General features: G+C 36.5%; 1 protein-coding gene across 3 annotated transcripts; it reads left to right on the top strand.

Annotated features, from left to right (window-relative positions):
• The first annotated feature begins 24393 nt into the window (after nucleotides 1-24393).
• Eda2r (ectodysplasin A2 receptor) lies at nucleotides 24394-59947 on the top strand. 3 transcript variants are annotated; one of them, XM_034486335.2, is made up of 8 exons: nucleotides 24394-24525; nucleotides 30227-30323; nucleotides 39420-39518; nucleotides 51218-51396; nucleotides 51916-52001; nucleotides 53525-53689; nucleotides 56670-57073; nucleotides 58479-59947. In XM_034486335.2, exons 3-7 carry the CDS (start codon nucleotides 39432-39434, stop codon nucleotides 57050-57052), a joined length of 900 nt encoding a protein of 299 aa, XP_034342226.1. In that variant the 5' UTR covers nucleotides 24394-24525; nucleotides 30227-30323; nucleotides 39420-39431; the 3' UTR covers nucleotides 57053-57073; nucleotides 58479-59947. The 3 variants fall into 3 exon arrangements, with proteins under 3 accessions (XP_034342226.1, XP_034342228.1, XP_076774304.1); XM_034486337.2 differs by having other exon boundaries at nucleotides 56676-57073; nucleotides 58479-58614; XM_076918189.1 differs by having other exon boundaries at nucleotides 24421-24516; nucleotides 58479-58614.
• Nucleotides 59948-72089: the final 12142 nt, after the last annotated feature.

Genomic DNA, 72089 nt, shown 5'->3' with positions numbered 1-72089 from the left:
AATGTAACTCATACCTAAAAGACACCTAAAATGCACATGAATTTTGATAAAAATTAAGTCATTAAGCTGAGAACAAAGAAGGCTTGGAGGTTGAAAATGTTTTACACTGCCAGAGGGAAGTGAGAGACTCACAAGCCAGAGAGGAGAGTGGGGAGTGTGTGCCTGGTGTGTGTGTACCCTGCTGCTGGCTTACTACTTTGTTTTCCCTACCTTCACTAGGTCTAGCTCCCTGCTTCCACTTTGCAACAAACTTACAGGTCCATCAACTGGGATTTTCTCTGGTTTGAGACTGTGCAGGCATTGTGCATGCTGTCACAATTGCCGTGGATTCATATGTGTATCAGTTCTGCTATACATGAAAGACACTGCTTTCGTGGAGGCACCTGGTACCTCTGGCTCCCCTACCTACAAAGTCTTCAATTGCCAACATAACATAACTAGCAAAATATACTGGTGTAAAAGTAGCACTAACCAAGCAACTTTTTTTGTTTCTTACATTTGAGGCCCACTTCATGAGAAGTAATCCACATAGACCTTGCTAATGTGGCTGAGAACATGAGAGTAGTAGAGCAGTGGGTTTAGAGAGAAAACTACTAATATTACTCTCTTAAAGAAATATACCAGGCCCATGATTTGAATGAGGGTTTTTCTTTACTCTTCTTTTTTACATTCATTTTAAATCCCATTTTTTAATAGCTGGTCTGAGTTCTTTGGCAAATGGAGTTCAATTCAGAAAGTCGATTTCTACACTCATATCATATAGAATATTGTGAAAGTTTTTGTCTAGTAGTTTTAGTGTTTCATGTTTAGGTCTTTGGTCTATTTGGAGTTAGTTTTTGTATAAGGTAATATATATGAATATAATATCATTCTTCTGCTTGTGGATATCAGTCTTCACAGAGTTAGTGATGCCGAACTAAAGCAGCAGTATATCTAATCACATTCTAAATATTTGTCCTAATGCACAAAGATAAGTGTAGTCCTTAATCCTCATCGAGGAAACTTGTTTTTTCAATAGACAGAGACCATTATATTTTGAATAGTATTCCATAGTGTATATGTATGAGATTTTCACTATCATTCATTAGTTAAAAAGACATTTAGGTTGTTTCTATTTCTTAGCTATTTTGATTAGAAAAGCAATGATTACAGCTGAACAAGTATCTGTAGAATAAGATGTCCAGTCCTTTGGACATCCCCCAAGTAGTGTTATATATCAATCAAAATGCAGTGCTGTGAAGCCCATTCCCAGAGTATATGTTCACAAAACTCAACATCCTTCTCTGCAGATTCCTACTCAACTGTGTTTGTGGCTACTCTAGTCTCAATAACTAAGAGATGGAAACAACCTAAATGTCATTTAGTGGATAAATAGATAATGAAAATATGGCACATATGTACAGTGAGGTATTATGTAGCTTTAAATAAAAATGGATAGAACTAGAAAATATATTGAGTGAGATACCTCAAGCCTAGAAAGAAAAATGTTGTGTGTACTCCTTCATTTGTGCCTCCTATGTATAAACCTTCAGATGTGAATATATAAACTGGAAAACTGCAGAAATGAGTGAATAGAAAACAAAGCCTAGTGCTGTGCTCTAGAGATGGAAATGTCACTATCAAGGAAATATGGTTGAAATGGAAAATGGGAGAGAGGCTTTAATTGAAGAGGTTTGAGAAATGAAAATACAGAAGGAAAGAATGAAAGCTGGATAAGTAACATCAAGGATTATTGAAAGACAGGAAATCAATCAACTTACTTTGCATATACTTATGTATATATATGTATATATATATATATATATTCTATCAAATTATATATATATGTATATATATATACATATATATTCTATCAAATTAGTTTATCTCACTCCATGTGATGTTTTCTCCAAGGGCCATAGATTATCTAACAAATCCTAGTACCAGGCAGGAGAAACTTGCTTTCAAGGTGTTATATCTGTGAGTACAGGATATTCATAAATCAGTATAAGCTATGGCCATTGCCCTTGGTTACCTCCTAAAAGTTGGATGTAGAGTCCTATTGTTGAAGGCATCATGCATATTGGACAGAAGACTTTGAGGATTTGATGTGGCTCAGACCAAAAAGCTTTCTCCATGAAGACTAGCTTTCACAGTATCAAAAATTCCTATGCAATTTGCCAAGAGAGGAAAAGTAATCAATATTCCTACCCAGATGTGGTGCCTATGAATCACAGCAATAACCAGAACTACATATCCTTATTGGAACAATAGTGGAACAATAATTGAGAGAGTGGACTTGCATCTTAGCAGCAACCCTAGTTTTCTAATTGGGCAATAGGCCTACACAACAGAAGAGAAGTTATGTCTGGTAATGTAAACCTAGCCAACTACACATGGCTAGTGAGGTCATGGATCCTAGAGAAGAATAAATTACTACTTTCCTAAAGCAGTATAGTTTCTAATTTCTTCCTACCCTTATAACCATAAGTAAGTCTGTATCTCTCACTTCTCATCCAAAAGCCCCTTTTTTGCAGATGTTAGATACAATGCCAGACCTAGATAAAACACAAAACAACTGATCATGCTGTGTCCAGCCTCAATTGATACATGTACAATGCAACCCTTACTACACCTATGCCTCAAGGAAATTTGCAGAAGAGAGAGTGAACAGACTGTCAGAACCAGAAGACCAGAAAGTTGGACATGAGATTGTGTCATCTAGATATCACTGAAAATTCTCAACAGTATGGCTGCCTAAAGAAAAAATGAATAAACAAGTTTGAATACCAGTTGGCATGCCATGTGGATACAGGAAATCTCACATGGTCCCAGGAAATTAATGACTGCTGGGAGAAGAATTAATATTCTCCAGGTATCAGGCCCCTAATTGCTCACTAGATACCAAGTGACCAGCCCTAAATATATATACATACAAGAAGCACATTATATACTGAGCAGATTTTATTTATGTACTTATTTGTATATATGTGAGTGTGTGAGCCTGCCTGTGAGTCTCTCTCTCTCTCTCTCTCTCTCTCTCTCTCTCTCTCTCTCTCTCTCTCTCTGTGTGTGTGTGTGTGTGTGTGTGTGTGTGTGTGTGTGTCAGAGAGAGAAAGAGAGAGAGGGAGAGAGAGAGAATGGATTATTAAAGAAAAAGAGAGATGTGCTTGAGAGGGAATGGGTTGGGGAACACAGGAGGAGTGGTAGAAAAACAGGGAGACATATTATACTATTTTAATTAAAAATAAAGTTTTAAAAAGAAAGCCCATTTCATGATAAGCATCGAATAAAACAGTTAATATTACTTTGTATTTTGTCTTGCATATACTAGGTACTTGAATATTGCAGAATATTTTACGTCTGCTCTCAGTACCCCCATAAGACCAGCCAACACTTTAGTATTCATATTTGGTATATAGTAAAAGCGGGACACAGATAAAGTAGTGATGTCTTCAACTAAATGTAATGGAAGATTTCAACCTTTTCTTTTATGACTGGTTTACACCTTATGTTTATCAGTTTTCTTCATATCTGTGACCCAGAGTGAGGTGCGATAGAGCATGGTAGAGACAATAAAATAGAAAAAAACATTGAGAAGCATTCAGAATTGCCCTTACAGTTTTAATTTTTTATTGTGGACCACCTAGTTCATTGCTGCTATGCTACAAAGGAGGCACAACAGGGAAAAGTCTAAAAACAGGATAAAAATCAGTTAGGAGAGATGACATAAAAACAGACCATGCCTCGCTCTCCTTATCAGCCATCAAGCCAGAGAGTGCTGAAAGAGATGAATCAATTTCCTGAGGAGGAAAGGGGAGCTTTTGCACAATTATTAAGAACATCTGGAAAAAGTCTTTCTGATTGGCCAGCATAGGTTCTTAGGGTAAATTTTAGAGTTCAGTGTTTTGTAGCTAATTTCTGGTTGTCACAGTGAACTAAACATAACAATAACTACTCTTTCCTTGCTCAGATCACTCATCATGATTCTAGCTCCAGGAAAAAACGACATCACACATTAGTCTTATTATATTTCTTTTCACTTTTTCCTTGTTTGGTTTTTTTTTTTTAAGATTCTATATTAATTACTTTCTCTCCCTGCTTCCACTCAAGTCATCTGACAGAACAAAGAAAACAGCCTCACCATTTCTTTCTGGATTATGTCTCTTCTTAACTCTCCACCCAACACTCTTCACCCCAACACATAACACACACACACACACATATATACATAGAAACACAGAGTCCAAGTGCTTTCTTTCTAGATAGGATGAATTGAAATACTCATACTTTCACTAGAGGTATGGTCTATAAATATTGTGATCTTTATAGTTGCTTAAAAATAAAAGATAAATATCAGGAAGCAGCACTATCTACCACGTGCCATTAATTGTACATTTTAAAATACCACTTCGTGTCACAAACCTTGCCTCAAGGATTATATTAATCTTCATTTTACAAATCAGCCAACTGAGGCTTGGAAATGGCAAGGGACATAAACTAGAAATCAGTGCCAAATATATCTGGCTCCAAAGCCACATGCTTTATGCATTGTATCTTCTCATTGTGAAAGAAACAAAATGCCATCAGGACAGGATGAATGCTAAACCAATTTAATGTCTTATTTAATTCTCACAACATATGTCCCCATTAGTTGTTAACTCCATTCTTTAGATGAAATAAACAATGCTCATTTCCCGGTGTATAAACTAAATTTGTAGCGATGAATTAACAAGGAATTAAGGCACTATTATATAAAACGTCTAGCACCACATTTTGCACTAAACGAATCAGAACTGCTTTATTAGTTCCCCTCCTCCTCTGAGGTGAATGAATTTAGCTATGAGTTTGAACATTCTCAGAGTGGATTTAACTGACTCTGAACATGCTTAGTATCATGCTCAGTTTCCAAATGACCCAGGCCTAGATCCTTATTTAGAAAACTATATTCAGATGAATTGTGTCCATCTTGAGGCATGTATTCCTGTGGCTCATAAGCTAAAAATGGTTTAAAGCTATTTAATAGGCTGTAAGAAAAAAAAAAGAAGAGCATAAAGAAGTAAAAATGACAGTATGTGGCCCACAGGCCTAAAATGCTTCCTGATTCTCTAAAACTGTTTGCCAAATTCTGCACTAGTTCCCCTAGCATAGTGTTAAAATTACATGTAGTAATTAGGCTGTGATAGTTATTTCCTTTCAGCCTTAATTTTTTTTTTATTTCTCTTTCTCTACTGTTAGGTTCTCTTCAAACTGGATGAACACATAATCCAAGTCTGGCTAAACATTATATGACTTTTTTTTCTGACAACGGTGATTGGACAACCTCAGATGAAGCCAATTTGAGTCTTTCTCTGATATATGTAAATTCTAACAGGGATACTTACTACTTTTCATCAATGTCACTATGCCAAGGTTCATGAGAGGTGTATTTACTGTGATGTGGAAAAATATTGCCTGAAATAAGAAGGCATAGGAGATATTTGAATTCAGATGTTAAGATAAGAGATAAAACAAAAACACAGTCAAGGCATCTTATAGTATCCTTGTTCTGATATTGAAGCATCTTACTTCAAATTAATGACTCAACTTAAAACTTCTTACAAGGATATCTCAGTACTGTCTTCATAAAGCAAAAGCCACTTAGCATTTTTTTTTGATTTTATGACACAAAATTAACAACAACAAAATTCTTTTCCAATAGGTAAAACAGGATAAAATCCTGCTCTAACAGGATAAAAATTTGTTCTAATAAGCATCATACCACTTCCTAACTGCATGAATTTAGAAATTGACAGTACGCCATCAATACCTTTTTTAACATCTTAAAATTAGGATAGTAATAACTATATAATGAAGTTTTCTGAAAAACAATTAGGTAAGCTAAATGTATAAAAGAGTCAAAATAAAGGCAGCAGTACATGCTCACAAATATATGAGTTCTTTTCTCTAATGGCAAGGTCTAACTGATCAGCTGATTTCCAGACAAGGAAAATGTCCATGACTCATAGCTGCCCAGCTGTTTCTTGGTGACTCTTTACTGTAATAAACCTGTCAGATTCCTAGTCTATAAATCAAATCGTGAACTCGGCAGCTAGTATGACAGGTGTAGTTTAGTAGCGGAGGCTGAAGAAATCACTGAAACTTATGATACATCTTGAGTCAAGACAATTTCCTCTTGCCACACGTTATCTAACTTCATATATTGTGTATTTTGTAGCCCTCTAGATTTTCCAGCCATTAAAATAAATTTATCCATTTTAAACCAGGTCACATAATCATGAGCAAAATGTGTTCTGGTTTCCCTGAGGTGGACAATAAAGCAAGAATTAGCACACACTTTTACTAAAAAATAGTTTTATTATTATTTTTAACATTGTGAAGCTTTTGTATTAAGTATTTTATTTATTTACATTTCAAATGCTGTCCCATTTCCTTGTCACCCCTCCGCTAGCCCCGCACCCTATACCCTCCCCAACCCACTTACTCACTCCTACCTCACCACTCTAGCATCCCCCTTCTTTGGGGCATCACAGGACCAAATGAATCCCCTCCCACTGAAGCCAGACAAGGCAGTCCTCTGCTACATGTGTAGAGGTGTCCATGGACTAGTCCATTCATGCTCTTTGGTTGATGGTTTAGTCCCTGGGAGCTCTGGAGGATCTGGTTGGTTGATATTGTTGTTCTTCCTATGGGGTTGCAATCCCCTTGAGCTCCTTCAATCCTTTCCCTAACTCTTCCATAGGGATCCCTGGGCTCAGTCCAATGGTTGGCTATAAGTATCTGCATCTGTCTTAGTCAGGTGCTGGTAAGTGTCTCAGAGGAGAGTCCTGCCAGCCTACTGTCTGCAAGCTGGTACAACCACTCTGAAAATCTGGTGATTCCTCAGAAAATTAGAGATAGTTCTACCTGAATACCAGCTATACCATTCTTGGGTATATACCCCACCCCCTAAAAAAATGCTTCACCATGCCACAAGGACGCATGATCTGCTATGTTTATAGCAGCTTTACTCATAATAGCCAGAAACCTCAAATAACCCAGATGTTCCCTCAACTGAAGAATGGATACAGAAAATGTTGTACAGTGACACAATGGAACAGTACTTAGCTATTTAAAATGAGAACATCACAAATTTTTCAGGCAAATGGATGGAACCAGAAAATATCATCCAGAGTGAGGCAATCCCACCAGCAATAGAAGAGTGTTCCTCTTTCTCCACTTTCTAGCCAGCATCTGCTGTTTTCTGAGTTTTTGATCTTAGCCATTCTGATTTGTGTGAGGTGGAATATCAGGTACATTTTGATTTGCATTTCCCTGATGGCTAAGGATGTTGAACATCTCTTTAGGTGCTTCTCAACCATTCAAGATTCCTCAGTTGAGAAATCTCTGTTTAGCTATGTAGCTCATTTTTTAGTTCTTTGTATATATTAAATATTAGCCCTCTATTGGATGTAGGGTTAGTGAAGACCTTTTCCCAATCTGTAAGTTGCCATTCTGTCCTATTGACAGTTCTTTGCCTTACCAACCTCTTTAGTTTTATGAGTTTTTATTTGTCAATTGCCAATCTTAGAACCTGAGCAATTGATGTTCTGTTCAGGGAATTTTTCCCTGTATCAACATGTTCGAGGCTATTTCTCACTTTGCCTTTTATTAGATTTAGTGTATCTGGTTTTATGTGGAGGTCCTTGATCTACTTGGACTTGAGCTTTTTACCTGGAGATAAATATGGATAAATTTGCATTTTTCTATATGCAGACTGTCAATTAGACCATCACCATTTGTTTAAAATGATTTTTTTCATGTATGGTTTTTAGCTTCTTTGTCAAAGAAGTCAAGATATCACTATTTGCTGATGATATGATAGTATCCATAAGTGACCCCCAAAATTCTACCAGAGAACTCCTACAGCTGATAAACAATTTCAGCAAAGTGACTGGATATAAAATTAACTCAAACAAATCAGTACCCTTCTTTTATACAAAGGATAAATAGAATGAGAACGAAATTAGGGAAATAGCACCCTTCACAATACTAACGAATAATATAAAATATCTTGGTGTAACTCTAACCAAGCAAGTGAAAGATCTGTATGACAAGAACTTCAAGTCTCTTAAGAAAGGAATTAAAGAAGACCTCAGAAGATGGAAAGTTCTCCCATGCTCATGAATTAGCAGGATTAACATAGTGAAAATGGCCATCTTACCAAAAGCAATATACAGATTAAATGCAATTCCTATCAAAATACCAACTCAATTCTTCACAGAGACAGAAAGAACAATTCTCAACTTCATGTGGAATAACAAAACCTCCAGGATATCAAAAACAATTCTCAACAATAAAACAGCTTCTGGGGGAATCACCATCCCTGACCTCAAGCTGTATTACAGACCAATATTGATTAAAAAAAAAATTGCATGGTATTAGTGCATAGGCAGACAGATCGATCAATAGAGTAGAATTGTAGACCCAGAAAAACTCACACACCTATGGACACTTGATCTTTAGCATATTTTATTATTTTTAAGAGACAGATTCACAGCACAGTACACATATACACATATACACAACACACATATACATACAGAGGTCGTTTCCTTAATTTGAAAAGAAAAATATTTACAAAGTAAGAAGTAAACTTTAGATTTAATACTTGGACTAAAATAGGTGATAAACATTAGAAAAAACAAAGCCTTCCAAATATACACACCAGAAAGGGCCTTTTGTTGCAATACAGCATCACTGGATCATCTTCGTGATTAAAATGGAGCCTTGTCTGAGAGCAGCAAATGCTGGCAAGCTGCTTTAGGGTACATAACTAGAAGTGGCAGCTTAATTCGGAAGAAGAGGATCTAGATCTTCTTCAGAAAGAAATAACTGGCAGGGAAGCCCCAGATTACTCATGAATATGCCCCTTAAACTCAAACAGTAGAGTATCTAGTCTCCATTATCCTGAGAAAGGCAGACAGTAATGTGGAAGACAACAAATAGGAACAAGCAGGGTTTTGTCCTTATTGGTCGGTTCTTTCCTTCTCCTAAGACGAAAGTACTTCGGTCATAAAAAATGGAGTGGAAACAAATATCTTTGTAACTTTATACTTTCAAAAACACAAACATGCATATGTGCATACCAAATCTAAGTTCCAGAATGGAATGCTGAAAGGAATGTTCTACCCAATGTTTACAATTCTGGCTCTTAAAGCTACAAACCTGGACTATGAGACAAATAGTAACTTTTGAAACTGACTTGAGATTAAGATTGTAGAATGGGTCAACTTTTAATAAATAGCTGTGCAATCTGATAAAAATGTTTGAAAGAATCCATTACTCAGCAAAAATAGAAATTTAACCAAACACACAAAGCTATCGATGGAATTTAAAAAAGAAAGTCTTTCATACTTGGTTACAGTGTTTTACAAATCAGTTGCATATGAATCATAATATGTCCAGTTTCTCCAAATTTTCCAAATCATGTCTATCTTACTTAGCTCATTATAAATTAAAACTTTCTTAGGGAAGAAAAAGTCTTGCCAGATCTCCCAACTCTTTATCCACAGTGTCATAACCACACTGACTTTTCTTTAACTTACCTGAACTGTTCCCATGCTTGTGAATTTCTTTGATTTATCTATAGCTTTCTTTCCTAGATTTCATAGAATTACTTCTTAGAGTGAGTGTGGCCTTGTTGGAGGAAGTGTATCACTAGGGTTGGGGCGGGGTAGACTTGGGGTTTCTAATGCTCAAAACAGACCCAGTGTAACCTTCTTTCTGCTGCCTGCTGATCCTGATATAGAACTCTCAGCTACCTCTCTAGCACCATGATTGCCTGCAAGCCACCATCTTTCCTGCTGTGGTGATAATGTACTAAACTTCTCAATATAACTAGGCCATAAATAAATATTTTCTTTTATAACAGTTGCCTTGGTCATGACAATGCTTCACAGCACCAGAATATTGACTAAAACAATTTGGAGCATATCCTTTTATTTGAAATGACCTTTTCAAGACACGGGGTGTCATCTATTATAAGCACAGTATTTGCCTATAGGAATCATTTGGAGAATTTAAGGAAACTGGATAAGTTCATCATTATAAACAAAACAAAGATATGCATTTCCCCCTGTCCATATATTCATCAAATTATCTTCATATTTGTTCATCAATTTTCCTTCAGTAATAGCTTAGTGCTGTGAGAATAAGTACCTTGGATTTTCCTTTTAATGCATTGACATATATTCATTGTTTAAGATGACTAGTTTCATAACTTATCTATATGTAACCCTCCACCCTCTCATCTTCTTCCCTTTCTCTATCACACTCTCATTCTCTACTTAAATATTTTCTCAACCTCCCTCTCCTCCCTCTCTCTCTTCCTCTCCCTTCCCTCTCTCTCCTTTTCACACACACACACACACACACACACACACACACACACACACACTGTAACTGCCACTCTAAAAGCAAAAATTTGTAAACTTTAGAACTATGCACATTTTTTCAAGTTATGCAAAGTTGTAGGATACAAGAGATACAGCAGTGTATCTGGCTCCACATACATTTCAAAAGATGCTCATGAGAGTTATTGGGATGAGAGAGGGAGAGAGAGAGAGAGAGAGAGAGAGAGAGAGAGAGAGAGAGAGAGAGACCCTCACAGTGCAATCCTTTTATTATTTTAAAAAGCAGAATATTCTAAGACTTTCAAACAATAGCATGAAATGCTATTTTTAGAAAGCTTCAGGAAAAATAGTTCAACAAGTGTGATCTGCAATATGTGGTGCTCTTAGAAATGTAAGGGCTGCTTCCAGGAGTCTTGAGGGTCCAATCTATACTAGAAGGCAGAAAGCACAAAGATTATTCTCATTTCTCTAGATTTATGTTTTCTATTATAATTTGCACTTCTTTGGGAATTTTTTATTTTTTATATTTTATATTTTATTTTTATTTCTATTTTTATCACTCTGGGAATAGAAATATCTATCCTGTTTGGGAATAGAAATATCTCTTTGATATTACATGCTCATAAGTGTAGAGAAATTTTCTTCTAGAAAACCCATGCCCAGGTCTCATTCATATTTTGTTTACAGGAAATTCTGGATTTTAGATTTATATTTGGTGCTGGAAGAAATAATGCAATGAAAAAAATGAATTTCATATGTGAGAATATGAATTTTGGGAAATCAGAGTGATATGCTATGGTTGTAAAATGTCTATATATATATATATATATATATATATATATATATATATATATATATATATATATAATGAAGCTATGCGACTTGGGATACTCCTCCAAGAGCAATAGACTAAGAAAATTGTGGCAGCTGGCATGAGAAACCTCTATTTAAATTGTTGATCAGGGGAGTCTAAAAGACCCCTAAGACAGTGTAGGCTATGGCTGCTGTCTCTGACTCCCAGACGCCCTCTTGCTAAAGGCACCATGCAACTGGGATACAGAATTCAAAGGAATAAAGATAGATCCTAACCGACTTCTCCTCCATGAGGACCAATGTTCATAGTACCCAAAGGTGCTATTCAAACTTCTAATCGAGGAAATAATCAATAATCCTTCTCAGCTCTGATGCCTATGAACCATCACAATGATTTGCATGATAAAATATCCCTAAAGGTGCAATATTGCATGGTGAAAACCAACAGCTGGTTAATTGGACTTAAGTCCTGTTCATCAGGAGGGTAATCATATCTGGTACTTGTTGGCATATTTTATTGGCTTAAACCTCTACATCTCTTCCAACCCTTATTCTACCTTAATCCCTTTCAACTTTACAATGCTAGGCAAGAGGGAAAGAAGGTTAGAGGGCAAGGGGGACATACACCTCTTCAGACTACTTCCTGCTGTTTACGGACATTGTGTTCCTTGGGGCAAGTCCAATCTTCATAGTCAGAATATCCAGCAATGAAGCAATAGCAAACACAGTAGCAGGAACCAGCAGGGGGAGCAGCAGTCACCACAGGCCCTCTAGGGCCTCTTCCATATTAATACCTTCTCCAGAGTCCCCCAAAAAATGACTCCCCTGCTAGGGTACAAGGCAAATTATGATCACCTGCTGTGAAGCAGCCTTTTATTCCATACCTGGTATTAAAAAGACATATTCATATAATATAACTGAGGGTTTTTTCATTTTGATTTTTATTTTTCGAGACAGGTTTTCTCTGTGTAGCCCTAGCTGTCCTGGAACTCACTCTGTAGACCAGGCTGGCCTCGAACTCAGAAATCCGCCTGCCTCTGCCTCCCAAGTGCTGGGATTAAAGGCGGGCGCCACCACCACCCGGCTTATAACTGAGTTTTTTAAGAAGCCAAAATCCTCATTGCACATACTGTTAACCTAGTAAAATATATGTGGTTAATAAGGTTATTGATTTTAGAGGAGAATGAACTTCCCTGGTTTTGTTGGCTTCTTGCTGGCCAGTTCAGGCAAGAGGAGAGAGGTCCTGGTCCAGCCGGGTCTCTCGTGGGCTGAGTGGGATGGTGAGTGTCGGTGGCCCATGAACAACCACACAGAGACAGGAGTCTTGTCAGAGGAGAAACTCAACTTTAATGTATCAGCCTCTCACTTATATAAACTCAGATTGTAGGGAGGAGGAGTTTTGGTGGAGTGAGATGATATAGGAGGTGAGGAAAGGTGATGGAGAGTATGGGGTGACTGCCAGGGCCAATGGCAAATATCCACATTAGCAACACGGGGGCAGAGGCAGGGCCAAACAGGTCTTGCTGAGTTACCCTGGTATGGAAGTGATAGAGATAAGTCTCAAACAGAGATAAGTCTCAAACTCAAGCCAGACTTAGACTCTCCCACAAGGCCACAGAAACTTGAGCCAGGCTTGGGTTTGACCACAAGGCCCAAACCAGGGCCGAAATGGGGCTCAACATGGTATGGTTTCTAACTACTTTCTCCTTTTTTGTTTTTTTTTTTTTTTTTTTTCAAGACAGGGTTTCTCTGTGTAGCGCTGGCTGTCCTGGAACTCACTCTGTAGACCAGGCTAGCCTCGAACTCAGAAATCTGCCTGCCTCTGCCTCCCAAGTGCTGGGATTAAAGGCGTGCGCCACCACCGCCTGGCTTCTAACTACTTTCTAAATATTTTTCTTATACCATTGATGAGTGTAACTCTCATCCCTCATCACAAAGCTTCTTTATAGAGCTGATAAAAAGAAGTACAGAAAGCCATAACTCCTCAGGGAACATTGCAGAAGAGGGGATAGAAATACTGTAATAACCAGACCGGGAAGTCTGATGTAAGATAATGCGTTATAATATGACAAGGAAGCTGCACCCATGAAACCTAAACTGTAAGGCCACCCAAGTAAGACTCAAACACTGAAAATACAAGTTAGCATAAAAGGTAGATGGAAAAAAATTTCATAGGGCCCCATCCCTAGATGAAGAGCTACAGTCAATTAAAGACTACTGAGAGGAGAATTTGTCTTTCCCAGAGATAAACCCCTAAGTGGTTTTCTAATACCAAGTAGTTAGGCATATATATATATATATATATATATATATATATATATATGTGTGTGTGTGTGTGTGTGTGTGTGTGTGTGTGTGTGTGTGTATACATATATATATACACGTATATATACATATACACACACATCATATATATATATGATGAATATGTGGTACATATGTGTATACCTACCACACTACTATACAGAAAAGGTTATGAAAATTTCAAGTCAATCCATGTCAGAAAGGCAAATGATGAATGAATGTTGTGTCTCATATTTGCATCCTATCATCGAATCATTTGTTTTGTATGTTTAACCTGTCATATATGAAGAAGCCAGAATACTAGAAACAAATCTTTGAGGAATGGATGCTATAAAGAAAGTGAGATAGAAAAAAGAAAGGTAAGGTGAAAGTAGAGAAGGGGCTTACTGAGGACAGAAAGGTTTAAGCATGGAGAGGGTAGAAAATGGGAAATGAGAACCAAGACTTAACAGAAACTATTAAAAAGCTGGGTTGAAACCTATGAACTCCCAACTCAGGGGAAACAGTTAAATTAGATGAAATAGTGGAACACAGATGAGATGAAATAAGAGAGGAAATACTCAGGGTTCAAAGTTTAAATGAGTATTGGAGAAGTGTAGAGCAGAAAGGTAATAGGCAGATTAGCAAAAGCTCATAGTACATGAAGGTGTCTTAAGTAAATCCATAAGTTTGTAAGATAATTAAACACACATACAATATATATTACTGGTTTGAATTATAAACTCCCCAATATTTTCATATAGTTGAATACTTGTTTTCTACTTGGAAGTGCAAGATCCTTAGGTGTTGGTGTTGGAGGATGTCTATCACTTGGGGCAGGGTTTGAGGATTTAAAAGCCACTCCAAGTTAGCTTTCTCTGTGCCTCCTGGTTGTTTATTTCCAACATTTTGACCAGTTATAATTCTCCACAGTAACCATTGCCCACTATATAAATGAGGATTATAAGACTGAAACCGACAGAAGCAATAACACATGGACATGAATACAAACATTAAGAAAGCAATTTCACAAGTACATCATATGCATCAACCAAACAATAATAGACATTTCCCCAGTAAGGCCTATAAGTGCTCCAGCTAAAGTATATTCTTACTGTGACTTAAAATATTAGACATAGGTCCCCTCATGCAGGGGTCAATTGCAAATTCTGGTGCACATTTCACACTTCTTCTTCCATATTAAGGGTATCCTTTTCCACAGCATATTGACTGGAATTGGGGGAGGTGTAATGTGAATAATGTAAATTTTTCTTTTCTACTATTTCTAATGAGTCTTATTTTTTGTCATGTACCATAACCCCTCACAGGAACTCCTTATTTTTCCTGAAGGTATTTTTATATATGGATAGTTCATCAAAATGAGGTTTCTACAAGGGGACAAGAACTAGAAAGTCCTATTCCACTATGTTGCTGATAGTTTATATATTCTTTTCAATTTAAAAATATTTATTTAAAATATTTTAATATTTATAAGTATTATATGATATAATAATAAATATCATAAATAATTGTATTTATTAATATTTCCTTTAAAATATTTATTTTCATTTTCTGTTTATGTGTGAGTACCTGCATGATATATATTCCTTGCCTCTTCCATCACATGAAAAAACAAGACAGAAATAAAAGAAGTGGACATGGACCAAATAGTGAACCAGCTGATATATTAATCTTGTCCTCCAAGTACATGTATCATGTCCATGCATAGCACTATAGGAGGCCAGAAGAGAACATGTGCGACTCTAGAACTAAAGGAACATGTGGTTGTGAGCTGCCTGATGTATGTGCTGGGAAATAAATCAGGGTCTTCTGCAAGATCTGCAAGATATAGTTACTGTGCCATCTGTCCTATCCATTATTGTTTTTATTTTTAAAAATGAACTAATCTTTGAAGTGCTGTAAAAGACTGTATTTATTTTCATTGTTGGCATTGTAATAAAACATTCTTAACAAAAGCAACATATAGGAAAAGCAGTTATTTGGTTTAGAGGTCCAGCAGGTTAGCATTCATAATGATGGGAAAACCTAGTGTCAAAAGCAGGAAGCTGAGATGTCATATCTCACACAAAAGCAGACAGCTAAGGAGAATTTGGATGAGGCTATGAAGCCTGAAAGCTCTCCCTGAAGGATTTACTTCCTCCACCAAGAAGGGTTCATAATGTTCCCAAGCAGCAACACCAACCGTGAACCAAGTATTCAAATATATTAGCCTATGAGGGACATTAAAAAAAAAAAACTACAGCAAAGGGTTAGTGCCTAGAACTGGTGCATGTATGTGTGTGTGTGTGTGTGTGTGTGTGTGTGTGTATACACACATATATATAGTCTCATGAATAGCAATTTGGCCCTTTGTAATTAGTAAATTAGCATAATTATATCAACTTTCTGATCATATGAAAGCTGAATGACAGAGAAGTTATACTTGCCTCCAAGTTACTTTAAAGTAAAACTATTAATAAGCATATATGCAGCATGTATGCTTCTGTGCTTGGACCTTTTAGTGTAGTATGTAGAACAAACATGGGTTTGGCTACTTGCCTGAGTCAAAATTGTATTATTTCAGTCAGTGTTTGAGTAATGAAAAACCAAATAAAACCAGGAAGTATTGGCAAGGAAGTAGATTAACAAGTGAACTTTTCACTGAGCATGTGGAGAGCATGGTTGGTAGACTATGAGGAACTTGGCAGTTAGGATGTCCACACAAGATTTACCATTTGGATATACTTTGTTTATTCACACCAACATTCTTTACAATACCATGCCATAATATAGGCTATCTTATTCTTGTGCAAACAAACATCTCACTATGCAGGGAACAGTTGGTCTGGCAGAAAGCTGCTGCAGGGTTCCATTGAGGAATCCTCTCCTGTTAGAATGTTTCTTGCAGGTCTGGCCAAATTTGCTGTGAAGCCCTTCACCTATGGCAGACCCAGAAGATGGCATTGATGGAGGTCATTAAAAGACCTTGAGAGTTTAGATCTGTGCTAGCACTGATACATGGGCAAGTGTGAACACAGCTACAGTGCCTGAAACTCAACAGTCACCAAAGCGAGAGCTGCATAAAGGCTATTCTCAAAGTCTTCCTATGGATGGGTATCAATACAGAGTCTTGAGATGCTATCTCAGGTCAGTGTGATATTAAATTGCCTCCAAATGTCCAGATCTCTGTAGTATTCAAATGGTGTTAGTTTTATGCTATGGGGTTATTACACTTCAGTGCTGGTTCATTAGTATATCAATGTTACCTCAAGGTTGGTTTATTAACATATGAAAGGCTGTTTTGGGCTTGGTTTATATGGGGCTTCTTTGAGGTTGGTTCTTTTCTTGTAAGCACTACATTATTTCAAGTCACATAACATAGTTTTGAGTTACATGAATTATTTCATTGTTTTCCTAATAGTGGGTTAGAAAATTATTTGGGTAGGGTATGCTTTGATGTCCTCTGGGTGTGAAGACAAAATCACTTAGCCTGAGTAGGATATAAACAACATGTTTCTCATAGTTCTATAGGCTTGGAAGATAAGATGAAGATATCAGGTGATTCACTATTTGGTTCATGTCCACTTGCTATTGCTATCTTCTTGTTTTTTCACATGATGAAAGGGCAAGGAATATATATCATCTATATGATTTTTCATAAGAATACTAATTCTTTTCATAAAGTCTCTGACCTTTCTAAAAGATTACCTATAAATACTCTACTATTAGAATTTAAGTTTTAACATATGAGTTTTAGGGGAGATATAAACATTTAGACCATAGCAAAGAGAAAATGGTTAGTAACTATACTCACTATTATCACCATAATGTAGTGGTGATAGTTTCAATTACTGAATTCCTGTGCTTAGAACTCAAATAAGGAGTCTATAAATGTTCCTCTTTAGTCTTCTTAAAATTCCTTGTTGGGTTCCCTTTTTAATGAACAGGGCCCTTGAAGTTCAAAAGGTTTAAATGGATGTTTCAAAGTCACACATGTAAGGTAGTGAGAAATTAAAAGCTTCATTTTAGGATCAAAAAATATATATGTATTGCTAAGTTATAATCAAACATGTTTGAGAAAGATAATATAATATGACATGTTTGAAATCAGATTCTGGCTTTCACTCTGGAATGAGTTTTTGCTACTTTGCATCCTTGGGCATTTTGGTCTAGTTCTCTGATTTTGAGTTCCCTACTTCATAAAATAGTGAAAAGAATACATATAGCAAACAGCTGACTATCAGGTAGATGGATTCATGTCTATAAAATATTTTGAGAAGATTCACCTTAGAGATAAGACAAGAGAAACCTCTATGACATGATCTGAGAGAGACTATTTTAAGAAATAGAAGGAAACTGAGAGATGGAAATTTTATCCCAACAAAAGAATGTTTCCAGAAGAAATCTGACCAACACTGGAAAAAGTTGTGAATAAAGAAAAAATGATCAAAAATGTTACCTAATATTGGGCATAAATGATTTTCCTGTAGTCTAAAAGAGAGCATATAGGGTAAGAAGCCTGGTAACAATGTGTTAGGCTGTTGATACAAATGATGTTATGGAAACAATAAGTACAGAGTACTCTAGTCAGAATTTTTAAATGATTTTACTAGTAAATGAATTATGTATAGTGATGAGTTTCATTGTTACATTTTTCATACAAGTACACAATATAATTTGATCATACATTCATTCTTTATTACCTTCTCTTGTTCCATTCCTTTTCTTCTCCCTCTTCCCAACTAGCTCCTTTCTACTTTCATGGTGGTAGTAGTGGTATCTCTCTCTCTCTCTCTCTCTCTCTCTCTCTCTCTCTCTCTCTCTCTCTCTGTGTGTGTGTGTGTGTGTGTGTGAGAGAGAGAGAGAGAGAGAGAGAGAGAGAGAGAGAGAGAAGAGAGAGAAGAGAAGAGAAGAGAAGAGAAGAGAAGAGAAGAGAAGAGAAGAGAAGAGAAGAGAAGAGAAGAGAAATTCAGCGCGTTTCATTTAGGTTGTTTATTTAGATGAGGGGTTGGATGAGGGGTTGTTGACAGGACTACCGACACCTTTTCAGTGGCTGTGCTGTTGAGGAACCTGTCTCCCCCATTAACTGTTCCATTCACACTGTATAACTCCTCAGGAAAAGTTGAGACACAGAATCCCCCCCTTTACTTCATGATGAAATGTTGATTGGTCCAGTCTTGTGCAGATTTTATGCAGGTAATCATGGCTGTTTTGAGTTCAAGAGTGCATCAGCAATATTATCCTTCAAAGACACTGTTCTACACACTCTTGCCTCTGCTTCTATCTCTTACATTCTTTCCCCCATTTTCATGGTATTTCTTGAGCCTTGGAGAGAGGAATATAGATGTCTAATTCATAGCCAAGCATCCAACAATTATTTATTCTGAGGACTTGGACTTGCTGAATCTCTTTAGTTGCCTTTTCCATGCCAAAATGAAGCTTCTCCAGTGAAAGCTAACAAGAGTACTCTCATCTGTAGACCTAAACATAGTTATTCAGAAGTGATTTGATTAGTACATTTTGCCCATTTATCTATCATAGCAAAAACACTGTCTTTCCTACTAGGGCCTATGGCCTATCTAGCCATGAACTTTTGTTTAATTTTGCAGTATCTGACCCAGTATCTGCTCAGAACTTTAAGACAAGAGGAGAGATAACTTTTTCATTCAGGAAGAGACAGTGTAGATCTAGGTTCATCTTAACTTTATAATGGGAGGAGATTTCAAATGTGTTTGAGGGTAGAGGGTGTGGACACAACAGTGAAAAAAAATAATATAGATACCAGTGAAGATGTGGATGATTGATGGAATGCCTTCAGAAGGGGCAGAGAGAAGGGGTTCATTTCTCGTCATCTCCTCTCAAAGGGAAGGTCAGGATGAAGAAAGAGGGCATGACTATTATAGGTTTACGTGAAGGAAGCAGAGGTATGAAATACATAAAACTCCAGGTGTTCTTGACAGAAAAGGACAAAGTCTGTTTTCTAACCTGAAAATTCAGTTCTGAGTAGAAAATTTAAGGAAAGATTTGGGGTACAGAGACGTTTTCTAGTTAAGACAGGATAGTCTATTTTGAGGAGTAAAAAATAAGATTGTTTTTAAATGTATCAGTGAAATATTTAAGGATCACTTATTCTTTTAATTGTTGTGGATGACTTGTTCTTTGTGGAACTATGAAGAATTACCTATCATTGCGGTGCCTCATTTTTTTCAGTCACAAAGTAAAATCTTGCATATAGAATATTTAACACAGGAGATAACATGGAGACTTGATGAAGTGATAAAATTTTAGTTGTCACTAATATCTATTATGTACTTCTGATATTTACTTTTTAAAATTGTGGATTACTGAAAGTTATGTGTGGTGGCTACTGTGAGGACTCAAGGGAGTCAGTCTCAAGAATTGACTTAAACATGATAGTTTTGAACCTTTGGCCTTCTCATCCATTCATATGTTAATTAATTTATTTACTAAAGACATATTAATAGATTTAATGCGATTTGTCAAAATATGTGCTCCAGGTGCTAGTTTGGACTCGAAAATCAAACAGTGAAATGGTACAGTATGTTCTTGCTCACAAGTCCACATTCCAGAGAGAAAAGTTAGAGTCAGGGAAGAGGGTCAATTGAATAAACTCTCAAATATTCCAGTATCTGAATGGTAAATAGAGAGGACAAATCCTGAGGAAAGTGTAGAGGAAGGAATGAAAGCAGGAGTCACAATCTTTTATGAAAGTCAAGGCAAGAATCAAGAAAAAAATGGACCCCACAATTCTGGATCTTCTAAGGAACTTAAATAAGTCAGAAAAAGTCTCTAACAGCAAGTTATCCATGAGTGGTCTTAAGGAGAATTGAATATAGTGAGTTTTAAAATGAACAGGTTGAGCCAGATATAGTGGTTTATACCTTTAAAGCCAGCTTTAGGGATTCTATGGTTGGAAGGTTATATATTTCTGGTCTGCTTGGCCTATGTAATAAGACACTGTCTCAACAAACCAAAACTACAAACAAAAAGAAAGAAGTAAATGTTATCATATAAAACCAATTACTATGGTCAACATTTACAGTATCTTGGCTTAAACTAGAAAGACAACAGGAAGCAGAAACATCTGAGGGCAAAAGGACTACAAAGATACATGAGAAATAGTAAGCAGACAATAGGAATAATAATAGACGATAAGAATGAATGCTGATAGATTACTTTGAGACAAATAGAAACCCTTAAATATGATAGAGACATGAGCTTGAGGAAGGAGAGGTCATTGCTCTTTTATTCTTGAAAATGAAGTGGTCTGTTCAGTGGTTTAGAGTAGCATTTGAGTCTTGACTAAGAAGAATGAGCTTGAAATAGTTATTTTTTGCAAATGGAAAGAAGCATGATTTGGGATGAAAGAACACACTAATTAACTATGCTGGAACTTAGCTGAAGTTTGAAAACTCACATGAATAAAAGTAACTTTTTTATATCCTAGCCTTCTAATCTAGAAGACCCAAGCCATTCTGTGAGACAGCTATGGACAAACTTATTTACACATATTACACATGCTGACTAATAGACATAAGGAACTGATTGTGAATGTCAGGAATATTGCTAGACATATTAGAAACCAAAGCGTCAACTCTATAGCTCCCACTCTCCTGTGATTCAACAATTGTGACTTTCATTTGCACTCTCCAGTCTCTGCAGATCGAAAGAGCCTTCATAAAACTGAATAGCCATTTTTCTAACTACATTTTACCTTTGAATTAGAAGCTACTCTGCCTTCTTGGAGAATTCAGTAAGGCTAATATTCCTAAGTGGCATGAGGAATATCTGAAAGTTGGCATTAAAGGGCCCTAAACCTCTATGTATGGTCCAAGAAGAACCTATTTGCAGCCACATATATGCACAAGGGAGGCTGGACCTGTCTATCCTCCAGTTAGGTATGTAGGGAAGGTTCTAACAATGACATACAATCAGAGAAACTAGGATTATACTCTTTGTTCTCATGGAATAACTTCCAGGATTTGGGGGAGCCCCAAGAAATGAAGTGACCCAAATCAGTTTCCATTGCCCATGGGACTCAAATAGATTCCATATGCAGAAAATAGTTGAGAGCTTTACTCTGACTCAGTGCCATCCTGTACCTAGGGTACTTGGAGCTAGTGCTGAGGAAAAGTTCACTAATTTAAGTCCAAAATGCAGGGGCAATTCCATTAGTTATATTAGGATATTCTTGGTAGCTCTTTCTGAAAACATTTGAATGGAGAACTAGAGGAAGTGATGGAGTCATAATAATGACTAGGAATAGGGCCATGATGATGGCTGTGGAAGGAATGTTTAAGCTGAAAACCCACAAGTCCAAAGAAAACTAGTCCTTAGCGTGCCAAGTATTAGGGGAGATAAAGCAAATATACAAAAAGGGTTGAGCATATTGATAAAATGGAATAGTAGATTAGATCAAAGATATATGGCAGGTGGTGGTTGTCAGATGGGAGTAGAGTAGGTGATAAACTATTATAAATCACAATTAATGCATTTGTCTTTTTACTATGAATAAGCCCACCAACAGAATGGCTAGATTTACTAATATTTTTAAAGGTCCAATCTGGCTGCCATGCTGAGAAATGACTAGAGTAGGGGAATTGCAAAAGGAAGGAGAACACATAGCTGCAGTTCAAGTAAAGGTTCTGAGTTATGAAATTTAGAATGAATTTTAGAGACAGAAAGTGCTAATGAATTATATACAGGGTTATAAAAAAATGTAAAGCCAGAGATTATTCTGTTATTTTTGATCTCATAAGTTGTTAGGATAAGTACATTAGTTGATAAAATGTGTTAAACAATGCTTGTCAAATTCTCAGTGAAGATTAACAATTATTCTATTATTAGACAAATTATGGGAGGAGGCAGAGTTGCTTAGAAACACTTTCCAAATAATATGACAATAAGTTAAGGACTCTGAAGATTTTTTTTTTGTTGCAACTTTTCTCTCAGATTTCTTCCAGACACCATCATGGAGTACTAGGATTCACTTTGTCTGTAAAATTTGTATAGTAAACCCTAACTCGAAAGATGATTGTTAGTGACAAAATAACACAAATTACAAGGTTGATTGTTTTAATTTAAATCTGAAATGTCTCCCAAGGGCCCATTTGTCCACAGCTTGGACAATAGCCCATGGTGCTATGAGAAAATGTTAGAGCTTTTAAGAGGTGAGGTCTAGTGGGAGATATATTGGTAGGTGTAGCTCTATCTTTGAAAAAGACAGTCAAACCCATATCCTTCGAAAGATTTCTCTTTTGAATTCTGGCCATTTTGTAAATGGCTTTGTGACACTGGCATGATAAGCTAAATTACCACAGACCAATAGAAACAACAGGGGCAACCAACCATGGACTGAAAGCTCCAATACTATGAGCCCAAGCAAGCCTGTCTTTTTCACAAGTTGATCATTGATATTATAGAACCTGGCTAATAGAGATGAGCAGCTAATGTTGCTTTTGTCTACCATCTAGACCTATGTGATTAAATGCATTGTCTGAGACTATACGCAACTATATCAAATGGGAATGCTGCTAGAAAACCCGTCTCAGCCTCACATCAGTGATACTAATTTTGAAGCCACGTGCTATCAGAAACCCTATGGGGCTGTATGTATACATTGGCATGTGAGAAGCACCACTTTAGAATTTCCAGACTGTCAAGGCTAAGAGTCTGTTAAAAATTTCAAACACAGAAAGCAAGACTGAGAGACATTATGTGAGTTTACACATGAAGTTGGCTTGCTCAAGTGTCCTAATTCTCAAACCAGTATTCTTTTTACTACAATGGAGTCTCAAAACTCAGCTAGTTCAGACATTCTCATCTGTAGCAGATGGAGGAAAATCAGAGAGCCCCTCTCTTTTGAAAAAGTTGCCTCTGGGAGAAGAGGTAGATTATTCCTCTATTAGTCGTCCCTCTTCCCTATTCAGAACAAAATTAGCTATATAGGTTAGAAATTTTCATTTTATTCTCAGAGATGATGTCAGATGGCCCCAAGGTGTGTGTGTGTATGAATGTATGTATGTATGTATGTATATTTGTGTGCATGTATGTATTTATATTCAAAATATACTTGTATATAACTAAATTCTAGTCATTATTCTAATCCAATTCTGCTCTTTTCCTCCAAGCATTTCAGCCTTTGAGACTTAATTCTGAATTCCTGTTTATGCACTGCTCAGACCAGGTGAGGTTTCTTGGATTTTTTCCAAGCACATTGTTTGGTTCTCGCCTCTACACCTTGACTCAAGCTTTCATTTCTTCCTATCTATAATGCATTTCAGGACATCCCCCACTTCTGTCTATGAAATCAGACTTTGAGAAAGTGTCATTGTTGGAATATGTGTGTGTACATATGTGTGTGTGTGTGTGTGTGTGGGTACCATATAGGTATGTGTAGTGAGAGACTCAGAGACCTAACAGAGGTGAAAGGATGGCTTAAATTCAGAGTGAAGTATAGGATCCAGTTTTTCTTCACTTTTAGTAGTCTTTCTCAAGCTTCATATTTTCTGTTAAAAATCTTAATCTTCTGAAGGTATTAATATAAAAATGCAAAGCCAGAGCCAGGAAGTGGCTTCTTCTCTTCTATCTGAGAATCCTTACCTTTTCAACATTTGGCTTTCTCTGGAACCTCAAGCCTGCTAAATCATGCACAGAACTTTAAAAACTGAGCTGCATTTTTGCTAGCTGCCTCCTCCCTTCCTCCCCACAGATTAGGCTGGATCTAACGCTGGCCCTTCCCTCCCTAGGCCCAGCTTCAGTTCCTGGAGCTTTAGTAACTCTTGCCAGACTTGTGACTTAGCCATTGTTTACCCGCCAGACTCATACTGTCCTTTCAGGGGCGGGGTTTATTTGCATAACCACTCCCAAACATATAAAGTGGCCCAATAGCTGTCCTGCATTCCTTACAGGGGAGAGAAGGGGGATAGGCGTAACATGAAAGAGAGGATGGATTTGATCTGTTGTTGCCACACGTGGAAGTGAAATGACTCCAGCAGAACACTGGTTGCAACGGATTCCACCTATTGTGAGAGCGGTATGCTGTCTGGGGGCTGTGGGGTGGCTGCTGGGCAGGGTGTCTGTCCTTTACTGGAATGCGTTTGTTCAGGGAACCCCATTGTAAGATCCATCCATTGATCTTGACAGAGTAAGTGTGGGAACATCCTTCGTGTGGTAAATCACTTGGAACCTGTGGCACCTAGGGGTGGAAATAGAGGACCAGAGGACTATATCAGATGTCCCTGTAAGAGTGCTACAAAGTCAGCATGACTTAGGGGAAGAAGGGATTCTGTGGCTGCAGTCATTCTATCCGTTTGTGCCCTGACAGCACTCTCCGAGATGTCAGAAACTTAGGCTGTTATCCCTACAATTTTGAGTAGTCAGTTCCTGCCTGTACAGGTCCGAACTGGGGCCAAATGGCCGCTGGGAATATGCCCGGACTTGTCCAACAACCCTGTGCATCTGGGATACAGAGATAAGGAAGAGAAGGAGCCTGGGAGTTAGCTCTTGGAGAGGAGGAGGGAGCGGATTGGACATGCAGAGCATCCTGTGGAAAGCTGAACTACTAGCCCACCCACGTGGTGCCTGGGCAAGTCCGGGCCTGTGTAAAAAGCAATTTGGCACTGTGTATGGGGGCTTTCAATCCCGCCTCGTCACCAGTGAGACTGAGTTTCATTTGATCACTTGCTGCTGGAAGCCGAGCCCAGGACAGTGATATTTTGATCCGGCCTCACCCCAAACACTGGCCAAGGCCCAGACAGCTGCAAGAACTGGCAGGGTGAAAGGAGAAGGGACCAGCCAAAGACTAGGCTGGGAAAACAGGCTGTAAGATCTCATTCTGACAGGTTTTGGCAGCACTGCCAATTTCACGTAGGGCAATAAGAGGTAGTAAATTGTGGAACTCTCTGTCCAGGTAACGTTCCTGGTCCCCTTGACCCACCGTACCTTTCATCCAACATAAGATGCATAGTGAATATTCGCCCTCTATCACCAAGTTTGAAGTACTAAGCCATATAAAGGCTGTTCTCCCTGGGGCCTTAACAGACTTGTCCTGAGTGTAGGAAGACAACCAGTCCTATACAAGATGAGCTTTAAACATGCAAGCAAAATGCTCTGGAGTTTTCAAGTAAGGACCATATCAACTAGAGCTAGAGAAAGACAGAAAGGGATTTTTTGGTTGGTTGGTTGGTTGGTTGGTTGGTTGGTTGGTTGGTTGGTTGGTTTTGTTTGTTTGCTTGTTTGTATGTTTTTTGATAGCTTTTGAGCGTTTGATTTTTCACCAGAGGTACTGAGGGAGACTTGTCTCAGGTTTCTTTGGGACCTGATACAGTCCCATGTAGATAAGGCTGGACTGAATGATACATAGTAGCTAAGGAGGCTTTTAATTTCGGATCTCCCTGCTTCTAACTCCTAAATGCTGTAAGTATTCTGTGTTCATTCTGCCCAGCTGACTGCCGTCCCATCCCAACACCTTTGCTTGCTAGACAGCAAAAGTATTTCTATTCAGATCTCATTCCACCACATAGTGACTGTGTGACCTTGGAGAAAAGGAATATTTCTCCCTCTCTGGGCTTCATCTTACTACAGGCAACATCTGAGTTAATAATAGTACCAACATCATCGAGTTATTGTGAGAATGAACTGAAATAATCCATGTAAAATACTTGCACACGCTTAGCACAGGGCAAAATAAGCACTCAATAAACGTTAGCCATTATTATTTAAGATAGATTATGTAGCACAGATAGGATTTCAACAGGTGGAAAAAGGAGAGAAGACATTTTAAGTAGAGAAAACATGAGTAACAGCCTGACAGCAAGGAACTTGGAGTACAGAGTGTGAGAAAGGAACAATAGTTGAGTTGGATGTTTTAGTACAATTAGGGAAAAGTACAAGTTAGATAGATGGGAAACTATACAAGACTGGATGCTTGAGGTTCTGTTAGAGAGATGATTGTAGAACCACTGTGAGTTTCTTTTTATCCCATTTATTTATTTATTTACTTATTTACTCACTTTACATTCCCAATTGCTGGTGAATTGAAGACAAAGTCAGATCTATACTTCAGGTAAATGGGAATAAACTGGACTTGAACAGGAAAACACAAAAGTAGGCAAATGAAAAGTACCCAAAGCCTTAGTGATATGGAGGCTATGAGATCAAAAAGGAGGCAAGGTAATGTATTGATCAAATCATACAAACTTTGACTGTTCAGAAATTTGAAGTTGATGAATTGCATGGGGTTTAAAAAGGGAGGGATGGAGAGTCTCTCTTAGGGTTAGCTTATACTTTGAAAGAGTAGATATTTTCATCCCATTTCTCTGGGTGGAGTCAGAGATAGATGTTTTTAAATCCTGGGTCAATTACCTGATGTTGGAATCCTAAGTGCATTGTGTGCCCAACATTTTCTTGCTGCATTAGTATTTACTGGTTGTATATAACAAGGAGATGTTTCTTCTGTTCACCTATGGAATCATGAGTAAGCCTGGTGAGAAAATTAAAATTTCCCTAAGTTTCTGTTTTCCTGAAAAAAATGGAAAATAGTTCCCACTTATTGAAAGGATTAAAAATGATAATCCCTGTAAAAGACCCAGCCCAATACTTGATGAATAGCAGGCTTTTGTGACTCATATGTTTCTTTTTACAACAATTGACTTCACCTTTAAACATTCATCTCATCTCATCTCATCTCTGACTGAACATTTCTAGAGGAAAAGTCTCCATTGTTCTCTGAAAGAACCCATCATCTGTGTAGGGAAAATGCTGGACTGTTGAAAATTCTTTCCTTTGTTCGGCTGCATTTATTATGTCTCTGACTTGTATTCAGATGTTCTAGTAGTGTTTGCTGGGAATACTTACAGCAACCTGTTTCTCTTCTCTGAAAGTTCAGAGATCTGAAGATAAGAGACCAAATTTCCCTCCTAGTCTGTTCCCTGGTAAAGCAGCTGGGTTTCTTCCATTTCTCATCTGGCTTGATATTAAATAAATGTGAGTCTGGGGTTTTGAATTACACAAAAGTTGAGTGGTAACTCCTTCAGAGAGATGGCAATAACTGCAAAAACATGATGGGGGATGTGACCAGTTTCTTTATAATGTATTATTTCCTCCAATTCTTTAATTGCATTATTTCTTCATAGACAGTGCTCAAAGAAAATGAAACCTGCTCAAGATTGTTTGGTCTGTGTGTGTCTGAGTCATAACTGCAAGCCACATTTTTCTTCTAATTCACTTTTTTTCTTCATTTCCTACAGCTCTTTGTATATAAAATGATGGCTAGGTAGGTAAATTCTAACACTAGAGAGGATGATAATCACTCAAAATTGCCCTGTCCCAGTTATTTTGTCTTTGAAATCTTTCAGTAAAAGAAACCAGGGAGAAAAAGTCTCTAGACCCCAAGAGAAAAACAAATAGTAACTAGGTGTAGAAACCTCAGGGAGGTCATACAGCCTTTCTTTGCTTAGATGGCTGTCTGATCTACTTCCTGCAGTGAAGTCCTTATTCAGAGCTGAAGCTTGTGAAGCAGAAGCTAGTTTTTCTCTGCTTCCTTTAGAAGACTGGCTCTACCTGTATAGTCTCCCCTAAGGTGCTTAATGGGGAGAGTACTGGCCAGTTTTATCATCTTTCATTATTATAGAAGGATCATTATTAGATAAATACGAGAGATATAGATATAAGGATGGCTCTAGTCTGCCTTAGATTAGAATTAACTATATATTTTTCAGTGTTTTTCTAGACCTGTTTTCTTATAGATGATAATAAGCCTTCTTCATTCCAGTGTGGCTTTCTCTCTTTTGACTAAGTCCTATCAGAATGCTTAGCTTTGAAAACAATTATCAATTGAGTGGTTAGTGACTAGCCATCCACCCTGTAGGATCTAAAGCAAGTATTCCTAAGAGACACCAACCCACGCTGAAAAAGTGAAGTGGTTTCCATGTAACATATGATGGAATCAAACAGTAAAATGTCATTATTTCCAGGAGGTTGTTAGTCACTGTTATGACTAAGCCAGAAAGAGTGGGCAGTACTGCTTCCTTTTCATGAACTACCTTTCCCTGAACCAGTCTACACTGGAGTTTTTCTGGTTGAGAGATTACAGAGCCAATATTCTGTTGTGAGAGTAAGAAGAAAAGAGAAACTGGATCCTTGGTAACATAGTGAGTGGACAATCAGCCTCAGGGTAGCCTGCTTCTTTGTGTATGGGAAATGAACAATGCATTATATAACTTGGAAGAATTTTAACTTGTATTTTATCCAGTTGTGAAAAAAGGAGAAAAAAAAACATAATGAAAACATTGTGAGTCCTGAGTTGCCTGTTATTAAGGAGGTCAAATAGAGATAGATGGTAGTTTCCTCTAAATAATAAAAAGATGAGGCTATTATTACCTTTTGTGTAGGATTTTTTTAAAAACTAAAATTATTTATGAAAGTTATTTCACGGAGCATAATTACATATGTAATCATAGGTTTATTTTTTACCAGATTTTGTTTTATAATGCCAACTCTTTCAAGTCCTAGACTTTGTCTTTCTTCATGGACATTTTTCACATTTTCTTTTCTACAAGGTTTTTAGTTAGCATACAAAACATTGAGTTTCCCTGTGACATTTTTATAAGTACATATCAATCTTTCTTATTTATGTTCACCTCCAATCACCCTTCCCTGTTTCTTGGGCATGGCTTTAAAAGGGGGGTGGAACTACTTTAGCAATGGACCTTCATTTTCTACAAATAAGCCTCCATCTCTTCACTGATTTTCCCAGTCTTATTGTATGTTTTTACCTTGGGTTGTGTTACAAGTGCCCCACTGTTTCTGTAGGATATTTTATTCCCTGGCTTTGTGAGGGGAAGATGGCATATTTGAGTGTTGTTGGGTCAAAAGGACTGACAAATTCAAGGTGGCCCAGTTCTTCTAGATTGCTTGGTAATCTGAACAGAGTAGAAATAATTTGATGCAAGACCAAACAATGGTAAGGGAAATCAGAAATTAGAACACACTTCCTGAGTCATCCACATAAAGAAATCATATCCTAATTTTGATTGTTTTCTGGGACACGCTGCCAAATTTCCTTGCTTAGCTAATGAATCTCTGCTTTGAGCACTCTGTGGGTAGATAACTAATTATTGCTCATGGCACAATTTCATGCTGTCTTATGGTAGGTAGTCAATACACAAACCAGTGACTCACTTAGGATTCAGTAACAATAGAGTAAATCAGAGGCTTTAAATATTGGCTCAGTATTGATGTAGTCTGTGGCTTTTCTCCACTACCCTTTGCTCCTCTGCTTGGGATGGGATACTAACAATAGTCATAGAAACTCTTCACATGTGAAGCACGATCTGGAGTTTCCAGGGCACTTTTACACACATTGTCTCATTTTTTCCCCCTTGAACATGATCCAAAGTAGTTTCTGTACCTCTTCTTTTACTTGGGATGACTGTTTCAGCAGAAATCAAAAGAGTAATTTTTTTTTTCTCTTAAAATCAGCCTGGAATTGACTGGTCTTAATTTCGTTAATGCTTTCATTAATTATACATCTATATGATTTTGTAGATTTTGACATTTTCTTGTGGTCAATTTACAGTTTTCTAACGTGTGTTTGTCTTTTTGAAAAACATTGTGTCCTTTTGTGTCGTAGCTGTGTGTGTAGGCACACATGCTGAAATTGAACTTACATTATTACTGTTTGCCTTTGGAGAAGTAGATGTGGCCCCGTTCAAGTATTAATTTTACCTCTACAGTGACAACCGCCTAGAAAAAGAACTATATATTTCTGCCTACCTCAGATGGGACATCACCTCTTGCTGTGTGCACTGGAATAAAAGACAAAGTAAACAGGTGAGTCTTTAATTATATACAACTCCTTTTTATTTTCCTGAAGTTGATATCATTAATAGATGAAATTCTATACCTACTAAGAAAATAGAAAAAGAAGCCAATGAAAATCTACAATAGGCAGCCATGTTCACTCTATTATTTTTATCTCAGGTGTATATTTTAACAAATATAGGCATAATAGGACAAATCACTTTCTAAATATGTGTTCCAAGGATCAAACCATTGACAAATGACAAATCTGTTGCTCTACTTACTGAGCTATTTTGCTGAATGAAATTTTACTTTTACACAAACCAAAAACAAAACAACACATCTTAACCCTTTTGCCCATGGGTGTATCAAAACATTATTACTGTAACAATATTATCACTATTATTCTATAGAAGTTCCTTTTACCATTTGCTCAAACAATAAATGCTTATTTAGTGGCTACTGTGTAACAGGCACTGTTTTAAATATTTTGGATAGAGTAGTAAATATAATAGGTATAATGATCTCATAGTCATTCCACTTTAGCTGGAGAAAAAAATAGAGCAAATGTTAATAAGAAAGCCATAATGTATAAGAAGGTCATAAGTACTATGGAGAATAATGAAATGAGAAGGGATAGAATGATTAGGGAAATTCCAATTTAAAATAGTAGCCAGATAACCCTAATTAAGAAGATAGTATAATAATAAAAAACTGCAGAAGTAGAGAAGTAATCAAATGCATGTTTTCAGGAGAAAATTTCTGGCTTGAGAAGGTATGGTGACCTTCTACCGAAAAGATCACTGCTTAATTTGAAGAATAGCAATGAGACCACTATGGCTGCAGTGAATAGAGTAAGGGGAAGAACAGTAGAACCTCTGGCTAGAGATAACAGAGGAAGATTAGGTAGCCAGTGTATGTAAAATACCATCAGCCATTAAAAGGACTTCAGATTTCTTGTGAGTAAAGGGAAAAGCCAATGAAAGAGTTGAAAATAATGCAATCTAATGTTTTAAAGGATCCATTCTCCTATTTTCTGCTTTTTCAACTCTTTCCTATAAAAAAGAAAATATAGGTAGATTACCTCTGAGTATGGAACAATAAGAATTCTCTTTTATTGACTGTGACTTATATTCAAGCAACACAGAAAGCTAAAGAAACCCTTGCATCCACACTGTTCTTTAGAATAGTTGGACTTGAGAATCAATGGATAAACTGTATAAGTTCCAGAAGCTCAGGTCAGACTTTGACTAATTATATCAGAAACTTAATAGTGGTACCCAGGTATCAATATATAAAATATAACTAAGAAGAAAGACCACTGGTCTGAAGCATTTAACCTAATCTTCTCACCATGACTATGTAGCTTGAGTCAGCAATGAGTATCTGGCAGACTGTATCTGGGACCATTCACTGTTAAGTAAAATAAGAAATAAAAATTCACAAAGAGTGAGCTAGAAAGATGATATGATGCTTGATCATATAAGAATAGGAAAATGACAAGAGAAAGCCGTGCTAAAAATGGATCTGGGCCAAACCAGAAAAACGAAAACCGAGAGGCAGTATCTAACTGTTTGGAGCAACATCTGAACTGCAGGCCAAACATCTGGAATTGATGAGGACACTGTACAGATTAGAAAGCTGGATTTTCCAAGGAAAGAATTATTCTCAAGGCCAAGCTGAACAACTGCTTTGATTTGCGACAACCCTGTGCCTATGGGTAGTGATTGAGCTTGCAGGAGAGGAATGGGTAGGGCATGGGCCAGCTGCTATCTTCATCACCCTTTTTTAATCTCAGGACTTCTGTACTGCCTAGGCAAAGCAAATAGCCTAAAGTCCTGAGTTCTTAATTTAGACTTGTCATCCTACAAGTTCTACCCATCCTAGATAGAGAGACCATGCTTCATGCCACAGGCATTTCTGCAAGTTGAGAAGACCAACAGCCACAAAGGGTGGCCAGAAGCAGCTGCACACCCAGCAGCGTGAGTGCCTTACATCCAGAAGAAACTTAGCCAACATCATTTATTCAGGGCACAGTGAGCTAATGTTGAGATTATTATTAATGCCTACGTCATTTCTTTTCTCTTTCCTGTCTGCCTGCATTCACTCTCTTTTAAGTTATTTTCTGGGAGAATCAAGACAATGGAAACGAGTTCAGAGATTATGTTGATGACAGAGATAGGACAAGTAAAGAAGCATAAGTCACTTTTATATTTGTTGCTTCAGCTTTACTGGATAAATATGCATATGTACATATACTTAATAAAATATTAATGTAAAAATATGATGTTAAGTACAAGGATGTGTTCATACACATTAATTACCAAGTTTGGCTTAAAAGTAGAATGAAATAAATCAATTGGATGTTTACTATTTATAGCAGCCTTAAATTTTATTTTAATTTTGGGGCTAACTTTGGCAATATTCACTAGAAAAATATGGGATATTTCAAGTATTAAAAAGTGAAGGTCATCTTTCTCCAAAAAACCTGGAATGTAATTTATATAACATAAACTACCATTTCAAGTATACAACTTCATACTTTTTAATATATTCATAAACTTGTACCACATAATTCCAGGTCATTTTCCTTGTGCATTGATTGGTCATTGTCTCCTCCTCCCAGCCTATGGCAAATAATAAATCTGCCTTTTGTCTCTGTGGATTGTCTATTTTAGACATTTCATGTAAATAAAATCACATTATTGCCCTTTCCTGTCTAGCTACTTCTCTTAATCATAATAAAGATTGATTATACGATATAGCATATATTATATATTTCATTCCTTTTTCTAGATAAATGCTATTTTATTTTTAGACACACTAAGTTCTATTTATAAACTCTGTTTATGAGTTGATGGACATTTGATTATATTTTTTTAATTTCTGTTATGAGCATGCTTCTAGGAACATTAATGTACAAGGTATTGTGTGAACATGTGTTTTTACCTCTTGGCATATATATTTAGGAATCTATATTTAGAACTAATTGCTATATCATATGATAACTCAGTGCTTCACTTTTTGAAGAACTGATTAATCATTTTCTATAAATGATGCACTATTTTAGACTCCCAACAACACTGTATGGAAATCCTAGTGGTCTACATCTTTCATCACAGTTCTTTATCCATATTTAAGGAAAATATATTCCTACAGGGTATAATGAAATATTTAATTGTGGTTTTAATTCCTATTTCCTACTGAGCACACATTCAATTCATGTGTTTATTGGTCACTTGCACGCCTTCTTTAAACACTTCTGAAAATAGGAGAAATGTTTTACTATTGTAAAATAGGAGAGAAGAAAGGCAGAATTTCCCTTCTTGGTTCTCTCCTTCAACATTTAACCATTAGTCAAATTTTACCCATGAATATTACCTGTTCCATAGTTTTGGGAATCAGTGGCTGTACAGAATTTCAGATCCCATCTCCTGTGGCACAGAGTTCCATTTGAGTCTAGTGGGAAGGTATAGAAACTCTGGGTATGTGGGTAGCCATGTCAGAGGGAATCTATTGTGCTACATATTTTAGTCAAATACACTTATTGTTACTTTCCAGAAGATGATGAAATAAAGCATGGTGTTCAAAGCCCTTTCTCAGGGCCATTCTCCAGTAAGTGATAACTTTATTTTTGAACATAAACCAGGTGTTGGAGACTGTGGAAGATCTAGGGAGAGATCCCGGACTTTATGGAGCAGGCAAACAAGAGTCAGTAAAGGGTTTTGAGTTAAAGAGTGACAGAAAAAAAGGAGCTTTTTAAATTCCCTTATCTCTGTTCCATCTACTCATCTGGCTAAAGGGTAGAGTAGGTGGTTCTGAGAGATAAGGCCATCAGAGATCATTTTTGAGGGTTTTGAGTTATTTCTGATGGAGTCAGTAGTTTAGTTTGAGCTTGAATATCACATCCTGATATTCCCTCCTCCATTTAAATCTTTACATATCAAAGAGATGAGCTGGTCTGAGTCAGTGAGGTCAGGGGTTAGAGAGCCAAAGGAAGAAAATTACCTAAAGCTACTGGCTAGGAGTAAAAAGACTGTAGGCCTCCCTACATTTAGCCTAAGGTTCTAGGCAAACTAAAATCCACTGATGAGTCCTTTTTTATTAGCTAGATGGTTATATCTCATGAAATGTCAGCTATATAAATCTAACCCATGAGGTCAGTATCCAGAGTATATTCACATTAAAACATACAAGCACATCAGAGCAGAGAAAGGACCATGTACATTGATTTACATTTGCAGGGCTTCTTACTTGGGTCTGTATTTGGTGACTGATTAGGTGAGAATGTTTGGTATATAGGTTCCCACAGTTGTCAGAGTGGCAGAAATAAGACCTTCAAACTGAGGATTTCCTTTTGGATGCTCCTTGAAGTTCTATGTGCTCTGTGGAGCACATATGGGCTACTAAGACAAGAGAGGGTCTTCCTGGCAGTCTGGTTGGTTTCCAAGTGAGTCCTGAGATTCTAAGTCAGCAAGTACTGAGGCCCAACTATGATAAACCAAGAGTCATAGGGATTTCTGAGAAATAGGGAGGAAAAGTAGCTTGGGCCTCAGTAGAAGGTATTGGTACCATTTTATGTGTTAAAGAGGCTGTGGTGAAAGGTACTGTCAGGGATACTGGTGGTGGACATGATTTATAGATGCCACTGGAAGCTGAGACTAGAAGGTTAGTCACTGCAAGACATCATACTTTAACTAAAAGTCATGCCATTCCTGGAACACCAGGCTTTCCTAATGGCATTGTGTGGGACCCCCTTGCAAATCATGTTCTCTGGCTAGAAGAGAGATGCTCCCTGAAGGGGTAGGAGTCTGTTGGGATCAGGAGTCTGTTGGGAGCAAATAATAATAATAAATAATAATAATAATAATAATAATAATAATAATAATAATAATAATAATAAGCCTTCAATTTCTTTCAGACTCTGAAAACACTGACGAATGCTTGTTGGTCTGTGATTGTAAGAGATGTGTGCTCCTTTTTCCAGAAAACAAGCATACCCAAAGCTGACAGAAACCTCTCATATTCTAGAGGTGATTGGTCAACAGACTACGAGGGTCTCAGTTCCTTAGCTTCCTGCTCCATGTTGGCCAAAGTCCAATTGTACTTTGCAACTCCAGAGGCTCCAGATGACTTCAGATCTAAGAGGTGGTTCTTTCTTAGTCTCATAATCATGCTTTGAGACCAAAAAAAAAAAACCAGTTTTGAATTTTTAAGTACTAAATTTCAGCATAACTTGTCTTCCTACCATAATCTAAGATCACAAAACTTATATCTATAATGTTTGATCAGAACAATTTTAAATTACACATTTTACCATCTCTTTTATGAAATCATATAAACTAGAAACAAAAATGTGATGTCCTATATTTGGAGTGATGTGACATTAAATGACAGTGAAAACAAAAATGACAAAAACTAGAATGACAATTACCTATGGGAAGGGGTCATAGTTGCTGGGAAAGGGATACAGGGGAACCTGAGTAGGCAATGTGAAGGCTCCACATCTTTACCTGGAGACTATTTGCTGTCATAAACCATTGATTTTTGTCTACTGCATCTGGGCTTTGTGCAATGTTGATCTGTTTTCTTTGTCCATACTTTTCTTCCTTTGTTGTTGCTCAAGGCATAGGCAGAATTTCTGAGTGTGGCCAGTACAGTGCAGCTGAAAGGATTGTGAACTTTGACAGAAGCAGAAAGAACCCCACCCAGCCCGTCATGCTCCAGGAGAGGAGACCAGAGATGCCTAACAAGTTCTTTCATCTCCCCTCTCTCCACTAATGTAATGATATAAAAAGAACACAGTCCCATGTCAGGGATCAGCCACAATGTTAGCTTGTGGCAATGGGAGGGATTAATCTGTGGGAAATGATCTGATGCTCAGTAATGTCCCTAATATCATCCCCAATTAATTTGTATGGTTTTTTCTTTCCACATCCATTTTAGAAATATTTTTTTTCCTGCAAAGTTTCTAAGCCATGTCTACTTAATTCTTCTTATGTAGAAATATCATGACAAGACATAGTCAACAAACTAATGGTCAGTTGAGTCAAGGTGATGTAGACACTACACACATTAAAGGAAACCTGTTTCTCAACCTCAGATTATTGGGAAGAGCAGTTGCTGAGGAGGTGTGAGCTCTGAAGACACTTGTTTCTTGGCATGATGTCCATGTTCCTGATGTAGTGGGCCACTGAAGTATTTTATGTGCTTTTCCTGTTCCTTCCTGCAAATCCTGGGAATGACAAATGTGAATTCTCTTGAATTATTCACACTTCTGAAAAGCCTCTTGTAAATCAGGAACAAATCTACTAATTACCATGTAGTAACACTTGCAGAAAGCTCTTGTATTAGATACTTTAACATTATACTGTTATGTCGATCTCTGTAAATTACTGTGGAAAGTACCTTATTGATAAAATACTAAATTTATGGGTGAAATGAACGATGTTGTGAAAAAGAAAACAATTTTTAAAAGCTAGTAAGTGGCATAGTTGTAATTCAGACCCAAATATCATTGACATGGGGTTATAATGCATTGCCTGGAAAATCACTATTGGAAAGTAAAATAATCTGTTTCCTAGCTGGTCATATACATAAGCAAGGAAAGTAAGCATGTTCACAAACTAACAAACAGCAAGCACTGTTGGATTACCATTTCTGTACTAACTTGGTATAGGGCATTAACTGTTCTTCACTATAAAATTCATATGTTTGATTGTGAATTGCTGACTTTTCCAAAAGTACATCTTCTATAACACTTTGTAGAAAGACAAAGTCAGCAATAGATATGTATTCTCAACACATAATTATTCTTCCTTTACTTTTACCCATAAATTAATATTTGTTGTAAAGGCACTGCTATTCACAGGGTATATGGCCTCATATTATCCATGAGTGATGACATTTATTGCTTATTAGGCAGTTTTATCTGTATACCTAGGATTCTTCAGAACAGTCCAGAGTACATGCTTTCTTTATTCTTTAATAAAAGCAGTTTCTTAAACTCCAATTAAAAGTCAATTTAATTTATATTTTGAATAACCATTTTGGTAAAAAGGAGGGACAAAGAAACTCTGTGTTATTTACTATTTCCTGGTATGTGTATTTGGTAGGAAGCCAACCTCTAAAACAATTTCAAATCAAGATTAAAGAGAGACATTAAGCTTCATGCAATTTAATACCTATTGGGTGAATTGGAGTTTGGAAACCAAACTGCAAATAGGGTCTCGGCATATGCTTCATAGACGGCAGCTTCCACAAAAGTCCAAGAATTTATCTCTAAAGGAAGTCTGCTTTGTGAACCCTTTCAATGTTCTTCTGTTTTCTGGGAAAGAAAAATATACAGGAAATTCTTTCTTTAGATAATCTATGCTGTATTTGTTGCCATAATATTGAATTCTCTTATCACTGAAGGTTATGAGACTACTATTTTTTCCCTCAATGACAAGGATAGAGAGCAAAGAGGGGAAGCTTGTCTTCTGAGGGTGACAATTTGACAACAGAAGAGAAAGTATATTCATTTTGTTCAAAAAGTAGACTTCATAGGCCACCTTCTACTGAGTGAATAAATGGGGAAAAGTTATAAGAAAAGTTATACTTCAGCAAAAATGGCAGCTAGGACATCTTACCCGATTTCTATTGGAGACCTTGGAGGAGAGGATTGGGGTCACATCATCCTCTCTTGTAATTAGAAATATACATTAAGAACTTTCAGTAGGTTAAGAACCCACTTGAAATACAGTCTTGTACAAGATTAGGGGTGACAAAAATGTCCCACCAGAGTTTTATTATAGAGATACAGGTATCATGTATATATTTCTTGAGCCACTGTTATAAAACATGTGTTTATGTAAGATTACCTATCTCCATACCTATCTTTTAAATTTTTATAGTTCTTCAAAGTTTTCATAATGACTTGAAGAACCATAACACATTCAGTCCTCTCAAGCTATCTGGTGTAGGTGAGGATCACAATGTAAATCTCCCCAATTTAAGTAACTGAAGCCATAAATTAGTAATCCATGCAGGACTGTAAGCCGAAATAGAATGACCCAGTCAAAGTCATCATATACGTTGGCAAAGAAAGATCATGTTTCAAATTTTTCATTCACAAATGAGGATTATATTTTTAAATCTTTATTCATTTATTTATTTATTTTAAACTCAGATTTTATTCACCTTCCAGTTCACCCTCCAACTGTTCCACATCCTATACCTCCTCCCCAACTCCCTGTCTCCACGAGGATGTTTCTACCCCCACACCCCTAATAACCAGACCTCTAATACTCCCTCGGGCCTCCAGTCTCATGAGGGTTAGGTGCATCTTCTCTGACTAAACCCAAACCCGGCAGTCCTCTGTTGTATATGTGTTGGAGGCCTCATATCAGCTGGTGTATGCTGCCTGGCTGGTGGTCCAGTGTCTGAGAGATCTCAGGGGTCCAAGTTAATTGAGACTGCTGGTCCTCCTACAGGGTTTCCCTCCTTCTCAGCTTCTTCCAGCCTTTCCCTAATTCAACCACAGGGGTCAGCAGCTTCTGTCCATTGGTTGGGTGTAAGTATCTGCATCTGACTCTTTCAGCTGCTTCTTGGGTCTTTCGGAGGGCAGTCTTGATGGGTCCCTCTTTGTGACCACTCCATAGCCTCAGTAATAGTGTCAGGTCTTGGGGCCTCCTCTGGATTATATTTTCCATATTGCTTAAGTCAAAAAACTGTTGAAAATATTGACAAATAAAATAAATGTAAAGGTAGTTTTTAAGAGCTTTTCACACATTTGATTGTAGTCAATAGAAGGAATCCAATGGTTTATCTAATTTATTTATTAATTTTGCCAGTAAAAGCTCCTGATATAACTCCTTTGGCTTAGTTACCTTACCTGTAAAATGAAATTAATAATAATTTGTGACATTATTTTTGGAGAATTGAATGCATTGCCACATGGAAAGCATTTAGAGAGTTCTGAGCATATAGTCAGTACTCTAAAATTAGTTTTTGTTGCTTTAGGTTGGCTTCCTTGGCCATTTTACTAGAGGACAGAGTAAAGAAGACATGGAAGACACATGTCAGGGAAGCCAGTACTTTAAAATCTTTCTTTAAGATCAGTAGTAATTATTTTTGTACCCACAGTTTTTTTCCATCATGGATTGTCAAGAAAATGAGTACCGGGACCAATGGGGGCACTGTGTCACCTGCCAACAATGTGGCCCTGGACAGGAGCTGTCTAAGGTAAAATCTTTTGATCAGTACTTTTTTATTTTTTTAAATCTCAGGAACCTGGAAGTGTGGGTGCATTTGAGTGTGTGTGTGTGTGTGTGTGTGTGTGTGTGTGTGTGTGTGTTGTGATAGGAATAAAGAATGTTTGAAGAGAAAAAGATCTGAGAAAAGCCAATATTAGTAATACAGTCAATCACAGCTATTAATACTTCAGTTCAGCAGATATAATGAGATGCAAATAGTATGCAATAATAGTCATTGTTTGCAAGAAGTGAGGCAAGCAGACTCAGAGGCAGGGGAGAGTTTGAGATACTAGGGCACCTCATGAAGTGATATTTCAATACAGAGCTCTAAACTTATTATGTTAAAGAAATCTGTTAAGCAAAGCAACATACACTTAATTTAATTAAAAATGATGGTAAGGATGTAGAAAAAACTCTCCTCTACTATGGTAAGAATGAAGCTGTGCTGAAAAATTGCACGGAAGTTCCTCAAGAAATTAAGAATAGGCATTTTCAGGGAAGTTGGCAGATTAGAAATCTTATGATGCAACTCAGTGAAAGAAAACAGGATAGTACAGGATAATCTCTATTCTTGCAAGAGACAGTAGCTGTAAATGGTCTTATTAAGCCAAGTGAGATCTCTGTGGGGAAGCAGACAAGAGTGGCTGTGAACTGGTGCCTAGCTGCACAAATTGGCTCTGGTAAGGTAATTGGAAACCACGGGGAGGCACTTTACAGCACACACACTCAGCAACACTGCAGTAACAGTTAGCTCATAACCAAGGACTGGATAGCAATTGGAGATGAAGCCTTGGAACTAAAGCTTAGGTCTCACAGCAGGGCTCTGGTTGAGAGGTTAAGTGAGACTTGTAGGACAAAGCCTACGCACCTCCTTTCCCTTCCCCATACAACAGCATGGTGGCACAGCCTGAGGAAAGACTTGCCACAAAACCTGGGTGGGTCCAGGGGCTCAAATATGATAGTGCAATTGACACCCTCTTTATCCCAAGTTTGTAGCTATACTCTATGGGAACCCACAGCAAGGAATCCCACCCTGGCTTCTCCAGCACAGTGATGCCAAACCACACAGACTATCAAGAAGGGAATTGAGAACTACACTGCTCATCTCACTGCAGCTGTGCCAAATACTCAATCCAAAGTGTTATTATCTAATCTCTATGGGACAATACATACACAAAATCAGGCTTTACAGCTTTCTACTGGAATAAGAAACAAATTGCATCTCCCCCATTAGTGCAATTTGCCAGAGGAAACTTTTGAAGGGAAAAGAAAGAATTCAAAACCCATTCCAAGATGAAAGAAATGTTGACTGATATGACTTTTCTAAAATCCAAAGTGCTTTTATTACAGATTGTATCTTTTACCACTGTCAATGTTTTTGATAATTTTTATGTTTTCTTTTCATTTTTAAATCTTAATTCTTGAATAAATACTCTGAAAGTGTCTTGTTTTACATCATACATTACTTAGTTTGCACAATAGTTTTGCATGATTTTCAATCCATTACACTATTCTATACTCCGTAGTATTTTTCCTACATACAGCCCATGTACTTTCTTACTAATTTCCACTCCCTTTTCTATTTTGTCTTCCCTGCCTCTCTTCTTTCTCTTATTAACTCTAGCCCTCCAAAACTTTAAAAATGGTTTAACTATTAGACACTAACAGTATCCCAGTTCTTTTCTTCCAATATTTTTCTTCATCTGAATTTTCTTCCAATTGACTTAACATTAATTACTGTACTTATCACACTTCTTCTGCTTGTAATCTTGGTAATGCTTCACTATATATCATGTTGTAATGATTGTTGCTTCCTGTTATTTTTGTTGTTAGAGGTGGAATTATGCTTATGTGGTTTTCTTCTTTTGGGTTTGTTGTGAGATGAGTTTCTTGCTTTTTCTTAGGTCTAGTTTCCCTCCTTGTGTTGGAGCTTTCCTTTTATGATTAACTGTAGGACTAGATTGGTTGAAAGATATTGTTTAAATTTGGTTTTGTCATGGAATATCTTGATTTCTCCCTCTATGGTAATTGAGAGTTTTGCTGGGTATAGTAGCCTGGCCTTGCATTTGTGTTCTCTTAGGGTCTGTATGAAATCTGCCCATGGTCTTCTGGCTTTTATAGTCTCTGGTGAGAAATCTGGTGTAATTCTGATAGGTCTGCCTTCATATGTTACTTGACCTTTTTCCCTATGGCTTTCAATATTCTTTCTTTGTTCTGTGCAGTTGGTGTTTTGATTATTATGCAATGGGAAGAATTTCTTTTCTGGTCCAGTCTATTTGAAGTTCTGTAGGCTTCTTGTATGTTCATGGGCATCTCTCTCTCTTTAGGTTAGCGATATTTTCTTCTATAATTTTGTTGAAGATATTTACTAACCCTTTATTTTGGGAATCTTTACTTTCTTCTATACCTATTATCCTTAGGTTTCATCTTCTCATTGTGTCCTGGATTTCCTGGGCTTTTTTGGTTAGAAGCTGGTCTTGCTGTCTCTGACTGTAACTTCTCCTTCCTGTGAGCCTGTGAGCTTATGATTTTAGGTATGTCAGCACTCCTGGGAGACCAGCTCTCTCCAGGCAGGATTTGGATGTGGGGAGCTGTAGCTCAGGGTAAGCTCCGGGATGCAGATGGAAACCAGAAGGATCCTCTCCCAGGCTCAACTTTTTCTTTTCTAAGTTGCTTTTGGTCATAATATTTTACCACAGCAATAGAAACCTTTTTTAAGACAGATGGAAAGACTGCTGATACTCACAAATGAGAAAACAATATTCTGAAAATGGCTACAGTACCCAAAAAGCCTACGTGGTCAACATAATTCCTTTCAAAATATCAATGCCACTCTTCACAAAAGTATAAAAAAATAAATAAATTCATGTGGTAACACAAAAGACTCTGGACAGTGCTATCAATTCTGGGAAAAAGAACAATGAAAGATACATATTTACACATCATTTTAAATTGTACTGCAGAACCATAGTAATAAAAATAGCACTGGACTGGCAAAAAGGACACATGGATGGATCTGTGCATCAGAATATAGGACCCAGATATAAGCCCACACATCTACAACCAAGTATGATTTTTCATAATACTGCTTTAGAGTCATGCTTTAAGAAAAGATAATCTCACCAAGAAATGTTTCTGGTCAAGGTGGATATCTACTTGTAGAATAATTAAACCAGAACTATGCCCACATAAAATCAAAGCATCACATCTGCATACCACAAAAATCATGAAGCAGAGACAAGGGAAAAGAGCTTGCTTTATATTAGGAAAAAATACTTCCCCAAAGTCTCCAAAAAGACTTTTCTTTGTATCTTATGTTACAAAACCGGGTATTGGATTTGTGAATACCTAGAAGGCTAACTGTGGAATGTATGTTTGGCACACAATAGTGATTCGGTCATGGTTTGCTAAACAAATTAAGAAACCATTTTTGAGCCTGGTCATCATACTACCTAGAATGAAATGAGGAATTGATTATTAAGGGAGGTCTGTGATGTTTGGTTAAGTAGCTAACAGCATCTAAGACAACATTTCTGTTCAGTTACCTTTATTCAATTTTATATTTCACTCATGAATTATAAATATCACTGTAAACAAATTAATGCAGAAAATTAACAGTACTTCCTTGGGATATTTTTCTAGAAGTATAATTTGTAAGCTAAATACAATTTTAATATTCTTGAAATATATAAATAGATATCACATTTGAACTATTTTACTAATTTCCATTACAATTGCATGTATTTCAATATGCATAAAATTCCCATGTCCCAAAAGTGAAACCCAAAAATGAATAATGCATATTTCTATCATCTGTTACTTTTGTGTTTTCTTCTATAATATTAGTTACTAATTTATGAAGCTTTGAGAAGTTTTTTTTTTTTAATTTTCGGATATTTGACAGGGAAATATACTAACCTTTCTCTTAGTACAATGTTTATTGTTCAACTTCTACTCAAGTACTTGACTAGACAGATTTTATAAAATAAAGTATTATTAATCCTTTATATAGTAAATAAATATATTAAAATCAGAAATGTTTTTAAATTTTATTTTATTTCATTTTTGTATGCACTTTTAATACATTTTCTTTTATTATGTTTATTTGATAATATAGTAATACATTCTTAAAGTTAAAATTGTATATTTTTAGCATAAACTCTTCTTGATTATGATTTTCAGTTAATTGTTCTTGCATGATATACGAACAACTTTTAAAAAGAAATAACTATACTTAATCCATGGTCAGCATCCAAATTTTGGTGTCAGAATCATGAAAGCATGATAAAATTAAGATAAATGCTTCCTGCTTATAAAACTGATTGGCAGCAAAAGCATTTGGAAACTTGAATCATTTAAAAAAAAAAACAAGACTCCTTTTGCCTCCTAACTATGAAAGATGATTTTCAACAAGAGTTTTAAATGATAATTTGCATGTTTTTAATTCTTAGGAAATGATTCACTCATCAGCGAAAGAAATGGCTACTGGGGGCAATTTGATAGTGTCTGCTTTTGTCTACAATGCTCATTTCTGTTTTTTAATTGCTTTGCTTAGATGATTTAAATTTAAGATTGCTATTGATTGACACTTTAAGGTTGAAGGCTGCTATCTTATTGCTGTGCTGTCTATTCCTTTCTTTGTCTTTTCTTGCCTTCATGTTGGTTATACAAAGTTATAGTTTAGAACTTCATCTTGATGGATTTTTGCCAATTTTAGTGTATTTCTTTATATTATTTACTTTTCTGTTCTAAATACTAAAACACACACATGTGACTTTTCATGGTCTGCTGGGCTCAACTTTTTTCCCATTATGAATACAGAAACATCCACTTGTGCCTTTACTTTCCCAGTATCTTAGTCTTCTATGGCTATGAAAAGACACCATGACCCCAGAAAGTCTTTTTTTTTCTGTTTTCCTTGAATTTTTATTGGATATTTTATTTATTTACATTTCAAATGTTATCCCCTTTCCCGGTTTCCCCTCTGGAAACCTCCTATCCCATTCCCCCTCCCCCTGTTTCTATGAGGGTGCTTCCTCACTCACTCCCAGAAAGTCTTGTAAAAAAATTTTTTAAGTGGGCTTGCTTACAGTTTCAGAGGTTTAGTCTATTATCAGCATGGAGCTAAGATGGCATGACACTAGAGAAGTAGCTTGAAAGTTCTATATCCAGATCCAAAGGCACCAGGAAGAGAAAGTGACACTGGAACTGGCTTGGGCTTTTGAAACCTCAGTGTCCACTACCTCAGTGACACACTTCCTCTAACAAGACCACACATACTCCAACAAGGCAACACCTCCTATCCTTTTCAAATAGTGCCACTCCCTAATGAGTAAACATAGGAACATATGGTGGCCATTCCTATTGTGCCATTACACCCAATGTATTCCTATTATAATTGGCATAGATATCAGATGTGATATATTATGTTATAATTACCATAAAATTTGTGAAGAGAAAGTTTATTTTTAGAGGTGTTTTTTACTTTTCAAAATTAAATATGATTACATTATTTTCTTTCTCCCTTTTCCCTCCTACAATCATTACCATGTATTCCTCTTTGTACTGCTGTGTTCTCTAGGCAAGACTATTTCTCCCACTCTGACCATTTTTCACTTGATCGAAGCTCTTTGTGTATGGTTAAGGTCTCCTAGTTTTCCTCATTAACTTTAATATGTTTATGTTGTTGTACTTGTTCAGTTCATGTTTAGGCACTCATGTTGGTAAGATTATGAGTGTATTTCTGACATTACTAAGATACTCAATGTCACAGCAAACTTGCTCATTCTCAGATTCTAGCACACTTTTTACAGTATTCACTGAGTTTTGGGTACAGGAATGGTTTTGTAGATGTATCCACTGGTACCGGGCATCACGACACTGCATTTTGATTAATTGTGATTTTTTGTAATGATTTCCTGTTACAAAGAAAATTTTCTTAGATAAGGGTGTAACAACCACACTATTACTATGCTATGGGCATAAAGGCATTATATAGAATGTAGTTAGGGATATTGGTGGTTTAGTAAAATTGTAGTTGGAGGTAGTTAGGTCCAAGTACTATGACTACACTAGCACTAGGTAGTTGAAAAGGTTTCCTGTACCTAGCATGATTTTCCTCTTGTTGAGCAGGTCTTAAGTGAAATTAGAAAGCTGTTGGTTACCATTGATATTTCATATTTAGGTCTTTGCTTCATTTGAATTTAGATTTTGTCAAAGTTAATAGATACAATTCTGATATCTTTCTCTTACAAGTAGACATCCTGTTTTCCTGGTACCATTTGTTGGATATACTGTATTTTCACCAGTGTGTTTTTTGGCATCTTTGTAGAATATTAGATGGATGTGGCTATACATACTTATGTTTGAATCACCAGTTTGGTTTCATTGGTCAATATGTTTATTTTTGTGCCATTATCATATTGTTTTCATTACTTGACCCAGTAATGTATTTTGAAACCGGAATGGGTTTTACTCCCTGGAGTCTTATGGCTCCATGTAAATTTTAGGATAGTTCATTTCTTTTCTATTTCTGAAAAGAAAAAGATGGAGATTTTGATTGTGATTGCATTAAAATTCTAAATGGCATTTGATAGAATACTCATTTTTACAATATTAATTCTACCAATCAAAGATCATGATTCATATATCTACTTTCCAGTGTCTGTATCCAATTCTTTAGAGATTTAAAGGTCCTTCATCTCTTTTTAATGTCTGTTTAATTCCTGTGCACTTAATTTTCTTTGAGGCTACTGTGAATGAGAGGCTGCCATGATCTTTTTCTCTATATGTTTTCTGGTTGGCAGTGGTAGTGGCAGATCTCTAACATATAATATCATGTCATTTAAAAATAGAGATAGTTTAATTTATTGTTCCCAATTAGTATCTCTTTAATTTCCTTTTTATGCCTTAAGTTGCCTGGCTGGTGCTTACAATATTGAAAAGGAGTGGGAGCAAAAGCTCGGTTTTTATAAATGTATTTTTATGATTCCAATATTGTTCATCTTTCCTGAAGCTTTATATGCTACCAGTTTTGATCATTTCTTTCTGATTAAAAAGTTCTAGTAGCTACTATTTTATAGTGTGTCTACTGGGCAACACAGGAGTTTTCTCTTGCCTGAAGAATATTTTTGTTTTCCCTTTTATTTTTAAGTTGAAGAATATTAGAATGTGCACTTGGCAGTCATGTACTCTCAATATTTTAAAAATATGACTTAAGAGAACTTTCAAAGTTTCAGACAAAAACTCACTGTCATTTCAGTGATTGTTGTTTTAGAGTTAATGTCATACTTTCCTGAATATTTTCAAAACTGACCTTTGCCAAGAAGTATTATTATATACACATACAATATACATAATTTCCAGTTTTGTTATATATATATACACATATACATATACACGTGTGTATATATGATATACATCACATATACATATACACATGTGTGTATATATGATATATATGTATATGTATATGTATATGTATATGTATGTATATATATGTATATATACATATGTATATATGTATATGTATATATATGTATATATACATATGTATATATGTATATGTATATATGTATATACATATATGTATATATATGTATATATACATGTGCATGTATATGTATATATATGTATATACATATATGTATATGTATATATATGTATATATGTATACATATATGTATATGTATGTATATATGTATATATATGTGTGTATATGTATATATGTATACATATATATGTATATGTATGTATATATGTATATATATGTGTATATGTATATATATGTATACATATATATGATATATATATATATATAAAAACACATGTATGTATGTTTATGTATATGTGATATATATCCATATATACATACACACATTTGTGTGCACATGTATATGTGTGTGACTGAGTGTATGGGGATTTCATGTAATATATATGTGTGGGGTATATAAATACATGTGTGTAGTGAGGTGTTTTTCAACCCATACCCGTTTCCAAAAATAACAACTTTGAGACTCAAATATATTTACAAATACTTAGACCATATAGCTATGCATGTTCCTCTAACTAGCTCATGAGTTAATGCCTCATTTATTTGAATCTAAGTTCTTCCACATTGCTGAATACCTGTATCCTGGTTCCGTGAGTCTCCTCTTTCATATCCCAGGGTGCATTCTCCCCTTTCTCTCTATCCCAGAACTCAATCACTCTACCGGATGTCCTACCTTCTATTTCCTGCCTAAGGTTATAGACAAATCAGTATTTTATTCATAGCCCTGAATCTGTACACTACACAAGAGATTCTTTCTATATATTTATGTATTTGTTTTAACTTATTTTATGTTGTTAATTGGATATCATATTTGGTGATATTTTTTCCAAATCTATGAAAATTTTAGCCTTTGTTTCTCTGACTCTTTCTTGACACACATTTTCTTTGTTTTGATTTTATGTGATTTTGGTAGTTTTATTTCTTGATCTGTTATATTAGCCCCAAAATTCTCCAGTCATTTTCTTGTTTTTGTCTATTGTAGTCTAATTGTCCTGCTATTTGAACTGTAATCTTTCTATTGTTTTATCTTCAGGTTCAGTGATTTTTCTAATTTTCTAGTAATCAGCAAAGCCAGTCAATTTTGTTCATTTATTCAGTTATTTTTATAACTTCTATTTGGCTCTTAACAACAATTTCTTTGAGCTGAATATGGTTACTTTCAGCTCTGATACCAGCATTCTGAAACAAAGTGATTTCCAGCTTGAAGCCAGATTGGGCTACATGATGAGTTCCAGGCCAAATCGTGCTATAGAGACAATATCTTTAAAAAACCAAATTTGCCTAAAACTTTTCATTAATTTGCTTTTAAATTTTAATTTTATCTCATATTTAAATGTATTTTATAGTTGTTTGTCCATGCAATTTTTGGATGCTTTAAAATCCTTGTTAAGTAATTTCAATAATAGATTCATCTAGCTGGTGGTATCTGTTGATTTCCTTTTTTTCATTAATCTGATTTTCTTGGTTCTTATTATCATGGGTGTTTCATTATGTCTGATGATGTGTTTCATTGTGTCTAGTAATTTTTTCAGGAGACTCAGAGTTCCTAAAATCTTTCATTTAGCAGGCTGCATTAACACAAGCATTCTGGCCTTCTTTGTTGATGTCACTTTGAAAGAATAATTTTCTGTATCCCTGGTGCATTATTTGGTCTATATTATGTTTTAGTACTACTGGATCTTACATTACTCTGCTAGACTATTTGATATTTGGAAAGATGTTTCTTGAGAAATTTTTCTATTTATCTCATGTAAAGTAAAGAAGTCTCTGAGTTTTAGAGATTAAGAAAATTTCTATGACTATAGATGTTGTAGGATACTAGCTGCCTATATACACTCAACCATACAGCCTTATGTAGTAATATTCTTAGTCCCACAAGATTAAGAGGCTAATTGAACTGGGTACTTGTATCAATATCCCTGTTGCTCATGTCTCCTAAAACATAGTATCTCTGTGCACGTTGAAGTCTAATGAGCTAGTCAACTCCGATGATGCAAAAAATTTCTCACCTTTAAAATAGGGATGATAATGCAATCTTAGACGTTTTTATAGTGAATAAAAATGTATAAAAGTCCCTGACACCAGGGATTTTTTACTCTGATACTTTTAATCATTTAGTCATAATACCCATGGCAGAACCATAATTTATATATTAGTTTCTCAATAAATATTATATAAATTAATCAGTAAAATCAAGGAAAATTCTGAACAATCAGTAAAATTGTTATTTGATTATCAGTGAGTAGTGACTAATTTCTATCATTGTTTCTCTAGTGAGTGAGTTAATAATCAAATCAGATATTTGTTGGTCACTCCCACAAGCTTTGGGCCACCATTGCCTTAGCATATCTCATAGGTAGGAAACTGTTTTAGATTAAAGACTTTGTACCTGGGTTGATGCTTATATTTCTCCTTTGGTAGTATACAGAGAACCTTCTGATAGCAAGAACATTAGTCATTATGGGTGAAGGCTCTCCATACACACCAGCTAGAGTTCTCAGTGTTTACTAATTTGTGTAGGTGTTGTCTTCAGAAAGTGGGCCTTTTCATCGGTTTGTAGAAAAAAACCTATAGTCTTGGTCACAGCCTGTGTTGTTTGGGGGTTCCCATGGAACCCCTTTTAATTCAATTAAATATAACCCAGAGAAAGCTATTGGAGGCTTACTCTGGTAACAAGAGATGTCCAGTTGGGGGATCTGTCTCCCCCATTATTTGGCTAATTTATTTAGATTGCCTTCATGTGTAGATATATTTTAAGAAACTTCTACTGTATAAAGTTTCCAATCTACAGTCAAATGACTCTTAATTTTAGTTGCTTCTTCCCATCTTCTTCCCTTCATCTTTCTCTCCCCTCCTCCACCCTACTTGATCTTCTCCAATACCCTGGCCAGTTCATCCATAACTATATATTCTATTTTTTCTTTCTATGCATCTGCTTCTTAGATTATAGCTTGATTATAATTGGCTTAGCAGCCAAAATCCACATATTAGCAAATGAATATCATATTGGTCCTTCTGGATTTGAGTTCCATTACTCAGGATGATTTGTTCTGATTCCATCCATTTACCCACCCATACATTTTTAACAGGTGAGTAATGCTCCATTGTAAAAATGTACTACATTTTCTTTATCCATTCATCTGTTGAAGGACATCTAAGTGATTTCCAATCTCTGGCTATTATTAATAGAGCAGCAATGAACATTGTTGAACAAGTGTCTCTATGGGAAGATAAACCATCCTTTGAATATATCCCCAAGAGTGGTATAGCTAAATCTTGACGTAGATTGATTTCCATCTTTCTAAGGAACCACCACACTGATTTCTATAGTAAGAGAGCTAAAATTATGTTTGCAGAACTTTTATTCTAATCCCTTCAAGTGTTCAGTTCTCTTATGCACAGAAAGAATGGGTTTGAGGTAATAACCCTAGTATCATCGAACTGATATCAGACCTGAAGCAAAAGTCAGACAGATCCCTTTTCTGTTGGATATTAAAACATTTTTAAAATGACCTAGTATAAGAAGTAATTTTTCATCAATACCTAACATATACTAAGATGTGTTTTACCTGTGAAAGTTTTAGTTAAAACAGTAGGTACTAACTATTCTTTTATATCAGATATTTGCTAGTATGCACCCTTTGAGATACTATAAAATTGGGCTTTCTTGTATGCTTTATACTTAATAACAATCAGTTGTCATGTATGGCCTGTGCCATATGATGAAAATGAAGTGTATTATTTCTTGGGGACAAAATGTTCTCTTTTACCTGGTGTTTCTATCATGCAAGCACAAAATGAAACCTATCATGTATGGGATTAGATGCCCCATTGTGGCTAATATAGGCCCCAACCCTCATTAAGTCTCTAATAGGCAGAGTGTGATTAAGAAATAAACTAAAATTTGGAGGTTTTTTTCCCTTAGTGTAATCTTGTTTATTTTGATTGATGCACTTAGCTTTACTTCATTTTATGTCACTATTCTATTTAGTTACATTTCAATTTTCAGTGCTGGTAAATGTATGTAATGACAAGTTTAGGGAAACTTGTAGTTTGAAAAATAGTGTCTTACAGTATATTCACTTGAGTCATAACATTCTTTCCCTAAACTCTTATGAACACCTTCTATATTTCAGGATTGTGGTTATGGAGAAGGTGGAGATGCACACTGCATAGCCTGCCCTCCCCGAAAGTATAAAAGCACTTGGGGACATCACAGATGTCAGACATGCATCACTTGTGCTGTCATCAATAGGGTCCAGAAGGCCAACTGCACAAATACCTCTAATGCTATCTGTGGAGACTGTCTGCCCAGGTAAGCCTACTAAACTGTATATGTCCTTCTGAAAAATTTTAACATTCTTTGATGCCCTTTATTATCCTATCTCTTAGACCCTAGTGAAAGTATTCTAAGGATCAGTTTCATGCTCTTGTTAAGCTTCATGAATGAGGAATCTGTATCTTTCTAACTAGATATATCTATACACAGTATCCAGGAATTTTCAAACACAGATGAGCACCTAGAAGCTTTTTAATCATGCTGATATTCTGCCTAAAATTTAAAGTAAATATCATGTTAGGTAGATTACACAGGAATCATGAAGAAGTTGGCATCATATAACTGCTTGTCTGTCTCATGACTAGCTCCCCTTTGAGCTATAGGATATGGATAATCAGGAAGAAGATGGACTGAATCGCACTTGGCAGAGATCTCACGAGGGTAGGCACTCTCATAAAGAAAAGACTCATAGACATTTCCTATCATCTCAGGAAGGGCTGTTGCAAGTCAATTGGTGTTTCACCACTCTGCCATTCCTTTCTGCTCTGATCACAGGTTCTACCGAAAGACACGCATTGGAGGCCTGCAGGACCAAGAATGCATCCCATGTACAAAGCAGACTCCTTCTTCTGAGGTTCAGTGTGTGTATCTATTTTTTCCTCTCTTCTTCCCCAAACCTCTGTTAGTCAACAAAATCAGTAAACTTCTTTATCTTTGTTGAAGGAAAACAATCCTTTGCACTCGTTCCTTTGGCATATTGAACAGAGGCAGTTGCCTATAATTAAATCCTAACTTTTTAGCATTCAGAATCATTGGACCTCATTTCCTTTGTGTTAAAAAAATGTATCTAATGAGAAAACATTTGTATTCATACTTTGTGAGCTACCTGGCTGGGTTTGATTGATTAAGGAATGATACAATGTATTTTAAAAATAACATTTCTACACTTAATTGCTATTAGAGTCGATATTGCTATTAGAGTCAATATATATAGCATATGGAAATCCTTAGGTCTTAGACTACATTAGAAGCTGAAAAAAGGGCTAGAACCTAGTTTCTGCGTGTGTCAATAGACATTTACTTATTTGTCTGATGTTCTAAATTGTTGCCTACCTTCTCACATACTCTTTAAATTATTGGTGTTTTCCTAAAAATCATGACATATAAAACAGTCACTGAAAATAAATATAACTATAAAAGATAAAATCCTATATTATCTGAGATTCTTGGATAATTAATCCCCAAATTTTGTATATTTCCTTCAGACCTTTTAAAACAATAGGCATAATAAGCTTCCCTTTAGATCCTTTCTGAGTCTTCTGTCCTTACCTCCACAGAAGCAAATACTTTTCTTAAATTTTTAGAAGATTTTTGCTAGGCTATCCTGTGGCTAAAAAGAAAACAAATCCCATGCTTCTTTTCATAAGACAAAGGCTTTCTTCCATCATGGTCCTATGATTGCTAGGCCAGGTAGTATCCAGTTCCTTATTACAGAAAAGAAATGGTTAAGATGTATCAGCTCTTAACTGACTCAGTCTGAAGGTGACACACATTGTTTCTACTCAAAGTACATTGGTATTTTGTATATGTTGATGGCTTTACTGTAAGGGTGCATATAGTGTGGTAAATTCATTGGCTTATTTCTCTGCCTTATTCTCCACTGCTATTTAAATGATTGTATTACTTCACCTATATTCATATAAGAGACAATATTTGCTATTACTTTGTGTTTTACAACATTTTCTATAAAGGTCATAAGCTATCCTTTCTTCACTTTGTTTTTCTCCACTGGGTTATTTATATTAATCAATGAAAGGTCTTTTATGACATCTTAGAAAATCACGATGTACTTATCCAGTGTTCACTGATGACCATTTTAATCGGGTAATATTTGTTTTTGGGTTACATTACAAAACATAGCATGAGTGAAACACAATATGGTTAATTTGGTTAATGATGCTAATTTATACTATCCTGCAGCATATGATCTCTGCTTCATTTTATTATAATTTTACTTATTCTCAAATATGAAGATAGGAAACCTGATGCAGATGGCCTAAAGGAGAAGATGTGGCCTACAGAACTTTAGGGCCCTTGTCAGAATGACAGTTAACTGCCTACGTTGACTGACCTTACTCATTGTTTTCTTGTTGTTGTTCCACAGGTACCTTCCAGTTGAGCTTAGTGAAGGTAGATGCACACACTGTTCCCCCTAAGGAAGCCACACTTGTTGCACTGGTGGGGAGTCTGCTAGTGGTATTTGCCCTGGCCTTCCTTGGACTCTTCTTCCTCTATTGTAAGCAGATCTTCAGCAGACATTGTCAGTGTAGTAAGTATGTTTATTTAACATTTCACATGAATCAGAAGTAAGACACTCTTTCTTTCTTTCTTTCTTTCTTTCTTTCTTTCTTTCTTTCTTTGGTACAAGAAGAATTTTTCTGAGACTGCATGATAATAGGCCTTACCTGACACATTGAAAATCCCAGCAATGATGCTCTGTTGCCCCATGGGAACTATCTGGGATGCTATAAAAAAAATATAGGAAGTCAAAAGGATTAGAGTCTACCTAGAAGTTGAATGGACAAGTTTATTAGGTATTTAGGCTTTATGGAGCATTTTCCTTTATGGGAAATCACGTGATAGAGGAAACTCAAGACTGAACATTCAACTCTATTATTAAATCATAGTCTAACTCAAATTATCTAGATTCTTTGGTTTACTTATTTTTAATCTTCAAAGTGATAGATGGGATTAGATATATTATTTCTTTTATATATGTTTACATGTATTATATATATACTAATATAGTATTAGTATATATATATATGTACATATATACAAATAGATTCTGAAACATTAGAGTTGAAGAGGATTTAGCTATACCTACATTAATAATAAATGCTGTCAATATAGTAATTTCCCAATGTAGGATAACTGAAACCATTGTGTTTAGTCAAAATTCTTATACTTTTCTACCCTCCAAAATGCTGCTGTCCAAGGAGATCTGTCCAAAGCCATGTGAAATGGCTATATAGTGAAAATAAAGATATCTGATCATGTTTAAAGTGTTGATAATACTTTTACTTGCTTTCAACTTTATCTACCAGCCAATAATGTAAGACAGAAAGTACAGTTCATTAAGAGGCAAATATGGAAGTGGTGGGATCATCAAGACTAACAAAGTCGTTAGAATTCCAGACAAGAATATCAGTGTCCAATGCAGCTTCAGTGCAATTAAGAGATCTGTGAACTAAACAGGGAGAGCAACAACAACAAAACAACAACAACAAAAACTACCTCAGACTAACAAGTAGATCTGTGTTAGTAAAGGAAAGGATACAGTTTACCAGATACAAGGACTCACAAGATTCCTTAACTTAATGGATACTGTGACTGAAGTAACACTGTTTATTTTAGCTTCACTCTATGCTGGAAAAAATCCTTCTTAGATAGAGCTTGCTTAGTCAGTTTTGATCTAGAGCCTCCCAATAGTTTATTTGTGTGTATTCTGTTTAAACAAAGATGAATCTAGCATTTCATGAGGTGTAGTATTCCCACTTCTGATCCTAAATGACTCTTCTTCAACTCTGCTTCAACTTCCTTAGGAGTAATCTGGTAGCTCAGACAGTCAAGATAATTGTAGACCACAGTATGTTTGTTTTATTAACCATACAGACTTTGCAAGGTATTGTGTGAAATAAGAACTCTTACCGGATCCTGGATCAAGGGTAATGAAATGTCTAGGTCCAAGAATGTTAATGTGATGAAACATCTGAGAACTGCCTGGCTCCATATTCCTTCTTTGGGAGAGGACAAATGAGGAACTCTCTCTAGCCTTAAGATATTATTGTAGTCCCCTCCCTGGAGCATGAGGACAGATAGCTTCCCATTGATTTTCATATGAGAAAGATATTTATTAGTATTCATTGACTTACACTTGCTAGGGCTGTGTAGTTGAAGATCAAGTTGGTGTGATCTAAATCTAATGTAGATGCAGAAAAAAGGAATGAGACTGTGGCATACTAGTAAGACCATCTCCTAGCTAATCAAGACTCCACTACTCAGTTCCTCCTCGTTGTTAGCACTGCAAATCCTTCCACATTTCCAAAGAATACATAACACTCTGACTTTGTATGAAATTTTATGAACTCACAAATAATTTGAACAAACAGAAGAACCATATCCACAGTGGAGAAATCATGAATACACAGTTTGTAACCTCATATTGAATCAGACTCATGTGGGAGAATGTGTTACTTATCATTGTTCTAGCAAATTGTCACATATTTAATGGCATATCTCAGTTATCATATTCCAGATGTTTAACAGGCTTCCCTGGGTCTTCATAAGACCTAAATCTAGAAATTGGCAGGACTGTGTTTCTTTCTGTACACTCTATGGGAGTTTGTTTCCTCATGAATATATGAGACTGAAGGTATATTTTTTGTTGAAGGTCATTTACAGTTTCTAAAGCAGTGGTTCTCAACCTGTGGGTTTTACCACTTTGGGGGTCAAATGACCTTTTCACAGGGGTTACATAGGACCATCAGAAAACATCGGTATTTATGTTATGACTCAACAGTAGCAAAATTACATTTATGACAAAACAGTGAGAATAATTTTATGGTTGGGGTCACCACAACATGAGGAACTGTATTAAAGGGTCGCAGCATTAGGAAGGCTGAGAAGCACTGCTCTAGGGGAGGGGACAATCATCTCCTTTGGCTCATAGCTCTCTTCTACTTCTAAAACTAGGGATGGTATATTGATTTTGTTTTATGCCACATCTTTCTAGTGTCATTTCTGCCTTTTAAATATTCTAAGGATACATCTAGAAACTAGAAAAATGCAACTAAATTAAAATATTTATAATTAAGCATGGAATAAAAAATACCATGATTTAGTTTTGGAGGTGTATGAACCCATATGCATAATTCAAGATAATCTTCCTATTTTAACATGACTACCATAATTCTGCCTGGTTCCTTTGCCATATTTCATAATATCCATAGATCATGAAAGAATGGCACATGTTAAAATCTCATTTTTGCAAAGCATTTATCTCTATCTGAATGCATTTGTCTTTCCTAATCCATCATCTAGCAGACTTAATGTGATAACTCAATGAAAATATGTTTCTGAAATGTGTCATTTTAGCCACTTTTAGGTAATCTGGTCCTCCAGGAGAGGAAGAGAAATTCTGGCTCCTAGATCCCCTCACCCCTTCCCTATTTTGTGCTTATTAAGAGGTAACTTGTTGAAAAGATACCCTGACTTTGGGTAATGACTCAGTGGCTTTCTGCTTCGAGTTGCAGGAGGTTCATTGCAATATGAGGCTGAAAAGGCCGTGGAAGAGGATTCTCTTTTCCCCATGCCACCTGGCCAAGAGACCAGTCCTGAATTTCCAGCGAATGAGAACATCTTTGAGATCAAGCCACTTAACTCCATCCTAGATGATGACTGCAGCTCCACTCGCGGCTTCCCCACTCAGGAGTCCTTTACCATGGCTTCCTGCGCCTCAGAGAGCCATTCTCAATGGGTCCATACCCCCATTGAATGTACAGAGCTGGACCTGCAAAAGTTTTCCAGCTCTGTCCCCTCTACTGGAGCTGAAACCTTGAGAGAGAACACAGCCGAATACTCAGGAGACAGGCTGGAGCTCTATGTACCTTTTGAAGTTCCAAGCCTTTAACTACCATGGTGAGCTAGAAAGGTATGGCTAAAGGACCAGAAGGTGCGGGCCACCTTCATGAAATTTCCAATCCAGGTTCTGTTGTTCCATATGAATTGGATGGAAGAATAGCGGGAAACTAGGACCAATAGAGGTTGGAGAGGCAACACTTTGGGCACTAAACTTTTGAACTAAGTTTACATTGGACTTCTAGGACAACAATTGTCTCGAGACCAGGCAGGTTGACATGAGGCCAATTTCTTCATCCAGACCCCACTATCAACCGGTCATATTCAATTTTCTCTTTCGTGTTTATAAGCAGCACAAGCCTGTAGAGATATGTGGCACCATATTCAGAGACATACCAATTCCTGAATAGCTGTATACACGTGTGCAAATCGTTTTACTTCTTTCAGACACAGAGCCTTCAGCTCATAAGTTTTCTTGAGGTTTGAATGAAAGTGTATGCAAGTGCCCTTCATAGTGTCTGCATGGTAGGCCTTTTTTTTTTCCTTTTCCTGTGCTCAGTCACAAATTAGAAATTCCTTTTCTATCGGCTACATTTTATTCTGAACTTCATAACTTCATCCCTCTGTGGTAGGCAAATAAGAAGTACGTTAATCTCACTTTAAACAAGCAGGAATGGAGCAACAGAGATAAAAAGTGATTTGCTTAAAATCACAGAACAGCCCAATCTCAGAAATAGACTAGAACTCACGATTAGCAGTCCCATTGTAGAACTGATTCAACCCCATCACTGAATTTGAAATATATCTGTCTGTATCTCAATATATGTCTCATATACATATATGTGTGTATGTACATACATACACATATATGGTGAAATATCTTTGAGGAAAAAGGAACACATATAAAGCCTGAAAGTATTTCATAATTGTATTCTTAATACAATCTGTCATATGTGGTCAAGTGTGAAAATTTTCACTTATGGTATTATGTCAAGTTGTATAAAGTTTTGAGCAGTTTGGGATTTGAATCTTTTAATTTTGGATTGAGGATGCCCAATCTATTTCTTCATTTAAAAAGTATGTAGTTGTTGTTCATATATTGCAGTGAACAAGAGCTCACAACTGTAGAAAGCACAAATGTATCTCATACTCACTTATGGGTTCTGGTTCTGTTCTGACTCATCTGCCTTGTTTGAGAACTGAAGACAACATCTGTCTGAAAAGCACCGCCTTTCTTAATTTATTTTTTTTTATTTTTATTTTTTGTATATGGTGCTTATAACATAATCCATTTTTAAAAAAAAAAAATTACTAGTTTGGAATAGGACAGATTTGTCATCTCTATAGCCAGGTGATACATTTCTGCTATTGTGTCCTAAATCTTTGCTCATCTAACCAGTAACCTTTAGAGAAAAGGAAGAAGAGGGTGGTGTTGAGCTTGCATCATGGGATTCTAACTTGCTCTGCTCTTTTTCTAGGTCTCTTTCACTCTTGGCAACCTTGCCAGTGCTTGTTGCTGGACTTTCCTGCTCTTTTATTCAACAACAGTAGCAGGAGCCTGGGATGTATGTCCCACAATAACCAGCATTCAAAAATGGAGCATACAGAGCCACATGCTGCCGGAGGATTAATTCCCCAATGACTGACCTTGAACACTTTTTGTTTTCTTATTCCAGTCTGGGGATCCAGATTCCATAGCCATGGGACTGCTGTGCCTGTTCTTTCTCTTTAATTATAGAAGTAAGGGGAATAACAATGAATGAGGTAGAATTTGCCTGCCTGTATATGTTTCCTGCCTATATTTTTGACAAGTAGGCCTAAAAAAAGGAGTATACAGAACTATGTTGACATCTGCCTATCACTTTGAAGAGAATATGAAATGCGTCCCCTTTTAGCTTTCTGCTTTGACTCCCCCCGCCCAACCCCTACACACACACACACACACACAAACACATACACAGAGTAAGGGGATATTGAGGAAGATATGGGGAGGCCTGAAGCCTGAATTTTACAATTCATTTCCTAGACTTCCATAGCTATGATAGCTATCAAGCCAGTGTATTTCTTAGACTCTTCATTCTCAGAGACAGGCTACCAGTACTCTCTGGTGGGGATTCAAATCTATGTCTTCTATATTTTTTTTTAAATTCTTGCTTCCTAGACGTCTTTTCATTTTTATTACTCTAATATTCTTTTACCTTTTAACCCTTCCAGTCAGGTCCTGACTATCAAGTTTCTGAGGTGCAGGAGTAGTGCCCTGTAGAGCTACGGGGACCATTGGTGCTTTCTTGGCATAGAGAATAGTCAGTCTATTTCTCTTAAGCCTGAACCTCCAGTTTTACATGCTTCTCAGCATGAATTGAAATGTTTTTCCTCATATTTTTTTTTTTTTTTGTGGAATATGTCAGATGAGACCTCAGGACTTAGATGTGACTATCATGTATTGGCTTTAGGTATCCTTGTATGTACAAAATGAGCCACAAGGATTGATGCCTATTCCCTCACAGTGGTTCAGGTTTCAATGAAGAAAAGCAGTCAAATGAGTAAAGCAACTGAACCTTTTTGCTTGGGAATAATATATACTATCCTGGATGCTGGTGTGACTTAGCATATTAGAAACAAACTAAAGATACACACAATTATTCTGGTTCAAAGATGTAGTAAAGATGCACTAAACCTGTGGGTGCTGCACTTTACATTATTCACATTATAGTTGTCTCCGTGACTCATACAAACTTTGATATAGGCAGTGCAGGGATTGCTCAGTGCAATAGGAGTGCATAGAAAGGCTAGAATGCTTTCAGTCATATCTCTTCATTTGACACTTACTGCTGACTCTTAAAAGGTAGACACACAGGGCATGGCTGCATACAAACATCCTCCAATATCAAGCTGGCAGAAGCAAGAGTAATAGACTTTGGAAGCAAGCTTGCCTTGCATTGTAAGACTCTTTCTCAAAAATACAAGGGATGGCAACTTAGATAGTGTTGAAGCACTTGCATTTAGCATGAACAGGGTCTCATATTCCATCCTAGCATTGTAGAAGAAAGAGAAGGGTGGAGAAAGGGGAAAAGAAGGGAAGTAAAAAAGGAAATAAAACATTTCCAACACTAAAAAATGTACCAGATCCCATAGTGCTGCTGAGGCTGTAGTGGAATTTTCAACTGGAAACTATCACATGAGTTCATCTTATATTAGAAGGTTTTCTTGCCTTTAGCTCTTAAACACTGTTTATGATATTTTTCTGCTTGTTTCTTGGGTCCCTAGACTCATAGCACTCTGTGAGTCTGCTGGAAGGTCTGATGGATGTTCAACGAGCAATGGTTCCGAGTTGTAGCATAACACATAAAAAAAATTTGACATGGGTCTCCCGGGCCTTATCTAATATTTGAGGTTCTATATTTCTTTACCCCCAGCAGAAAGCCAGGCTTCAGTTTGATCTTTCAGAACCCTAAAGTACATTTCTGAGTCAATTTTCCCTTTCCTGTGCCTGGGCTCCTCAAGCAACCACCCACCAGGCCTCCAAAGATACACACAGCATTTTTCAAGTTTGCTAAGTGAGAGTGTGAAGGGTCCCCCAAGGTATGGGTATTTCTTTTGACATATCAGTTCCATAATGCCTGCTTTACTGTCCATTTGGTTCTTTTTCAAAATTCATTTTGCCTTCAGTTCTTACCTGTACATCTCAAGAGCAGAGAGAAATGAGAATTTCCTTGGAGATTCTGTTATTCTTTTTTATCTTTGAATCTTTATGAAGCTTATGCAGCTAGTTTCTATCCTACAAGCAATTGATGGGTTATGTAAAATGTGGACTTCATCACCAGGACTTAGCTTTAACAGAGAATGTTCTCTACAAGATTCTGTTAAGTGTATCTTTAAAAACAGCTCATCCATAAACACTAATTAAGGGCCTTAAGGTCAAACTGCTGATAAGTGTGTTAAAAGCACAAGAGAGAAAATGTTAAAAGATCCTATTGTACTTGGCAGGGGATTAGAAGCAATTGAATCACAAGTCTGTACCAGGCAACCTTGTCTCATGGAAGCATTAGCAAATATGTGTGAGCCAAGGTTTAGACCTTGGTCTTTGGGCTCTCTGTACTTTTTTCTGGGACAGTTTATGCTTATCTCACCAACTTCAATTAGTCATATCTATACTTCTGGTGGAGAAGAACTAGCACCCGATCTGAGGTGGATTCAGCTTAAGTAGGTTCCAGCTGTAGAAAGGTCACCATGTGCCTGGCACTGCTTCAATCTCAAGGACTTCTCAGTGAAAAGGCCTATGACGATAAAGCAGCAAAAACAATGTGATTAAATGACCCAGGCACCTGGCTTCACTGTGCCTATACATAGCAAGGTCATTATACATTCATACCAAGAATCACCTTGGTTCCAGTTTTCTTGAATTGAACAGTTGGAATTGGTAATTAAAATAAGGTGAAGTTTTGTTTTGCTTTGCTTTCTATGGTATCATGGGTAGAAGCAAAGTGAAGGTTGGCTTTCTTTTTTCTTTATAATTGATATTTAGCCTTGGCTTACTTCATATTTGCATATTTGCTCAAGTAGTGTCCTTATAAAGTGGGACCACTTTGAGTACTCTTCTATTTGAAGAATTCATGAGAAATGTATATAACATAACTCTGAGCTTGGACAGTAGTTGTGTTTTACATATTTGAACTAGCAACAGAAAATATTTTGTTTACAAGGGAGAGGTAGGTGTTTAGTGGAGGTGAGTCAGGGTTCAGGGTTCACTTTTCCCTCCACTTAAAAATGTCACTGGAATTTCGAAAGGTGGTATGTAGTATGGGACATGAACTTTCTTCTCTAAGGTGGTTAATATTAGATTAAGTAAAAATGTCAACACTACACCACTCTTCCTAATAGTCCTGGCACACTGAGATGTCACCCTCATACCCCTCATTCAATTTATTACCAAGGTCTTTGATGTTTTGTGTTTAATGTAGGTAGGTTTTAATTATTGTTTTCCTTCAAATGAGCTATTTATAGAGATTTTGTTAAATTTTGAGCCATATGCATGAGTGGATACTGACAAGTTGTGTTTGGTTTATGATAATCTGCAAACAATTCATATTAATCAATAAACAGAAGTACATCCAAATGCCTTGTTTATTCCTCTGCTTTCACTGAACTGGTGTGACTCATTCGGTTGTTTTGTGTGTGTGCTTAGTCAGTACAGAAAGAAATGTGTTTCTAATCATTGGGTGTAGCAGCAGAGCTATGGCAATTCTGACTCGTAACCCAGGAGATCTGAGTTATAGTCTATGTTCTCCTGCATTCAAATTGTTTATGACATTTAGAATTTTGTCTGGCTGCAGATCTAACAGACATGTTTGTATTTTAAATTTATAATCTTTCTTTTCTTGTTTTGTTTGTTTGTTTTCAGACATAGTTTCTCTGTGTAATAGCCCTAGGTGTCTTGGACTCACTTTGTAGACCATACTGGCCTCAAACTCACAGAAATCTGCCTGACTCTGACTTTAAAGTGCTGGGATTAAAGGTGTGTGCCACCACTCCCAGCCCTAAATTTAAAAATCTTAAGGAGAGTTGTTTAGTCTTTAGACTATGTGCATATATTTAAACGTATGAAGCAATCACTTGTAGTTTATATGTGCACATTTACATTTGATCATACTATTTTAAAAATAGGAAAACAGATACACACAGACATATACATGCACAAACTAGACAATCTGTAAGACTGACTCTTAAGAACATTGCTTTGCCATTGTTTGATCTGTATTTTTGTTTATAGTGTTCATTGGATTTAAGGGGCTGCTAACGGGATAGCATTTGATTTGAAATGTTCTTCACTACTATAATTTTATTTAAAACCAGGCAAATTAAATCTCTTCCTATCTCAAATATTGGCTAATCCTAATAGAAATACATACTGACAAGGATGAGAAAAAAACAAGAAAATTCATACAATGTTGGTGGGATTTAAAATGGCATGACCTTTTTAAAACAGTCTGGCAGTTCTTGTAAAATTTAAAGCATCAGTTGCCATATTATCCAATAATTCTACTCATCAATATATAATCAAGATAATTAAAAACATGTACATATAATACATTGACTAAATAATCTTAAAAGGAGTGTTTATAATAATCAAAATTGATAGCAATCCAATTTTATCAACTGATGAATGAATAAAGCTGTAATACAAAATAAGATATTAAGCATTAAAATAATTGAAATTATAATAGTTGATATGTTAGAGTTCAAACTCAAATCATGGTAAGTAGAAGAATCCAGGTACCAGAAGGCACATCTATATGTAAGCTAGTAGTGACAGAAGGTAAATTAGTGGTCTCTTGGTACTGAGTACAAGAGAAACAACTAATGTTAGTAGCCATATGTGATCTTATTTAGAAGAAAAGAATGTTATGATGGTAGCTGCACTTCTCAGTAAATTTATTAAAAAATTGCCAACAGGAATACTAGAAAATGGATGAGTTTTATTATATAAAAATATTCAATAAAGCTGTTTTAAAAATATATTTCATGATCACTAATCTCTGAGCTCACTTTGTGATTTGTAAGTTTAAACATGTTCCATACTCCTTCATTGCCTGGCCTGAGTGTCTCTCTTCTCTCTCTCTCTCTCTCTCTCTCTTTCTCTTTCTCTCTCTCTCTTCTCTGTCCCTCCTTCTCTCCCTTTCCTTACCTCCCTTTTTCTTCCCTCTTTTCTCTACTATGTACTTACTGACTTCAAGTTAAAAAGGGACTTGCTTGGTTCTATTCTTTTTGCACTATCAACATAGCCAGGGAGAAAGAGAAATGGGGATTAGGTTGGAGGAACTTAGAGGAAGAACATTTAGGCAGATCACTCAGAACAAAGGAAAAAGAACAGGGGAAGTCACTACAATCTCAGGATTGGACAAAGAAAAGAGATGTTAGGGAAAGGAATTCCCAGTACAGGAGACAGTGAGGCATATTAGCAGTATCAATGGACAAAATATTGATTGGTTGGCAATTACTAGTTGTTAAATGGTGCTATGGTGAGACTCCTGTTTCAGGGTGTAAGAAAACCTGCCAGGTCTTATATTCTCACTTGATTAAAATTAGGCATGCTGCTACAGTGAGGAAGATTAAATCAATAAATTTATGTGTAGTGATGGAGGCACAGAAATGGTTAATATGTGAGCAGTAGCCTTGTTTGCTGTGGAGTTGAGGTCACGGTGTGCTTTTACTAGTCACAGGGCAATCAACTCCCACACTACCGTGGAAGGACATGGAGGAAACTAGATCTCTGAACAGATGGATCAAAGCAATAAAGTCATCACAGGATCAAACAGGGAAATTTTAGACGGTTATTAATTGTTTTATTAGTACATAGGAACACTTGCATTTTTCTGGGCTAGTAACACTTCTTGGTTATGTTCACAGTGTGACTGGTAAGTTTCTGTGTACCTAGAAGTTAGCCTTTTAAGGGCTGAGAAATCATGTGTAGATGAGTATTTGGGTTTCAGATGCTGTCTGAACAAAATGGCTTCCTACTTAGGGAACTTGCTCAGCTGCATGGCCTTTATCCTGTGGTTTCTACTGGTAGCAGAATCCATTCCTTAATCGTTCCTTTGTGAGTAACAATGTACTGACAGTGAATCGGGATGGTGCATTAGTACATGCTGATTCGCATACTGATTGATCTTTTTATCAACTTGACCCGGTCTAGAGGATTTACAAGGAACCACAATTGAGAAAAAGCCTCTCTCTCAGATTGGCCTTCAAAAACCCTGTGGGACATTTTCTTGATTAATGGTTGAAATGAGAAGGCCTAGCTCACCATGGGTGGTGCTGCTCCTGGGCAAATGGTCCTGGGGTGTAGAAGAAGACAAACTGAGTAAGGCATAGAGAACATGTCAATAAGAAGTGGTCCTCCATAGTCTCTGCTTCAATTTCTACCTCCAGGTTCCTGCTCATGCTTCTGCCATCACTTTCCTCAATGATGGATCCAGACATGTGAGTCAAACAAACCCGTTTCTCCAAAAGATTCTTTCATTCATGGTGCTTTCCACAGTGTTAAGCACACACACACACACACACAACACAACACAAGTAAGGCTCTCTTATGTGAGTTGACACCCTCATAAGCACTGATACTCTGAATTTTATTGAACAAAACCCTCATGATAGTTTTAGATAGTAGTTGCCCATGATAATCTTCATCTTATGAAGAAAAATATCTTAAATTCTTATAGATTTAATGACTTTCTGATGATTATACTGTAAGTGATGTTCTGAGACTCTAGCTCAAGGCTGTACGCCCCTGAGAGTTAAGCATCTTCCACTACTTCACAGAATTATCCCAATGATAGGCATTAGAAAAGATAGTGTTTATCCAATTAATTCATCCATGTAGCTTATAAGGTAAAGATTGGGTAGGAGAAAAGCTAACAGTACAAATTTCAATAAGGACAGACTATAAAAGTTATCAAGGAAAGCCTGATTATTTTTTGTTTGTATATTTTTCAAGGGAAAATGTAAAGAAAGGGGCAATTTAGCCAAATAGCATCATAAGCTATTTTTCTATAACCTAGGCCAAATATAGAATGTTCTTATTTTAGTCTACCCTTGCCAGTAAGGTGATGTGATGTGAGAGTCAAAGCTTATATCCTTACTCTCCTAAAACAACACACACTCTTTTCCTTCCTACCAGGCAGCTACCAAACAAGGCCAAATGTAATCTGGAAACTTCTGTCACTAATTACATCACAATAAGCATACCACTAAAATATCAGTGGAGGCTGGGATTTCATCTTGGTGCATAGCTACAGAGCATTCCTCTAACTTCCAGCCCTGACAGTTTCAGTGGAAGTTATGTGAAAAAAAAAAAAAAAACATTTACTACCATCTTGAAATAACAAAGTGTCCCCCCATTCAAAGATGTCAGTGGCAGTTATCTGAGAAAAGGTAATATAGTACCCTTTTTCTGGCAAGGTTAGTATCGACAGTTATCTCAAAATGAACTAAAACTTTCAGGTTACTAAGACCAAGGAGGGGTCTCTCACCTTAGGGGAATAATGAGAGACTGAAAGAAACATTTTGACACCAGCAGCAGCAGCTGGCAGTAATAACAGGGTGAGTCATGTCCTTCAATTGCTGTGGTGTCAGGTTCCTTGTAACCCTTTTTACTTGCAATTCTCCTACCTTAAGTTACTGTGACAACCATCCTGGCCATTTTTGCCCATTTATGAATCATCTCCAGCATGCTTATCACCTTGGGGCCTTTAGAATTACCACCCTTCTGTGTAGCATGAAGTCTGCCACTATTATCATTATGTTCCAAGTTTCTTCTTAAATGTTACCAATTTAAATAAGGCTGTCCTGATCTTCTTGTATCTCAAATAGTGTTTCTTTTGCAGATAGATAGATAGATAGATAGATAGATAGATAGATAGATGATAGATAGATGATAGATAGATAGATAGATAGATTGATAGGGCTATAGAAACACATACAGATACAAATATATCTTGTTCTTATTACCCACTCCCCAATCTAACTCCCTCCAGACCTCACCAAACAAATCTCCCTCCCAGCTTCACATCCTTTTTTCCTGATGCTTTCACATTTTTATTTTTTTAACCTACTGAATCCAAATAGTACTGCCCATATATGCATAAATAGGAAGCCATCTCCTATGATATTGACAGTTTACCTTACCTGTGACCATACTCCCAATAAATGATTCCACTATTGCAGCAACTACCAACCGCCAAAACCTTCTTAGTTAGAGATGAGCTCTTATGAGCGTCTTTCCCACCCATACTGGAATTTTAACTTGCTTAATCTGAATCTTGTGCAGATAACCCCAGCTGCTGTGAGCTCATGAATGAAATAGCCATGTCTTAACCAGAAGATAGCATTTCACAGCCCTCCCCTCCCATCCTATAACTCCTTGATTCTTTCTACTTTTTCTTCTATGATATTTTTGAACATTGGAGAACCTTGATATAGATGGCCTATTTAAGAATGAACACTCATGGGGCTGGAGGAATGGCTCAGTGGTTAAGAGCACCGACTGCTTTTCCAGAGGTCCTGAGTTCAATTCCCTGCAACCACATGGAGGCTCACAACCATCTGTAATGAGATCCAATGGCCTCTTCTGGTGTGTCTGAAGACAGCTACAGTGTAGTCATATAAATAAAAATATATCTACTTAAAAAGAGAATCAACATTCATAGTCAATAATTCACAGCAATTTTGTGATCTATGAGTCTCTGCATTGGCAAGAAAATGTTTCTTAATGCAAACAAATTTGTCAGATTCCATTCTATACACTAATAAATTCCAAGACAAACCCTAAATACTGTAACACTAACCTCATTTGTCTAGTCTTTCCTTTTGGCATCCTCTCATTTATCCTTAATTAACCTTTCATGTTTGAGTTCTAATTGAGGTAAATGAGGACAGAAAGAACTGCATTCATTTTTAAGTGGTTAGCCATAAAGGAGAATAGTTAAACAGCCATGACTATGTCATACAGCATGTTAGTGTCAGGAACATAAATAAATAACATGTTCATAAGGCACCATTCAAAGACTGCTGACTACTCTTCCATCTTTTACTATGTTCATTTCCAGAATCTAGCAGTAGAGCAACTTCCTGTTATTCAGGAGGTAGAACACAGAACGAGAAATCAATGGGCTCATTTTCAGTCCTGTGTCTGGCTGCTATATATAAACCTGTGTTTAAAACTCACGTCAGTTTTCCTGTTTGTACCTTTAGCTTTACTGTAGTAAAGCAAAAATAAAAACTGTTTATAAGATGACTCACATCCCTGCACTTATTATAACAGAGGCATATTGTACATGCTCTATCAATATTTGAAATAATGACAATGAGTGACTAAGCTGAGGTCAGCTTGCAGTGGTGGCCTCAGGCTTGATGTGCCTCCAGGACCATAATACCTAACTCTTGCCTCCCACATAACTCAACAAGGTCTCACTAGGTAAACAAGGTTTGTCTTGAACTGTTGAGCCTCCTGCCGTAGCTTACACAGTACTAAGATAATAAACATGTTCAACCATTCCCAACAAAATTGAGTTCTTAACTAACATCTTTGGACTCATCTTTCTGTTTTATATAAGTCTCACGTTTCCTAGATATTGATTATCTGAAATGTAGATATCTAACATATACAAGATTAAAATCTTGAAGTTAAAAATATAATTTTTTATTCATGATGATTGTACTGGATGGTTTTAGTTATCACAGAGAAAGGAGCTTCAGTTGAGGAAATTCTTCCATGAGATCCAGCTGTAAGGCATTTTTCTCAATTAGTGATCAAGGGTGGGAGGGCCCATTGTCGGTGGTGCCATCCCTAGGCTGGTAGTCCTGGGTTCTATAAGAAAGCAAGCTGGGCCAGCCAGGGGAAGCAAGCCAGTAAGTAACATCCCAGCATGGCCACTGCATCAGCTCCTGCTTCCTGACTTGCTTGAGTTCTAGTCCTGACTTCCTTTGGTGATGAACAGCAATGTGGAAGTGTAAGCTGAATAAACCCTTTCCTCCCCAACTTGCTTCTTGGTCATGATGTCTTGTGCAGGAATAGATAACCCTGACTAAGACAATGATCAATCAAATAAAGTGGAGAGTGTTTCTTATACTAAAAATATGATAATGATATATAAGTATATCTTAAAGAAAACTAAATTATATACAGTAGACAAGGTAATTGAAGAAACATCAAAAACAACAGAGAGAAATGAAGAAGAGTACTTCTGTATTTTGAATGATGAAATCTGTGTTATTAGTAAGAAGCAACCATGGCAAAAAATAACAGATGTACTGTGGTTATCGATTTGTCAAGAAAACATTCAGAAAACTGTCAAAAAGGGAGAAAAACTTAATTACAGAACAGCTTTGTATTACTCTAAAATTCTATACTATCAGTGCTTACTGTCAATTAAGCAAACACAATGAGATAAAAAATGCCACCCAGCTATAGAAGATTAATTTTGTCACCTGTGTCAAAGATAAATGTATGAGGGCCATACTAGGGGGTGTTTATACTGAAGTAAAATCAATTCTTGAACTTTGAATATATAGTTATCTATTCTTTAGGCAAACATGATTATACTCTCGTAAGTACAGCATTCTGGTAATATCTAGGAGACACTGTCTAGCAGCATATATCCTGATCCTCTGAAACTTACAGTCTTTCTACCTTCTCTTCCATGATGTTTCTTAAGCTGTAGGGGTTGTGTTGCAAGTGGATTGATAGATCCTGGGAACTCCACAGTCACTTTTACTCTGCCTTTTGACCAGTTGTAGAGTTCTGTGGTGGTTTCTGTTTTTTTGCCAAAAGTGGCTTTGATGAAGGTGAGGGATACTCATGTCTGTGTGTATCAAAGTAGTCATTAAAACACAGTTAGAAATTATATTGTTTTAGGAAAATGGCCTCTAGAGTCAATGATCTTTTGCCATGGATGGTTGCGTAGGTTTACTGTACAAGGTATGAGTTCCCTCATATGAAGTAGGTCTTATTATTTAAACAATTGTGGATCACTCTCACTGTTGCACCACTGGCAATATCTTACCAGGCTAGTCCTTATGATTCATAGTCTGTACAGGTAGATTGAATTGGTTTTCTTCCTAGGCAGTTTGCATAGCAAACTATGATAGTCTTCAGCAAGGAGACTTGTGGTTAATTTCAGCTCATTTCCTTCAAGTCCTTTTGTCATAACTGTGCGGTATCTTTAGCAATAGGAATTTATCTTTAAGTTCTGGGCCTGCTTAATGACAAAACCAGCTGATATGCCAATGCATACAGGGAAATTTTCAAAGGTTCCCACCCCAGTATAAGACCTACCACCAATCAATGACTACCGAGAGAAGGAGGATCAGTTTTTTCCAGGTAAGAACTTACTGATAGATTATCTAATCCAAAGTAGTCACCCTAAACACATGTACATACAATCAATACCAAATTGATTCATAGGTTATACACACACACACACACACACACACCATAGTATTGGTCTTCTATTGTTATTATAATAATACCACATGACTTAATATTTAAAATAGTACAATTAAAAAGGGAGTAGGTTTATATAGTAATAGTAATTACAGAAGAAAAGGTCATGAGCATGAGAGGCAGTGAGGGGAGTACAGGAGGAGTTGGATGGGAGAGAGAAAGGATGAGATGGAAATGATGTGAATATAGTACTTGTATATTAATGTCTCAAAAATAACTTCTATTTTTTATAATATCTAATATTGGAAAAATTGGCTGAAATCTAAGTCCATCCTTGTTTTTCACTGGTTTTTGATCTTTTACAATTTTATTTTCTCTATTTCTAACCAGTTTCTATAATCATAAAATACTAATAATGATATCACTTTTATTGGGTTATGGTAATGGTTAAGTAAAATAGGCTAGGTGGAAACCTTAGAATTATGCTGTAGTGGTTTGAGTGAGAAATGCCCACTACAGACTTTGGGATTACAATACTTGGCTCCCAGTTATCATTGTTTGGGGATGTTTAGGAGGTGTAGCTGTGATGTAGGAAGTCTATCACTGGAGGCAGCCTTTGTGTCTTCATATATCCAGTTAATGCTCACTGCTTTCTGCTTGAAATTGAAGATGTGAGTTCTCAGCTTCCTGCACACTTCACTGGCTGCCATTGTCTGCACTATGCTCAACTCTTATCCCTCTGGAACCATAAACTAAAATAACGTCTTCCCTAAGTCCCCTAAGTGACTTTTGTCAAGGTGTTTTACAATGGTAACAGAAAAGTAACCAATACAAATGTGAGACATAATTTAAAACCTTAGTAAAAGGTAATTATTACCATTATTATAGTTATTGTCACAATCTCTTAAGTATAGAATAGTACTTGGCTTATAGTAAGTATTTAGTATATGTTACTCATCATTATGTCATAGTGTGAGTCTATTATTGTTGCTATAATAAACCCACATGGACTTAATAGCATAAACAATGCAATTAAAAATTTAATCAGGTTTATTATCTTTCATTTCTAGTTTTCAAAGTCAGACAGGTGTTACTATGCTAAAGTAAAAACGTTTAGGTTGCATTCCTTTTTGTAGGCTTGAGGGAAAGCCAATTTCCTTACCATTTCAAGCTTCTGGAGGCTGTCAACATTTCTTAGCTTATGGCCTCTTATTGCAAATTAAAAGCTAACTACAATATGTTGAGACCATGTTACATGGACAAGTCTGTGAGAATTGTCCTCATCATTGATTTAAGAGGGTCTACCCACTTTCATTGACAGAAAGTTCTGTAAAATGGTCCTAGCTTGGGTCTAGAGTGAAGGCTCAACCTTTATGAGAGCATATTGCTGTTTCATAAAAAGACATAAGTTTGATTCTCAGCATGAACTTCAGGTCACTCTCAATATCCTGTAATTGCAGCTTCAGAGGCTCTGAGACTTCTGACCTCCACAGGTAATGGTATTCACATGAACATACCTCAAGGCAGACACACAAATATACACATAATTAAAATATGATAAATCTTTTAAAAATGAAGAAAGCTAGCAAAGCATTGGCCTATGAGAGAACCAGAGAGTAAAGATCAAGGGGCATTCTGCCATGGTTCTGAAATCCAGATTCCTGCACTGAGTTCTGAACTTGACTTGTCTGAGTGATGGATTGATTATAACTGAAGTAAATCTTTAAGTCCTCTAAGTTCTTTTGATCAAATGCTTTTATCACAGCAACAGAAATCAAACTATAATAGAAATTTTCACCAGGAAATTGTGCCGATGCTGTGATGGACCTGGCCATGTGGCTTTTTAATCCTCTGGACTATTTTGTTGAATTGTGAAGGATATTTGGAGGTTTTGGCAGTAAAAGAACATCAGATGCCTGGAGTTTAATGAGCTATTGTGTGAGAAAAATGTGAACCGAAGAAACCTCAGTTGTGAGGCTTCAGGGGAACAAAGATTTATTGGGACAATTTTGTGATATTTTGGATTAACAATCTGTGGTTGCTGATGAGCTAGAGCTAAAGAAACAGCTCTCCTAACAAAAGATCGTTAAAGTGCATTCTTATCATTAAAATGCAACCTGTGCATCTTTGGGACAATGGATGCTGATCA

The sequence above is a fragment of the Arvicanthis niloticus genome, chromosome X (genome assembly GCF_011762505.2).
Source record: "Arvicanthis niloticus isolate mArvNil1 chromosome X, mArvNil1.pat.X, whole genome shotgun sequence".
Lineage (NCBI taxonomy): Eukaryota > Metazoa > Chordata > Mammalia > Rodentia > Muridae > Arvicanthis > Arvicanthis niloticus.
The sequence above is the reverse complement of the archived record's forward strand: the minus strand, read 5'-3'. Positions and strand labels throughout refer to the sequence as shown.

What these genes read in the sequence shown, in the direction of transcription:
- Eda2r (XM_034486335.2), top strand. Translation starts at nt 39,432, where the DNA reads ATGGATTGTCAAGAAAATGAGTACCGGGACCAATGGGGGCACTGTGTC. An exon ending in TGTGGAGACTGTCTGCCCAG is followed by an intron (nt 51,397 to 51,915) that starts GTAAGCCTACTA and finishes CTCTGATCACAG; the next exon opens with GTTCTACCGAAAGACACGCA. An exon ending in CAGCAGACATTGTCAGTGTA is followed by an intron (nt 53,690 to 56,669) that starts GTAAGTATGTTT and finishes TTCTGCTTCGAG; the next exon opens with TTGCAGGAGGTTCATTGCAA.